The sequence below is a fragment of the Phaenicophaeus curvirostris genome, chromosome 32 (assembly GCF_032191515.1).
Source record: "Phaenicophaeus curvirostris isolate KB17595 chromosome 32, BPBGC_Pcur_1.0, whole genome shotgun sequence".
In the NCBI taxonomy this organism is placed as follows: domain Eukaryota; kingdom Metazoa; phylum Chordata; class Aves; order Cuculiformes; family Cuculidae; genus Phaenicophaeus; species Phaenicophaeus curvirostris.
The window spans coordinates 867,689-939,300 of NC_091423.1; the positions used below are offsets into that span (position 1 = coordinate 867,689).

Genomic DNA, 71,612 nt, shown 5'->3' on the forward strand with positions numbered 1-71,612 from the left:
TTACATAATCATTAAGGGTGGCTCTCGCTTTCCAAGGTCATAATGTTGCTTGGCAAACAGAGTTGGCATTTTCAAAAGCCAGTTCTTTTACTAAAATCAATGCTGCATCAGAATCCTCTATCAATTTAGATGATACTTGTAATAGTCTGGCTACAAAATCTTGATATGGTTCATCTGGCCCTTGTTTAGTTTTCAACAACTCCTCTTTTCTTGTTCCTGACTTCGGAAGCCTTTTCCAGGCTATAAGCCCAGATTGTCGAATCATATCATAGGCTTGCGGTGTAAAATTTAACTGTTGATGGAGGACAGTGAAATTTCCTGCTCCTGCCAAAATGTCATATGTTATACCTAACTGTTGGTATTCTAGAGTCTGTGCTCGAAGAGGACACTGTTCAGAATATTCCGAGGACCATAAAAGGTATTCACCCCCACTTAAAACTGCTTTCGCTAAACTTTTCCAATCGGACGGAGGGAGAGTATGTGCAGCAATAGTTTCTAATATCGTTACAGTGAAGGGCGCAGTTGGTCCATACTGCGCACTCGCTACTTTGAGTTCTTTCAATTGTTTAAAAGGAATAGGTTCATAGTCATTAAAAATCCCCCCTGCTGCATGTTGTCTTTGCACAACAGGGTATACTTGTACCTGGAAACCATCAACGACCTCTCCTGAGTCGTCCTAAGCATCCATAGACTTAGAATGGGGAAGCGAAGGATACAGTCGTTTAATGGAGGAGCGCGTTTCTCTTACCCACTTTTCATCACCTGTGTCTCCTCTTAAACATTCTTTAACCAGAGACCACAAGGTGAAGGCGTCAATAGGGACCTTTTCAGGCCCATGAATAGTATAATAGCTTTGAATCTTATCTCCTACCTTATTCCAAGTTTCAATATTAATTGTACCGTCTTTAGGAAACCATGGACAAACTTCTTGTACAAAATCTAAAAAATGATCAACTTGTTTTCTTGTAACTTTTACCCCCCTAGCACAAAGTAGGGACTTTAACATACTAGCAAAAATATTACGTTCATTACTCAAAGCAATTCCCATTTTGTCGTCTGTCTCAAAATCCCTTGTCCTCGCCCTCGTTTTAAACTCACCAACCGCGGCTCATGAAGGCGAGCGACGTCCTGTCCTTTAGCAACCGAGTATCCCGGGTTTCGGCACCAAATCACAGAATCACAGAATAACCAGGTTGGAAGAGACCCACCGGATCAACGAGTCCAACCGTTCCTACCAAACACTAAACCATATCCCTCAGCACCTCATCCACCCGTGCCTTAAACACCTCCAGGGAAGGTGACTCAACCACCTCCCTGGGCAGCCTGTTCCAGTGCCCAATGACCCTTTCTGTAAAGAATTTTTTCCTAACGTCTAGCCTAAACCTCCCCTGGCGGAGCTTGAGGCCATTCCCTCTTGTCCTGTCCCCTGTCACTTGGGAGAAGAGGCCAGCACCCTCCTCTCTACAACCTCCTTTCAGGTAGTTGTAGAGAGCAATGAGGTCTCCCCTCAGCCTCCTCTTCTCCAGGCTAAACAACCCCAGCTCTCTCAGCCGCTCCTCATAAGGCCTGTTCTCCAGCCCTTTCACCAGCTTTGTTGCTCTTCTCTGGACTCTCTCCAGAGCCTCAACATCCTTCTTGTGGTGAGGGGCCCAGAAGTGAACACAGGATTCGAGGAGCGGTCTCACCAGTGCCGAGTACAGAGGGAGGATAACCTCCCTGGACCTGCTGGTCACGCCGTTTCTGATACAAGCCAAGATGCCATTGGCCTTCTTGGCCACCTGGGCACACTGCTGGCTCATATTCAGTCGGCTGTCAACCAACACCCCCAGGTCCCTCTCCTCCAGGCAGCTTTCTAGACAGACTTCTCCGAGTCTGTAGCACTGCATAGGGTTGTTGTGCCCCAAGTGCAGGACCCGGCATTTGGCCTTGTTAAACCTCATGCCATTGGACTCTGCCCAGTGGTCCAGCCTGTTCAGATCCCTTTGCAGAGCCTCCCGACCCTCCAGCAGATCGACACTTCCACCCAGCTTAGTGTCATCCGCAAACTTGCTAAGGGTGCACTCGATGCCTTCATCCAGATCATTGATGAAGACATTGAACAGGGCTGGACCCAGCACTGAGCCCTGGGGAACCCCACTTGTCACTGGCCTCCAGCTGGATTTCACACCATTTACCACCACTCTCTGGGCCCGGCCATCCAACCAGTTTTCCACCCAGGAGAGTGTGCGCCTGTCCAGGCCAGAGGCTGACAGTTTCTCAAGCAGAACGCTGTGAGAAACTGTGTCAAAGGCTTTGCTGAAGTCCAGGAAGACCACATCCACAGCCTTTCCCTCATCCAGTAGCCGGGTTACTTTGTCATAGAAGGCGATCAGGTTAGTCTGGCAAGACCTGCCTTTTGTGACCCCATGTTGACTGGGCCTGATCACCCGGTTCTCTTGCATGTGCTTCATGATAGCACTCAAGATCACCTGCTCCATGACTTTCCCTGGCACTGAGGTCAGACTGACAGGCCTGTAGTTTCCTGGGTCCTCCCTGCGACCCTTCTTGTAGATGGGCACGACATCAGCCAGCCTCCAGTCCAGTGGGACTTCCCCAGTCTTCCAGGACTGTTGGAAGATGATGGAAAGGGGTTTGGCCAGCACATCCGCCAGCTCCTTCAGTACCCTAGGGTGAATCCTGTCCGGCCCCATAGACTTGTAGCTGTCCAGTTGGGCTAGCAAGGCTCTGACCACCTCCTCTTGGATCACGGGAGCCTCATTATGCTCCTCTAGCTCCTGGGTTTGTACACAGACGGAACGACCCTCCTTACGACTAAAGACTGAGGCAAAGAAGGCATTAAGTACCTCAGCCTTTTCCTCATCCCCTGTCACTGTTGTTCCTTCTGTGTCCAATAGGGACTGTATGGTCTCCCTAGTCCGCCTTTTATTATTTATATGTTTGTAGAAAGATTTTTTGTTATCTTTCACTGACTTGGCCAATCCAATTTCTAGCTGAGCCTTAGCCCTTCTGATTTTTTCCCTACACAATCTCACTTCCCTCCTGTAGTCCACCCAAGAGGCCTGTCCCTTCTTCCAGAGCCCATAAACATTTCTCGTCTTCTTGATATCCCTCAAGATCTCTCTATTCAACCAAGCTGGCTTTCTCCCCTGCCGGCTTTTTTTCCGGACCACGGGGATGGCTTTCTCCTGAGCTGCTAGGACCACCCCTTTGAAGAGCTCCCAGCCCTCCTGGGCTCCCTTGCCCTTGAGTACTGTCTCCCATGAGACTTCACCAACCAGCCTGCTGAAGAGATCAAAGTCTGCCCTCTGGAAATTTAATGTTACCGTCTTGCTAACCACCCTCTTCACTTCACCTAGAACAGAAAATTTTATCATCTCATGGTCGCTTAGTCCTAGGCGTCCACCTACCGCCACATCCCCTACAAGGCCTTCTCTGTTCACCAACAGCAGGTCTAGGAGGGCACCCTCCCTTGTTGGTTCATTCACCAGCTGTGCGAGGAAGTTGTCTCCCACGCACTCCAGGAACCTCCTAGACTGCTTCCTTTCTGCTGTGTTGTACACCCAGCAGATATCAGGCAGATTGAAGTCTCCCACCAGAACGAGAGGCATCAATCTAGAGATTGACCACAGCTGTTTATAGAAGAGCTCATCAGCTGCTTCTCCTTGGTTGGGTGGTCTGTAACAGACCCCCATCACAAAATCTACCTTCTGGTGGGCTCCTCTGATTTTGACCCACAGGCACTCAACCTCCTCATCTCCACAATCCATCTCAGTGATGTCCAAGTCCTCCCTTACAAAGAGGGCTACCCCACCTCCTCTCCTACCCTTCCTGTCCCGCCTGAAAAGCTTATACCCCACCATAGCTGCACTCCAGTTATATGAGTCGTCCCACCACGTTTCCGTGATGGCAACAACATCATAGGCCCCTTGCCCTACGACAACTTCCAGCTCTTCCTTCTTATTTCCCATGCTGCGTGCATTGGTGTAAATGCACTTCAGCTGAGCTGCCGAGCCTTCAGCCCTCCTAGAGGGAACAGGGTTCGTTCCCTACTGCCTGGTAACTGGATCAGTTGACACCAGAGTGCCTGCATCTCCCTTAACACCCCGAGGTGTGTTCTCCCCCACTTTTTGTGCGGTGAGGTACTGGTGGTCCTCGCCCGCGCACCCTCTCCCAATCACCAATTCCCCACATCCAGGCTCATTCCTGTCTAGCCTGGGCTCAACCCCCTCCCCCTTCACATCTAGTTTAAAGCTCGATTTATGAGCTTGGCTAGGTTTCTGGCAAGGGCTTTAGCCCCCCTAGGAGACCCATGTTTCCCGCCCTTAGCGAGAAAGCCTGGGGGTGCGTGAGCCCCCCCATGGTCAAAAAAGCCAAAGCCCCTCTCCTCGCACCAGGCTCGGAGCCAGGTATTAATCGAATTCTTCATCCTGGCTTCCCGCTCCTCTCTATTTAGCATTGGGATGGAGCAGAATACTACTTGTGCCCCAGAGCCCTCCATCATTCTCCCAATTGCCCTGAAGCCATTCTTGATGGCTTTGGCCTTTTTGTTTGTTAGGTCATCATTACCAGTTTGGACCACTATCAGAGGATAGTAGTCTGTCTCGTGGACCAGGGAAGGAAGTTTTCTAGCTACCTCCTTCCCTGATGCACCCGGCAAGCAGCAGACCTCTCTGTGGAGCGGGTCCGGTCTGCAAATGGGTCCCTCCGTTCCTTTTAGGAGGGAGTCCCCTACAACAATCACCCTCCTCTTCTTCTTGATGGAGGATGTTTTTATCTTTTTCTGAGAATGGTGCAGCCTAGGGAAGGATTCTAGGCTGTGGGAGCCACCATCCTCATCCTCAGGGCTGGATTCCACCTGCAGCACCTGGTACTTGTTCGCCAGGGGGATCTGGGGCTTTGCTGTATGGGTGAGGGGAGTAGGTTTCCTTCCTCTGGCAGGAACTTGCTGCCACTCCCCATCTCTTGTTCCCCCAACCGTGCAGTTTGCAGGTGGATGATGTTCGGACACACTAGCTCGAGCAGGCTGCTGAGTTAGTGAGAGGGCCCTGCTCCACTGGTCAATCTCCCTCTCACACTCCCTGATGGTCCTCAGTCTCTTCACCTCCTCCCTTAGCTCCTTCACCATGTGAAGGAGTTCCCCCACTCGAGCGCAGCTTTCACAAGTGGGGCCAGGACCAGAGGCACGAGCCGGTGTGGGAGGGGGGCACTGCCTGCAGCCCAGGGTCTGGGTAGCTGCATGCACCCACTGTGGCTCCGTCTGGGTGGCAGCATCCACCCTGCCTGCTGCAGCACACGGAGCAGCTTTAACCTTCTGCCGGGTGGCCACCATGGTCTTCGGTGTCTTCTGCCTATTCCCTAGGTCCTCTCTGCGCCCTGCCTTCTCGCCCTGCCCGCTCGAACTGCCCCGCTCCTCTTCGCCGTGCTCCCAGGGGCGTAGTTTAAATCTCCCGCGGTAGCTGCCGGGACCGCCCCCTCCCGTCAGGCATCGCGCGGGACCAGCGTGTGGGGGCTGTCAGGACCCCTGCCTGGGTTTTTTTTTTCTGGGATTTTCCCAGCTCCGGGAAGCTCCCACCGCCTCAAAAAGTCCACCCCACCACAGAACTCACCGTCCTGCTGCAAGTGCTGCCGAAAGAAGCCATGACACACATTAGCCAAGGTCTCATTTAATCAGCTTAGGGACCTGAATAATGCTGACAGTAAAAACAGCTCATGGCAGTCTGCTCTCCAGAGTTGTAGCTTTCTAAGCAAACCAGAAAAGTTCTTCCCCAAAACCTCATAATCTGGCAAGAAGGATTTATCAAACACACAATTTTAAAACTGTACTTCTCAGTGGTAAGTGCAGCAGTTTTAGCCCCTTCATTTCAATGGACACCTCTTCAGGATATTCTAGGTCATTCAGAATTTACCTTCAATGCCTCTAGGGCCAGCAGAACAGGAGCCTCACCAGCCACTGAGTAAGGTAAGCAGGATAGGAGAGGTTCAACCAAGAGTCCTAGTCACCAGTAAGCTCCTAGTGATGAATCAGATTTAAGGAGAAGCCAGGAGCAAGTACAACCTAGAATTAATTTTTCTGATGGCAAACATGGTCAGACACAGCCCAGTGACTGCAGATGGGTCCATAGTGACAATGCAGAATTGAGGCCAACCCAGGCACTCAGTGGATTGTTCAGGATCCACACCAAAGAGATCCACGGCTGAGCTACAAACCACCAATGCTACAGCAGAGCTTGAACTAGGAGCAAGGTCTCAAGACTGAGTTTAAATCCCACAGACAGGGTGGAGGCCTCAGGTGAGGGTCTCTGAGGACTCGATATGTCTGGGCTGTGACCTAGACAGAGTGTGGAGCCATGCATACTAGTTCTGATGCCAGAATCTTTGTTGCTAATGCTAAATGAGGATAAATGGATGATAATTGTAGATTATATGGCTGCAAGCTGGTGATAACTGCCACCCGCACAGATCTATGCTCTGCTGTAGTCTGAAGTGCTCAGATACATTTAGAGGGATCAGAGGGGATCCAGCAGGGCGTAGTCCCACTCAATCTTATGGTACATTAACATCCACATGTCTCTAATCTGTTCATTCATCTAGCAAAAGGCAAAAATAGGACAGTTTATTCCTAGTATGACTTGAATTCAGTCCGGTCATTCCATGAATGAATTTAGCCCTGACCTGCAACAGACACTGGTGCAAACACTCCCTTCAGATACTTAGACAGAACTTCCGTTAAAGCCCTCACATCACTGGTATTTAATAAAACAGCTGGTAACAGAAAGATTTTAAATGCTTGTCTTTTAGGCAGAAAGTCAGTCCTTAAACTATAAATCTGCCTGTGCTGGCAGTGAATAGTTTTCATGGCCACACGGCCAGGTTAAGTGAAAACTGTGCAGCTCTGAATGTGCAAAACTTGTATGGCACGAGGACAACGACTTAGTGCTTCAAACATACAGCGATGACAAGCTGTAGCCAGAAGGCACTTTCTCTGTACAGGACATTACAAAAACATCTTTCTTGTGATCCTAAACAAGAGAATAGTTTAAAAAGAGAGATGCTACTAGCAGCATCAATTATTGTTCCTCCTTCACTCCCTGGACATTTAGAAATAACTGTGGTCACGCCTGTGCTCCGAGGCAGACTGACAGAACAGAGTCAGACACCCGCTCTGGTGCCTAGCACAGCTCCACTGGCAGCTGTGGACAGAAAAGGAAGAAAATCTTAAGAAAGTTTTGCTGATTCATGCATGAACTGGAATGGGAAGTAAATATTTAATGGGTAAAGATAGAGAAGAGAAGCAATGCTTTGGTCACTGCTGTTCTGTTCTGCTGTTATTGCACTTTCATTTTACAAAACAGTTATTTAAAATAAAACCCACTAAAAGGATTATAATTTGGGGTTTGTTCTTTGAAAATTGTGAAAATTTACTTTGGAAAGAAGAGACAAAACAGATGAAAGAACACGTCACACCACAGATATTAGTCAAATTGGTTAATACTACGGCTAAGAGCATGACACAGGAGAGTCTGTGATCTCCAGGCTAAGTTCATTAGCTTCGATGTCTCCCGAGGGCAAATAAGCAGAACAAGGTTCACCGTTGATATAACTTGAATTCAGGATGTTAATCTGTTGGATTCTGGAAATACATTTATTTTTGCATGAGACGATGCACACACCACAGTCAGCTGTGGTGCGATGTGCAAGATGAAAGTTTGCAAAAAAGTACTTTTTAATTAAAAATGTATTGCCAATATCCTCAGAGTTTCCCAGTGGAGAACACTAGACAAATACAGTCATAGGTCTCTGGCAAATGCCTGAGAATTTACATATCCCTTTTGAATTAGCCAGCATCCAGGATTCGCATTATTTTACACAGAGGATTTTTTTTTGTCCAATATTTCTTATATTTACAGCACTTCAAAACACCCTGTACTGTGCAGATAGAGAGTAAGGCCACACAAACAGCAGGTGTTCTCTTGGCCCCTTCATATACATTCAGCTTCCTCTTGTGCAGGAGGAATCCAGCCAGGTTTATGCTTTCTATAGGCCACGGTTTTTCCATTTGGTCAGCTTAAATATGCAGCTGAGGTTTTTGTTTCTTTGACTGTTTTTCAGAAGCATGCAGAACCTGAGCTCAAAAGATGGACAGTTGCATGGTTTTGAATACTAAAGTCTTATTAATCTATACCTGTCAGGTAGCTGTTGACTCCCTACAATCTTTTTTTGTACTGTAAGAGCTCCGCTTCATTCTCGTAGCTTGGTGTTTTAAGTTAACAGATTCAATTTTTCCATAGTGCCACTTGCCATACACACATTTGAGCCTATTAACTGTACAATGGTCATGAAGGCTGAGAGGATAAAGTCATCGTTTATGAGATGCTACTGTGATGAAGGCAACAACCCAAGGAACCATGAGTGGTTATAAACTGGAGAGGAGCAGATTTAGACTAGACATAAGGAGGAGTTTCTTCATGATGAGAGTGGTGAGGTCCTGGAACAGGTTGCCCAGGGAAGCTGTGGATGACCCATCCCTGCAGGTGTTCCAATATGATGCAACTTTGGGGTTGCTTTTTTTTTTTTACTTTTTGTGGTTTGTCTTCTCTAAAGTGAGCAAGAGTGGGAGAACCCTGAGGGTTTTGATTTCAAAAGTCAAAGTTATTCTTTTTACGGTGGCTTGTAGGTCAGCAGGAGGAGAGAGGACACTTCCATTTAGCCTTACAGCCCTTCTTTCTGAAGGACACAAGCATAACCATTTCACAGCTGAATGTCTAACTCTATGCGTGCAGATTCGAGGTACAATGTCCACACAGGTCTGCAAGAACCAGCAATTGTTGTTTTCAAACATAGGTGTATAATTTAGTATTAATCATTTTGATATGCCTGTCTAGTTAATAGAGATCATCCTTTTCCATAAGGGAAATAATAACTTGGAATCCAGAGACATGCTAACGTCTTAATTATCTTCATAGAATCATAGAACGGTTTGGGTTGGGAGGGACCTTAAAGCCCATCCAGTTCCAACCCCCCTGCCATGGGCAGGGACACCTCCCACTCAATCACATTCCTCAAAGCCCCATACAACCTGGCCTTGAACATCTTTTCAATCTATTTTGTATCAGCCTTGTTGAGGAGAACTATTAAACATTCTGAGGGCCTGAAAGGGTCAAAAACAGAATAATGAAAGCCAAAAGCCTGGAGAGCAATATTCTGTCTGGCCTGAAAGGGTCAGGAACAGAATATCATGCCAACAACAAAAGCTGCTCCTCCTGAAAGGGAGGATGTGGACTATCAGGGCTCTTGGCAACACGCTTAGTTTCTCATCATTCCAGGGCCCAAGTTAATAAATATATTTCAAGAACACCTGCAGGTCTAAGATAAGACCAGCACAAACAGAATAATGTGTGAATCCTTGGACAGACACGTAGTCCCTCACTTTTAGAACTTGCAGAACTTGTATTCTCACGGTAAGAATAGCGGTAATGTAAACAGTGCACTCAAGCTTGGTAGAAACTGACAAGCTCTCCCAGGAGAGTATAAAAACTCTGGTTGAGGAATAAAGAATTGCTACTTGCCACCAGAGCAGTAGTCCGTCTAGTCTCTCTAAGACGTCCCTGTGAGCTGGTCTCCGGCAGCATCTAGCAGCAGGACGGTGAGTTCTGTTGTGGGGTGGACTTTTTGAGGCGGTGGGAGCTTCCCGGAGCCGGGAAAATCCCAGAAAAATAAAAAACCCAGGCGGGGGTCCTGACAGCCCCCACACGCCGGTCCCGCGCGGTGCCTGACGGGAGGGGGCGGTCCCGGCAGCTACCGCGGGAGATTTAAACTGCGCCCCTGGGAGCACCACGACCTGGAGCACGGCGAAGAGGAGCGTGGCAAAGAGGTGTGGGGCAGTTCGAGCGGGCAGGGCGAGAAGGCAGGGCGCAGACAGGACCTAGAGACTAGACAGAAGACACCGAAGACCATGGTGGCCACCCGTCAGAAGGTTAAAGCTGCTCTGTGTGCTGCAGCAGGCAGGGTGGATGCTGCCACCAAGACAGAGCCACAGTGGGTGCATGCAGCTACCCAGACCCTGGGCTGCAGGCAGTGCCCCCCTCCTACACCGGCTCGTGCCTCTGGTCCTGGCCCCACTTGTGAAAGCTGCGCTCGAGTGGGGGAACTCCTTCACATGGTGAAGGAGCTAAGGGAGGAGGTGAAGAGACTGAGGACCATCAGGGAGTGTGAGAGGGAGATTGACCAGTGGAGCAGGGCCCTCTCACTAACTCAGCAGCCTGCTGGGGCTGGAGTGTCCGAACATCATCCACCTGCAAACTGCAGGGTTGGGGGAACAAGAGATGGGGAATGGCAGCAAGTTCCTGCCAGAGGAAGGAAACCTACTCCCCTCACCCATACAGCAAAGCCCCAGATCCCCCTGGCGAACAAGTACCAGGTGCTGCAGGTGGAATCCAGCCCTGAGGATGAGGATGGTGGCTCCCACAGCCTAGAATCCTTCCCTAGGCTGCACCATTCTCAGAAAAAGATAAAAACATCCTCCATCAAGAAGAAGAGGAGGGTGATTGTTGTAGGGGACTCCCTCCTAAAAGGAACGGAGGGACCCATTTGCAGACCGGACCCGCTCCACAGAGAGGTCTGCTGCTTACCGGGTGCATCAGGGAAGGAGGTAGCTAGAAAACTTCCTTCCCTGGTTCACGAGACAGACTACTATCCTTTGATAGTAGTCCAAACTGGTAATGATGACCTAACAAACAAAAAGGCCAAAGCCATCAAGAATGGCTTCAGGGCAATTGGGAAAGTGATGGAGGGCTCTGGGGCACAAGTAGTATTCTGCTCCATCCCAATGCTAAATAGAGAGGAGCGGGAAGCCAGGATGAAGAATTCGATTAATACCTGGCTCCGAGCCTGGTGCGAGGAGAGGGGCTTTGGCTTTTTTGACCATGGGGGGGCTCACGCACCCCCAGGCTTTCTCGCTAAGGGCAGGAAACATGGGTCTCCTAGGGGGGCTAAAGCCCTTGCTAGAAACCTAGCCAAGCTCATAAATCGAGCTTTAAACTAGATGTGAAGGGGGAGGGGGTTGAGCCCAGGCTAGACAGGAATGAGCCTGGATGTGGGGAATTGGTGATTGGGAGAGGGTGCGCGGGTGAGGACCACCAGTACCTCACCGCATAAAAAGTGGGGGAGAACACACCTCGGGGTGCTAAGGGAGATGCAGGCACTCTGGTGTCAACTACTCCAGTTACCAGGCAGTTGGGAACGAACCATGTTCCCTCTAGGAGGGCTGAAGGCTCGGCAGCTCAGCTGAAGTGCATTTACACCAATGCATGCAGCATGGGAAATAAGAAGGAAGAGCTGGAAGCTGTCGTAGGGCAAGGGGCCTATGATGTTGTTGCCATCACGGAAACGTGGTGGGATGACTCATATAACTGGAGTACGGCTATGGTGGGGTATAAGCTTTTCAGGCGGGACAGGAAGGGTAGGAGAGGAGGCGGGGTAGCCCTCTTTGTAAGGGAGGACTTGGACTCTATCGAGATGGATTGTGGTGATCAGGAGGTTGAGTGCCTGTGGGTCAAAATCAGAGGAGCCCACCAGAAGGTAGACTTTGTGATGGGAGTCTGTTACAGACCTCCCAACCAAGGAGAAGCAGCTGATGAGCTCTTCTATAAACAGCTGTGGTCAATCTCTAGATTGATGCCTCTCGTTCTGGTGGGAGACTTCAATCTGCCTGATATCTGCTGGGTGTACAACACAGCAGAAAGGAAGCAGTCTAGGAGGTTCCTGGAGTGCGTGGGAGACAACTTCCTCGCACAGCTGGTGAATGAACCAACAAGGGAGGGTGCCCTCCTAGACCTGCTGTTGGTGAACAGAGAAGGCCTTGTAGGGGATGTGGCGGTAGGTGGACACCTAGGACTAAGCGACCATGAGATGATAAAATTTTCTGTTCTAGGTGAAGTGAAGAGGGTGGTTAGCAAGACTGTAGCATTAAATTTCCAGAGGGCAGACTTTGATCTCTTCAGCAGGCTGGTTGGTGAAGTCTCATGGGAGACAGTACTCAAGGGCAAGGGAGCCCAGGAGGGCTGGGAGCTCTTCAAAGGGGTGGTCCTAGCAGCTCAGGAGAAAGCCATCCCCGTGGTCCGGAAAAAAAGCCGGCAGGGGAGAAAGCCAGCTTGGTTGAATAGAGAGATCTTGAGGGATATCAAGAAGACGAGAAATGTTTATGGGCTCTGGAAGAAGGGACAGGCCTCTTGGGTGGACTACAGGAGGGAAGTGAGATTGTGTAGGGAAAAAATCAGAAGGGCTAAGGCTCAGCTAGAAATCAGATTGGCAAAGTCAGTGAAAGATAACAAAAAATCTTTCTACAAATATATAAATAATAAAAGGCGGACTAGGGAGACCATACAGTCCCTATTGGACACAGAAGGAACAACAGTAACAGGGGATGAGGAAAAGGCCGAGGTACTTAATGCCTTCTTTGCCTCAGTCTTTAGTCGTAAGGAGGGTTGTTCCGTCTGTGTACAAACCCAGGAACTAGAGGAGCATAATGAGGCTCCCATGATCCAAGAGGAGGTGGTCAGAGACTTGCTAGCCCAACTGGACAGCTACAAGTCTATGGGGCCGGACGGGATTCACCCTAGGGTACTGAAGGAGCCGGCAGATGTGCTGGCCAAACCCCTTTCCATCATCTTCCAACAGTCCTGGAAGACTGGGGAAGTCCCACTGGACTGGAGGCTGGCTCATGTTGTGCCCATCTACAAGAAGGGTCGCAGGGAGGACCCAGGAAACTACAGGCCTGTCAGTCTGACCTCAGTGCCAGGGAAAGTCATGGAGCAGGTGATCTTGAGTGCTATCATGAAGCACATGCAAGAGAACCGGGTGATCAGGCCCAGTCAACATGGGGTCACAAAAGGCAGGTCTTGCCAGACTAACCTGATCGCCTTCTATGACAAAGTGACTCGGCTGCTGGATGAGGGAAAGGCTGTGGATGTGGTCTTCCTGGACTTCAGCAAAGCCTTTGACACAGTTTCTCACAGCATTCTGCTTGAGAAACTGTCAGCCTCTAGCCTGGACAGGTGCACACTCTCCTGGGTGGAAAACTGGTTGGCTGGAGGGCCCAGAGAGTGGTGGTAAATGGTGTGAAATCCAGCTGGAGGCCAGTGACAAGTGGGGTTCCCCAGGGCTCAGTGCTGGGTCCAGCCCTGTTCAATGTCTTCATCAATGATCTGGATGAAGGCATCGAGTGCACCCTTAGCAAGTTTGCGGATGACACTAAGCTGGGTGGAAGTGTCGATCTGCTGGAGGGTCGGGAGGCTCTGCAAAGGGATCTGAACAGGCTGGACCACTGGGCAGAGTCCAATGGCATGAGGTTTAACAAGGCCAAATGCCAGGTCCTGCACTTGGGGCACAACAACCCTATGCAGTGCTACAGACTAGGAGAAGTCTGTCTAGAAAGCTGCCTGGAGGAGAGGGACCTGGGGGTGTTGGTTGACAACCAACTGAATATGAGCCAGCAGTGTGCCCAGGTGGCCAAGAAGGCCAATGGCATCTTGGCTTGTATCAGAAACGGCGTGACCAGCAGGTCCAGGGAGGTTATCCTCCCTCTGTACTCGGCACTGGTGAGACCGCTCCTCGAATCCTGTGTTCAGTTCTGGGCCCCTCACCATAAGAAGGATGTTGAGGCTCTGGAGAGAGTCCAGAGAAGAGCAACAAAGCTGGTGAGGGGGCTGCAGAACAGGCCTTATGAGGAGCGGCTGAGAGAGCTGGGGTTGTTTAGCCTGGAGAAGGGGAGGCTGAGGGGAGACCTCATTGCTCTCTACAACTACCTGAAAGGACGTTGTAGAGAGGAGGGTGCTGGCCTCTTCTCCCAAGTGACAGGGGACAGGACAAGAGGGAATGGCCTCAAGCTCCGCCAGGGGAGGTTTAGGCTAGACGTTAGGAAAAAATTTTTCACAGAAAGGGTCATTGGGCACTGGAACAGGCTGCCCAGGGAGGTGGTTGAGTCACGTTCCCTGGAGGTGTTTAAGGCACGGGTGGATGAGGTGCTGAGGGATATGGTTTAGTGTTTGATGGGAACGGTTGGACTCGATGATCCGGTGGGTCTCTTCCAACCTGGTTATTCTGTGATTCTGTGATTCTGTCTCAACACTGTGAGGATGAAGTGTTTCATGAGTTTTGGGAGCCAGAGCAGACTTTTAGTTACATCGTAAGAACTCTGGTTACACTTGAAAGGCAGCTTACCTCTGCTTCTTGCAATCTTTCTCCCAGCTGTGTCCTCTAAAGTCCTTTCTGTCAGTAGGTATCATGACCCAAATTCCAGAAGGGTTGAGAATGCAGAATTAAGTGATGTGTGTACACTGCAGGGAAAGACTTTGGTTGTCCAGAATAGAGACGAGGGCAGGGAAGCTCTGTGCAGGAAACTATCGCCTCCAATAAGTCAGGAAATGCTGGGGTCAGGCTGTGTTTTACATCTCACTCTCTTCAAAACCTTGGGAAAAGGGTCTTTTCTATATGAGCTGTTGCTCTTTTTTGTCATCTTCTCTAGTAGGCAGAGCCATCAAGATCTGATTTCCTTCTCTAGTCACAGGGCAACAGGTCATCCTCACCCGCTCATTTGTGTAACTGAAGAACTGTAAATGTTGTCTGCAAGGTGGAACAGCTTCAAGCAGAATCAAAGTAGAAGTTCCTTGCCCCTCTATTGTGGAATAGCCTCCTTTTTCAGGCAGTGTCACCAGAAGTGAAAGCTCTGATGTTCAGACTGCTTAAAAATGTAATTTGGGAACAGAAGTGAGATTTAAAGTTGCAAGGTTTTCTCCTTTCAGTACAGAAGAGATGAAGTCTCCATTATTTAGTGCACAGGAAGGAATGAGACAAAGAGTAAATTAGAAACTAAAAGCCATGATGTATTGTCTTTCCCTCCAAAAGAATAATTATTTTAGATAAGGTGCTTTGCAGAAAGACCATGCATGGTCTAATCTAGGAAGCATGTCGTTATTTAGCTTCAGTTATCTCCCAAATGCTGTTTAAAACTTCTAGCTTCCTAGTAAATTAGGATTAAAGACCAGTTAGCCTAGTGATGAAGGTCACTTTGTGATACATAGTTGGCCTATGTGAGAGTCACAGGTTTTTCTGTGAAAGAAATCCACTTCTGCTAAACAGATTTTTATACAGAATGGATTGGTTTTTGCCAAACTGAACTGGTTTTCAAAATTGTAACCAAAAGAAAAAGAAAAATCCTGGAACCGTGAGCCTACACCCCTTTCTGCATGAATATTTTGCATGTCATTAATGTGGACACGTATCAACTTAGAAAACAGAATGAAACTAAGAGCTCATTTCACATGGGCCACCAAAGAATTCTTGGCTCACTTCCACGTTCGGATGTTGTTTGCCTGCAACAAATTCACTAAGAACGCACCCCATTTTGTTAACACTTCCGGTTTAATGTGTGTAAGAGCTCTGTAGTTGGACAGGAAGATTCTTATAAGGCCACATCAAGACACTCTTCCCTTTTGTGAGGATGCTGGGGTCTGATTTTTCTGCATATTACTTACTTGCAGTGAAAAGAGGCTTTCAGACTCCTCTGATCCAACAGTACATTGCATGACCTTTGAATTTGCCTTGTGACTGGAAAAGCAAATTCAAAACTCACTATTACTTTTTGAGGCCTGATTCTCTGCTTAAACTGGCTTAAGTTAGTGATTTCACTATGATTATTCCCTATTTATATTGCTATTTTTGAGGGGAGAACCAAGTGGGTTGCTGGTTAGGTAGCTGAATAGTGACACATGGAGGGAAAAGAAAGAGGCATGAATGTACATAACAGAAATGTAGAAGCCTATGCTCCGTTCTCTGCTTGTGAACAGACCACGTAGCACTTACCTCACCTGTCAGTGCATTGCGACCCCTCTCAGTCAGAACGAATAGCCCTCAAATGGGATTATAATACTTCCCTATTTTTGTAGTCTTTTATCCAAGAAATGCAAAACTGAAAGAATTATTTGCTGGAAGACTCATATTCCCTAGAGTAGTTTGCATTGTGTGTATTTCCCCCAAATCATTTTCATATGACTACTGGAATGCTTCTCAAAATCTCTCTATTTGCCTTTGTGGATATTCCAAAACTCTTCCAGAAAGTCTAAAGTTTCACGGATTTTCTCGGATTATTTGATTTCAACTGGAACGTGACTCGCTTTACTCCAGGCAGAAGAGAAACAAAGTCAGCGTGCATCTTCAGAAGCTGAGCCTGTGTGTATAAACACAGCCCTTCCACTGGTGACTCTTGGTTGTAGAGGACCATAAGCCTGTGTTTGTGCTCAGGAGGCCCTTTGGACGCTCAGGGTGCAGATCATTAGTGCTGGCTACAACCCTGTGGTGTTGGCTCAGCCAGGAGAGGAGGTGCAGGGCGGGTGGCTTCACCGTACAGCCAGGGAATGAGTCCAGGGGGAATCATCGCCCTCTCGGAAGGAGCTGGGCTGGAGCGTCCACCCGGCAGAGAGCTGCATCCTCTGTGCTCACCACACTGAGTGCAGCCACCCAGGTCCCAGGCTGCAGGGAATGCCAGAGCCTGTCCCTGAGAAGTGACAGCAGCAGACAGAGCGGCTGGGAGAGAGATGGCAACAGGATGAGGTGCTGGTGGCAGAGCAGCCTGAGGAAGGAGATAGTTTTAGAACCAGGGAATCTGAGGGACGGGCCATGGAGCCCTGCTCTGCCCTCCCCAGGACATCAAGAGGAGCAGCCCCCAACACAAAGCCAGGATGAAGAGGATCCTACACCCTCCCCCTCACTAAGGAGTGAGTGGGGGCCAGTCCACAGTCAGGGTGGCAGGGCAAGCCCCTCCTTGCCCGCCTCGCTTTCCCAGCTTCCTCTGCACAGCAGCTGGGAGGCTCTGGAGATGGAAGGTCAGGCAATAGATGTGGATGGCAGCTCATCTACCCCAGAGATGTGGCCACGGTCAGACAGACCCTACCTCCATATTATAGCCACCTCTATGGGGAAGAAAAGACAGGTTATAGTTGCAGAGGACTCCATTCCAAGCGGAACAGAGGGTCTGATATGCCAGACAGACCCTCCCCTTCAGGAAGTCTGCTGCCACCTTGGGTCCCAGGTTAGGGGCATCCCTAGGATGTTCCTAGCCTGGTACAGCCCTGTGCTATTGCCCATTCCTGCTCGTCCATGTGGGATCTCACGGAGCTGCAACGCACAGCCCAAGGGCAATCAAAAAGAGACTTCAGGGCCTTGGTACGTGCGAGAGTTTGGCTACTTGTGTTTTTACAAAATGGAAGTTTTAGCATTAAGATGGAGGGCCTTGCTGAACTGAACTTGTAATATTCCTGCAAAATATGATTGCATGAGCTGTTTTTCACCAAGAAATGGCTGAGCAAGTATTTTGGAGAAGAGAAATGTTATCTCCTGGTACCTTTCTGGCACAGTACAAGATATGCTTAGGAATTTAAGAACTTATATACAACAGATTGGGTAGAGAAATCTAATATATTAAAAGCAGCCGAGTAACTGCCTTGTAATAGCTTTGTGATAGGCTGTACATTTGGGGAGAGGGTGGTGTTGCCCTGAAAAGATGCGGTCTATAAACTTCTTCAGTTTTCCATAAAGGTTGAGGACTTTCCTGCTTGCCAGAGGGAGCTGCTCCTGCAATTGCAATCATGAATAAATGAAGAAATAATGGTGCTTCATAAGATGTGTGCCTCAGTTTACCTATTTGACTCATGAGCGGTTCTGACCTAAGGGAGGTGTGGGGAAGATGAACAGATGTCATCTTCTTGGAGAGAGTTATTTCACAATTTGCAGTAGGTGGATGGGAACTCCCTGCCGGAGCTGTGTGGGCATTAGCAGCCTTTTGGGAGGCCTGGGCTCTTGGGACGTGTTCGCGATCTCCCTCCCCTCCCCTGAGCTGACAGACACTGCTCTGTATCAGGGGGGCTGTGGGCAGGCACCACCCCTCTGCGGGGACCTGGTGGGCGCTGAGCACCCCTCCGTGTCTGGCATCACATTCCACAGCCCTGCCTCCCTCTCTGTGACCTCACGATGCCGGGTGGGTCGGGGCAGGCTAGGAGTCCCCGTCGCCAGGGGACAAGGGCAGTAGCCCACTGACAGTGGAGCTGCTTTGTGTGTCCCAAACCGTGTCCCATGCGGAGTGGGAACATCTCAGACTGCTTCAGGAGCGCACAGATCGCTTGTCACAGGTTGTCCAGCCTTGCTGCTTGGCTGAAGCGGGGAAATAACTCAGGGTTTTCCTTCTATGAATCTCAACTCCGCAGCTTTAACGTGGTCTGCTCATGAAATAGGGTGGGGAGGCCCCCTGTTCACATAGGAAGGATGCCAAAGCCTGGAGACACAGGGGTATCCTATCTGCCACAAATGAGATTCTAGATTTTCAAAGTCCCGTTGTTGCTTTTTCCAGGTGACTGAGTCATGGCCACTGGCAGGAGCCACCAGCCTGTGGGGCTTCCCAAGAGGGCTGATGGATTCCAGAGCGAAGTGGCAACATCTCGTGATGGGAAGCGGGGCAGAGGGGCAGAGAAGCCTCTGACTGTCAGTACAGACCAGGTAAGAGCTGTGTTTGGGCTGCAAAGTTCCCCTGTGTCCCTCCTCTGCCCACTTCTCCTGTTGTCCAGCAGCACTGGGAAGCTGGACGCGGGCTCCCGTATCTGTGCCACTGTGCTTGTCGGAGGTGGCTCTCGTGGTGCAGTGAGGTTTGGGTTGTGAGCTGCTTCAGGGCAAGTCCAGAGTCTTGCCTGAATGTGCCACTGGAGCCGAGTTAAACGATTTTCCTGGGTGTTCAGCTGAACCAGCTGGAGCGTGAGAGTGTACTTCTTTCCATCCTCTGTGGGTGGTCAGTGATATCTGCTGCCCTGCTGGCACACTGGCCAGTGCTGCTCCAGCTGTACCAGACCTCCAGGAGCTGGGCGTGTGGTGGGCTGCTCCAACTCTGGCTGAAGACTTGGAGACATGACTGGTCCCAGATAGAAGAGGTTCTAAACTTATCTATCGGTGGCATTTGAACAAGTAAAGCCTTTCTGGACCAATTTCTGTAGCTCTTGCTGAGCTGCTGTTTTGTGTTTCAGCCCACTCCTTCTGCTGTCATGAAGGAGAAGTCTCTCACCACCAAGCAGAGGCCAGCCCATACTCAGGAGGCGAAGCTGCCCCGGATTACTCAGTTTCGAGACATGAGTGAAGCCTCTTATCACAAGGTAGCCTTTTCCTGCCCTTCTCTTTGCTTTTTGATGTGACGTTTGCAGAAGGTGCCTGCTTGTAACAGGCTTGCCTCCAGCTCCTCCAGACCCCTTGGTGACTGGGCTCTGTGGTCCTTTCAGGCTGCGGGGGGGGCAGTGGTTTCCTTCTGCTAGGGGAAGAAGAAAGCATATTTTGCCAGTGGGACGTTGCAGTCCTGATCTGCAGTAGGCTGATATAAATAACCTTTGCTGAAGGTGGTGGATCTTGCTGGAGTCAGCTCCCATCCCAGTTACCGTGGGTAAAGCGCAGTGCTGGGGGAAGACCGGGGCAGAACACAAGGACATGAGGACCCTGCTAGTTTCCATCCTCCTGCTGAAACTGTGAAATGCCTGGAGTCAGGACTCCCTCAGGGGTAGTAGCACTGGCCTCTTGAGGGGATTGCTGCAAGGACTACTGCCTGATGAGCAAAGACCGTTATTTAAGCTTAATGGCTCCTTTATATATGTTAACTGGTGAGAACAGGCGATGTATTCTTTACAGTGATTGGGTTTTGCTACTTGTTCCCCCACCTAGGTCAGGAATATTATTGGCTAAGATTAACTGTTAATGCGCTGTGGTATTTCTTCTTGTTACTTTGCTTCTCCTTCTCTCAGCCAAAGTCTTTTCAAGGACAGCCTCCATTTCCCTGTGTCCTTCGGCCTGCAAAAACCTCCACAGCCTCTGAAGGCTGTAGGCCCTGTGATAATTGCTTAAGATTTAACAAAACCAATTGCATGAGTGTTTTGGGTTGGAACAACGTGTGGGAGCCTTAGAAGGGTGTTATGTTTGCAGCCTGCGGGATGCTGCCAGCTATATGGGGGAATCGCTCTGGGCAGAGCAGAATGGATGTGCTTTATCCTGATCAGTGGTTTCTCAGATATATGTTTAAATCTGCTTTTCTCACATGACTGCTCAGTGTCCAAACGTGTCAATGACTGAGGTGGGCTCTTGAGCAGAAAATTGCCAGCGAAAGACCTGTTACAATTGGTTAAGGATTGCCCTGGACTGCACAGGAGCTCGGGAACACATCAGACAAGCACACAAGTAACTAGCAACATGCTGCAGCCACTGGCTTCAGCATGACCAGGTTCTCTGTGGAGGAGCAGGGCACCCACCTGTGCCTTTAGAGTGGCGACAACGCAGCTGCAAGTGGGGAGAAAAAGCAGGGAGGAATTTTCTGATGAATGCCTCTGTCAACACTTGGTGTTAGTGTATGTCTTCAGACATGCTTCTGCAGTGGCATTAAAGAAAACAGCGGTCATAGAATAAAAATAAAGTATCCATTTAAAGTTTATGGAAAAGGAGATGCCAAGCCCACTCTTACTCATAGCTTAGGTGCAAAGAGCTGAATCTTACCACCATCCAGCATTCACCTCACCTCTCTTTTCCCTGCCGTGAGTGTTACCTCCTGGGGTGCTGGTTTCTAGGCTCTGTATCAAAAGAAATACTGAGGGCCATGTGGGGCTTGGTGCCTCGGTCTCACAGTAAAGATCATCCCAAAGTTGTCTGCCGTGGAGCAACTTTGACTTGCTCCATGAGTGCTTGTGGCTGTTTCAGTAAGTGCTCTGGAGCTGTGTGACCACATCAGTAGAGGGCTCAGCTGGAGGTAGGCTCTGCTTTGCCTTTTTGAGAAGGAAGCCTCTTGGAGAAATGCCTACTAAGGAGATTCTTAGTTTGAGCCTGCTTAAAGTGGTCCAGAAATTATTGATCAGCTCAGAACATGGATGGGGAAGCTCCTGTTTCCCCAGAGTGAGCCAGGCAAATGTGCTTCCCAAGGGACACTATACTTCTGTGGAGACCAGTCTTGGATTCTCATTCATGAATCTTCCTCCCAGCAGCTGAACCACTCACCACTGTCTGTCTTGTGTCTCCAGTTCTCAGCAGCTGACCGGCAAAAGAGCTTCTTCCAGCCTTTCCCGGCAGAGTTGGTATTTCAGAACTTCGTCACCCCTGAGGTCTATGAAAAGGCGGTGGTTCTGAGAAACAATGACAAGGTAAGTGCTGGAACATGAAGGTTTGATCACAGAATCCCAGAATGGTTTTGCTTGGAGAAGACCTTTAAGATCATTGAGTCCAATCATCGATCTAGCCCTGCTAAGTCTGACAGTAGACCGTGTCCCCAAGTACGACATCTACTCGTGTCTCTGTTTTCCTGTGTTCCTCCTTTTTCTCTTCTTAAGCTTGCTTTTATTCCCAGTAAGGCCATGGTGTCTGTGGTCTCCTTCTCTTGCTGCTCTGCCTGCATGGCTGTGTGGCACCGCGGCTTGACTGCCTCACTCACGCCCGGTCTGTTACAAGGGACTTTTTTCCTTCCTCCAGGATAAGAGATACTGTTTGACCTTCAGAGAACGCATTCCCCCTTTGGAGGTGTGACTGCATGGATGTGTGTAGGCAGAAGCAAGCAGGGTCTTTGGGCTGGTTGATGGTGTGACTGTAACTCCGTGCTGCTGGTGTCTTCCCTGCTTGGCGCTTCCTTCCCAGAGAGGTGTTGCCCGTCTGCCTCTGGCCTAGAGCTGTTTGCCCAGGCAGAAGGGATTTGAGCCCACCCTTGTGTGGTCTGCACACTTACCTCTGGAGTGAAAGGTGCTCTGGCAGGGAGGCTGAGGAAGGATTTTGCCAGGGTGTGTCCGGGTCTCTTCTTGTGTTTCCATGAGTGGCAAAATTATAGTTTCATGTCTTTCCTTCAGGTTCCTCGGCTGGTGAAGGTCACCACAGAGATCTCACCATATTTCAAGTTGGTCAATCACGATCTTGCCTGGCACAAGGTACCACCTGGCAGGACTGCAACTTTCCACATCCTTTTCATCCCTGAGGAGAACAAGGTGAGAGTGGAGGCCTCAGGAGGGTCGTGCCTTCAGTGGAAGATGAACCTCCAGGGCTGGCTTTGGAACAGGGCATCTGGTTTTGAGGAACTGCGCTGGTTTTAGTGGGGTGGTACTGGATGTAGGACTGGGGGAACCTCTGTCCATGTCATGAAGATGATGCTCTTCAATGTTTCAGATTGCTTTTATCCTTCAGTGCTGGGCCATGTCCTTAGCTCCAATGAGGTTGCTGTGCTGCTGATGGCTTTGAGATGCCTGCCAGGAAGAGCGTGTATAGGAATAAGTAGGCAGACACATCACCCCAGAGCCTGAGGGCAGCTGTCTTGCTGTGCCTGTGTCTTCATGCACGTAATTGGGGTTGCTCTGCCTACAGGCCCCTATTCCATGCCAAATGCGCATTGCTTTTGCTCAGAGGTTTGACTGTCAGTGCTGTGAACCTTGCGTGTCTGAATCTCAGTGCTGTGACGTGAGGGGTCAATGCTGTTCTCTTGGCCAGTTACCGGAGGAGGATTTAGTACAGGGTGTGGAAGGGAGGAAGCATTGCAGGGGAACAAAACCAGGCAACATCCTGCTACCTCTTAGCATGGCTCTGTTGGATAACTTTGAGCCAGCAGATGTTTCTGCACCAGGCCACAGGGGCAAGATCTCTTTGGGCATACCTGTTTTCTCATCTTTCATTTGGTGTTTAGATTTAGTTTTGCAACTTGTGCTACCCTCAAACAGCATGGATATGGAAAACTAAAGAGAAAGTACCCTGTGATCTCTAGCTCCCCATGCTTCTGGCATTATCTGTTTCTTTGGAGAGACTGAGAAATGATTGAACATCATTAATATTTAGGGTAAAAATTATGCTGGCTTAAGGGAGTTCTGCAAGCAACCAAGTGACATGAGCTTCATCTCACTGAGACAAGCTTTGCCAAATACACTGGTGCCTTTAAAATATGATTTATTAGTAACAAATAGTGTTCATTTTTGGGGTGGAAGAGAGAAATCGGTGTCCAGGAAAGGCAAAGTGCCGCTCTTCAAGTTTAGAAAGGCAGCAGAGCAACATATGAACATCGCCACAAACAGAAGCAGGGCGAGGCAACCCCAGAGAGCACTGATGTCCAATACTTTGTCCCTTATCTTACCCTTGAGTGGGTGAGTGTGTGGAGTAGGGAGCTCTGCCAGTGAGAGCTCCTCTGCACAGCTTCCGCCACACTAGGCGGTTTCTGCTGAGGAGCACGAGGGAACTGACAGTGGAATAGAAATGTTGGATAAATTGAATACAGTTTTGTCTTGTTCTTGGTGGAGTGTGAGTCACTGCAGTACCAGGGTGCTGCAGCTCGGCTGGAAGTGCATCAGCAGTGTGGTCAGGAGGGGCACAGCGCCTGCAAAGCCTCCTGTGCTGTGCATGCAGTTGCCTGTGTGCAGAATACCTGCTTTTCTTTGTGGGAGGTGTCCGAGTGCTGCCTTTGAGCTTTCTCTGCCTCTCTGCTGTTGTATCATCCCCAGGGACTGTGGATATCCCCATGAACTGGGGTGAAGGTACAAACTCCTCCATCATGGCTGGAGTCCTCCTGCTGTGGGGTTGATTTACAGAATTCTCTTGCTTTGAATTTGTTCTTCCCTCGGGTAAATCTGACTTCAGCTGCCGGCTGCAAGGACTTGAGAGAAGTATTTAGGACTGGTTATGCAGCAAAATGGATGGCAGTTTGCTGGTGTACTGGGCAGCTGTAAGGGTCCCAAGCCGAAGCCTGGAGGGTTTTGTTTGGAATCCCCCAGACGATATAAAAACGATGTCAATTGCCGTAAATCAAAACAGTTTTCTTTATTGCAAAAAAGGCAGAAGATGAAAGGCAATGTAACATGAGCAGTGATAGGAAAGTGAGGAACAAAGATAGAAACTCAAGCAAGAGTTCAGAATAGGATTGCAAAAATAGTTACCACCATGGGTCTTCAAGGGTCCATGTCTCAGAAGCCTGGTGAAAAGTCAGGGCTCCCGCGAAGAGTTAGTGGTAGGCAGAGGCGAGCGTGCGAGTTTTTTGGATGCTTTTATAGCTTCGTCAGTCCAAGTTGTCGTGTCTCCACAGCTTCACCCATCTGGGCCTGGGCATTGTCACACAGTGTCTCCAGCTCAAGTCTGCGTCAGCTTAGCAACAGCAGCAATCCTTGAGGCAATGATGTTTTAATCTGGCTTTCTCACAGCAGTTAAGGTTGTTGTCACTGTGACAATTATTATTGTTAGCCTGTGTTTGCAAAGAGCCTGAAATGACATGTTTTTTTCAGTGGGTGCTCATTCAAATGTCAGTGGTGTCACTTGGAAAGCCAGAGCTCATAAGTGACTGCTTATCAGATGTGAATAAGAGAAGAGGAGCCTTGTCCCTGTAATGCTGTGGGGAATACGCGTGTGCCTGACACTCAGCTGACATTAAAACAGTTACCGTGTGCAGCTTTTTCAGTATTACCAGGGCCTGAGTGTTGATTGTGCACGTGAGAAAGTCTTTTTGAAAATGAACCTGAGCATCCCCTGCCAAGCTTCAGTGATGCTGCTGCATTTCTGGGATAGGATCCAGTGCTGTGCACAGCTAGGTTCTTAATGGTGCCTCTGATAGTCTGCAGTGGGGATCGAAGCTGGTTTTGTTACTGCTGTAATCTCCCACATGAAATGACTCTGGTTTGGTGCCTCAGAATCCAAGTATCGGTTTTGTCTGGTTCTGTCAGCTTGCTTCCAGAGCAGGTGGATGGACGGGGTTGTTTCTTCCTTGTGAGCTCACAGCCCTGTGCAAGTCCTGCTGCTGGAATGAAACGTCATTAAGGTAAAAAGTACCATTGCGCTACGCGGATGGTACCAAATGCCAAGTGCTGAGACTGTTTCTTTCCCTGCAGGATTATTTGCACGAGCTCATCTGCATCACAGAAAGGGGAGAGTTTATTGTGCCAATTCGAGCTATTGGTGCTCGAGCTGTCCTGGACTTCCCTGCCCGCCTGGACTTTTCCGTCTGTCCAGTCAACTACAGCACTCGGAAGACACTGCTGATTCGCAATGTTGGTAGTCGGGAGGCCCGCTACCGCGTCAGCCCTCGGAGGTAACAGAGCTTGTTTCTTCTGTGCAAACTACTGTTGTGTGATAAACAGTAAACAGAAACCAAAAGGAACCAGAGCGTGGGAGCTGCTCTGTTGCCATAGCTGGAAGTGGGCAGGATGGGGGTTCTGCAGTTCCTTACAGTGTTTGAAGCATGATGCACCTCCTGACAAAACTCTGCAAGCTGCAGTGATGTCTCCAACACAGCATGCAGCAAGACTGATTCTGTTAGATTGAAAGGGAAAACATAGGAAGGCACCTCGGCTGCCTTTGGGCTGTCTGAGATGCTGCATGGCAGCAGCAGCTCTGGGAGCTCGGCTCAGGCAGACCAAATGCCGTGTTCAGAAGCAGGTAAGCTCCGAGCTACTGAAAGAGACATTTAAGACAGTGTCATCAGCTATGTCTGTGTAAGCAAGTGCAACCAGAGATGGGCAATCAAAGTAATTGGCATTGAGGCCCTGACAATAACGCTTAGTGGTCTAGGAACTTTGTTTTGCAAACAGAATAAATAGTGCCTTTGATTTTTACCCTGGGAGTGATCTTATTAGCCTCTGGATTGCCACACAGCTAAATGAATCCACTTCCCCCACCTCGAGTCAGGCCTGGATGTGAGCGTGTGGCTCCGGGGCCCAGGGTGTGACAGTTGGTCTGGCCCCTGGGACCAAATATTCTTAAGCAGAATGAGCTCGAAAGTGGAGCTGAGCGGGCACTGGCTTCAAAACTGCACTGCAGCCTGAGAGCAGAGTGCTAACGTGGGCGCAGGCAGAATCATAGAATCATAGAATAACCAGGTTGGAAGAGACCCACCGGATCACAGAGTCCAACCATTCCTATCAAACACTAAACCATGCCCCTTAGCACCTCATCCACCCGTGCCTTAAACACCTCCAGGGAAGGTGAATCAACCACCTCCCTGGGTAGCCTGTTCCAGTGCCCAATGACCCTTTCCGTGAAAATTTTTTTCCTAATGTCCAGCCTAAATCTCCCCTGGTGGAGCTTGAGGCCATTCCCTCTTGTCCTGTCCCCTGTCACTTGGGAGAAGAGGCCAGCACCCTCCTCTCTACAGAAGATGCAGCAAATGCCTGGTGCACAGGTTGATGGCCTTTTCTTCCAGAGCTTTGTCTCTCCCAGATTTCCTGGAGAGTGCTGGAATATGCTAGTAGCTGGCTTGCAACCTCCTGTCCATAAGTACCTCCAGAAATGCTTACAAACCTCTGCCAGCCAAACATGCCCATTCTCTGGGGTCACATGCACATGGTTTCCCCACGGTCCCCTCATCAAATGCCTGGCGTGGGCTGTGTTGTGGGCAGCCTGTGTTGCTCCTTTTGGTCTCAGAAGGCAGTCACCAGTTTTCCAGTAAAGAAATTAAGGGACTCCATGGTTGATATGCAGTGCTATAGACCTATGCAGTGCTACAGGCTAGGAGAAGTCTGGCTTGAGAGCTGCCTGGAGGAGAAAGACCGGGGGGTGTTGCTTGACAGCCGACTGAACATGAGCCAGCAGTGGCCCAGGTGGCCAAGAAGGCCAATGGCATCCTGGCTTGTATCAGAAACCGCGTGACCAGCAGGTCCAGGGAGGTTATTCTTCCTCTGGACTCAATACTGGTGAGACCGCTCCTCGAATACTGTGTTCGGTTCTGGGTCCCTCACCACAAGAAGGATGTTGAGGCTCTGGAGCGAGTCCAGAGAAGAGTGACAAAGCTGGTGAGGGGGCTGGAGAACAGGTCAGCACCCTCCTCTCCACAACTTCCTTTTAGGTAGTTGTAGAGAGCAATGAGGTCTCCCATCAGCCTCCTCTTCTCCAGGCTAAACACCCCCAGCTCACTCAGCCGTTCCTCATAAGGCACAGAGCCATCATTTGTTCAGGGTCCTTCATGGGGCCAGCAGCGACCTGAGGGCCAACCCTGCCTAGCACAGAGCTCTGAGTCGCATCGGTGGCTCTCAGATGCTTTGCCTGGGTTGCCTCCTGTCCACGTGGATGTCATGCTGAGCATGACGGTGACTGGTTGATTTGAAACTCACCGTGGTCCTGAGACCAGATTTTGCTGATCTGAGTGGTAATGCAAGCTGAAAGCTTAGCACGTCCCTAACCAAGCTAACACTTGTCTTTCTCCTCACAGGGGCTGTGTCTTTGCACCAGCTGTTCATTTTGCTGTACCTTCCCTCGATTTTGGTGATGTCCCCTTTGGTGAGTGCACCCCGGGCTGGGACCTTGAGTTGAGAGGTCTGTGTGTGGCCAACATGGAGCACTGCAGCATGAGAACATCCATCACTTGTGTTCCTCCTCAGCGGCCTTTGGGGTGTTAAACCAGGGCTGCTGGTTGCTTAGGCAGTATTCAGCCGCCATGAGATCAAAGGGGACCAAAGGAGTAGAAAGTCAGTGTGTCCTGATATCCCTCGTATCTGTCCAGCCCCAACCTCGTGATCCTTGGTGGGAGAATGACTGTGCAAGCCCATGTCCCAGAAGGGCCCAGGGCGTGGGACTGCAGGAGAAAGGAATTTACGCCACATACGAGCCTGTAGCTGCTCTGGGTGAATGTTCCTGATGCAAAGCAAGGCCACAATTTCCCACCTGACCTTCAGCGTGAGATGTTATGCAGCACTGCAAGGGCACCTTGATATCACCAGCCATCAAATATGCCCAAACGATGGCTCTTCATCAGGCACTGATGTCCTTGGAGATGTGGGCTCCTTCCCTGCTGACAGAGCCGGTGGCTGAGCAACCAGAGCATCTCCACTGAAATGCAGATTCTGGTTTTGCATCTCAGTCTCAGAAAAGGCTTTTTACTGAGATGATCTCCAGTTTAGGTGCAAAATCACTTGTGGATTGATTGAAGGGCCGTTATCATTCTGTGCCCAGGGTGCTTCTGTTCATGGACCATTTAACAAATCGAAGGTCAAGTGGCTTCTTGTGGAGTGGCCTGCAAGTTGTCCCGTGCTCGGTCTGGTTGACAAAAACATGAGATGCCTTAAGGATCCTGCCTAAGGAAACCGCATTGGAATGCTTTTCATCATGCTGTAGTTCCCAAGCCCCTCCATCCTTTGTCTTCCTGTAGCTTCTCCTCAATGCCAATACGCTACTTGTTCACAGAGTTAAGAGGGGATTTTATGGATTCAATGTTCAGAATAAGTGGTCTGTCTGGGTGCGCACTCATAAGTGAAATATAATTCCTGCTGTTTTGGGTGGGGGTGTGAGAGAGCTCCTCAGTTAAAGAGAAAGAAACTTCTTGTGTTCAGCATTGCTAAGAGCAGGCATTACCAAGGAAGCAAGCTCTGTGATCAGTATCAAAGGGAACTTCAGGGACAATTAATTACTTGCCTAGTTTCTCAAACTGGCTGTAATTCAGATAGAAAAGAGCTGAACTCCAAGCACAGTTTTATCATAACAGGGTATTCACACTAGGATTCCTTGGATAGTTGGGTACATAAATTCATACTTGGGTTGTTTTCCTAGGCTTCCCTTGCACATTGTCCTGTCGCCTCATTAACACCACCTTGAGGCCCATGACCTTCAACCTTCGCATTCCTGGGGACGGCTACGGAGCGTCCAGTGCCACCAGTTATGCTCTGATGTCGGACGACACTTGCCTGTCCTGGAGAAGTGGAGCTCAAGTGAATATGAGGCCAACTGAATTTACCATAACTCCCTGCAGAGGGACCATCCATCCCCAGGAATTCTTGGATATCCAGGTATGGGAACAGTCTAGCCGTACGTGCTGGAGCAGGTGGAGCTGAAGCTTTGCTGTTGTATGAGAGGGTTTTGGTGCTGCTAGCATACACAAGTCAGATACGTGCACTAGTGTTAGGCTTTTCTTGGCTGGGTTACTCTGGGGCATTTCTGCAGGAGCACCATTTTCTCTCCAAAATCATAAGCTGAAGGTCTTGTACTGTATTGTCAAGGAGAGAAGCCATTCGTGTTTTGAGAACTGCTTAGAGCAGTTTCTTTGATTTACTGTGGGCAGAGGAAAGATGAGGACAGAAGGTGGCTGTTATAAAAAGAGAGATGTCATTGCATGAAACAGTTTGTTTTTCTGCTTGGTCTGATTTTGCATCTCCTGTTGAGCAGAAGGAGCTGTATTCACTGCAGAGATCTCCAGAGCAGGCGGAAAAAGCTCTGGGACCTGTGAACTGCACAGTGGGCCACGTTTTGCCCTCAGCTTCCCACTGTAAAACTGAGCTCATTTTGGTGATGTCAACAGTTTTCCTCTGCTTTTACGTTATTGTAGTTGAGATTAAAAATTGGTCCCTTAATTTTAATGCAGTATTGAGTAGAGCAGTAGCCCAACTGTGTTTTGATTTAGCTCATATGTGCTCTGATAACTGCACGGTATATTTAATGAAGTAGCTATTGTCAGAAGACTGTTATCACTCCTTTAGACTGTGCTCTACACGTGGACCAGTAGAAGAATTAGGGCAAAATCCTCCCTTTCCTTACCATGGAAGGAGAACTGGAGGACACCATGCATAGCCAATGGCTTTTGGGAGTGATGAAGCATTTGCTGCTCTTCTCTTCTACCAGGTCACTCTGTGTTCCAACACTGTGAAGAGTTACAAACTGGCACTGATGGTGGACGTGGAGGGCTTTGGCAGGAAGGTGTCATCATTGCTCATCACTGCCAGGTATCTTTACTTTCTTTGCAGCTCATTGTCTCTCTTTGTGTGTTCACCACCAGCACGCTGCCTTGCACAAGCTTTGCTGACTGCAGCTTCCAAGAAGCAGCACTGCCTAGCTAGCCAGCTCTGCTCAGCCAGACGTGAGAGCATCAGTGCTTTGAAAGCAGCCCATGTTGTGAAGCACCTGGGCTCCAGTGGGCAGGCACGGCCCTGAGCCTTCTCCTAAATGGAACAGTAATTATAGTCATTATTGGCCTGGATTTTGGTGCTTGAGGTGTAACAAATTTCCAAAGGGCCACCTCTCCTCCTTTGTGCAAGTGCTAGAGTTGTGCTGGGTTGCAATCAAAATGCAAGTATTGTTTGGGATGCAGTGAGCCTGCTGAAAGCTGCTGTCTGGTTCAGTTAATGAAGGTGCATGCAGGTGGGGAAGGGGCTTGTGGCAGGGCTGGTGAGGGAAAAATCGAGGTAAGATCTCATGAAGGGGGAAGTAGTCCTTGTTGTGGAAAGTGAGCTCAGGTTTTTCTGCTTCCCTCTGGTTCTTTTGAGCATTACCATACTCGGACTTAAGCTGAACCTACAGCCAGGTTCAGTCCTGTTGTGCTGCAGTGATTATCTTTTTGATTACAAGAGGGATTAGTTTTCCTCTCCCAGACATAGCCATTCAGTCAGTATCTGGGCTGCAATTTTGTAAAAGTAGTGCGGATGGGAAGAGATGGTGTATGGACCCATGGGGGTGGAATTAGGAGACGGCGATCACCCACTGCATAAGGGCAGGTGGTGGCAGGTGCCCTGGAACCCTTCAAGGTGCTAAGCCCATGCTGGTTTTGTATTTGCTTTTGTGCCTTTCTGCTTTGTCCTAGAGGTTTTTTAAAATGTGTTAATTGCTGCTGTGGTAGTTGTCAAGAAGTTTAATTTCCTCTGAAGCTGAGTTTGATTCTGTCCCTTACAGGAATACAAGGATGCTGCTGCTGTACAGTACTCCAGCCTCGTGCCATGTGGGATTATCCAGCCACACAGCTGGGTGCAAATCCCATTTACACTGCAAACACGGGTGATGGGAGAGCAGGACACTGTTGCTCGTGTCATGACGATTGGGAGGGAAGGATCTCCACTGGTGAGTGCTAGGGAAGATGCATGGGCACTTGTGCTGGGGGGGCCTAAAGGGTACAGAGATTCTTCCTGAGGAAACAAGGACTTGTAACACATGGCTGGTGTGGACAGGGACCAAGAGGATTCACAGCATGAGCAACAGCCAGTACCTCGAGAAGAGGAAAGATGGCATCCTTTTAGATGATGAACTGAGTGTCTGACACAGCATTTAATGATGGATCTATGAGAAGGGATAGCAAGCCCAGTCTGAAAATCAGCAGAGTCCCTGGGTCTCACACTCTGCTGCATTATTCGATAGAGCAACTGCTGCTTCCTTGGGACTTTGGTTGAGGAGCACACAGGGAAATCCCTGAAGCCTGCTAAAGCAAGCATTGTGTAAGAAACTGTGCTGATAGTCACATCTGAGAAATATCCATCACATCTCTCTGTCAATGCCCCAGCCAAGGCCACGGGCCCGGAGCGGTGGAAAAGCAAGCGTGAGAAACCGGGCTTGTTCATCTGCTGCTGATGGGAGCCTGTGGCTTTCAGACGGATTCACTCTAGGTCCCACACTTGCTCCAGGCTTTCTTTTTCGGTCTGTCAACACTGCAAGCTTCAAAGAGCTGTAATTATCCCTCAGGCTTGGAGCACTCAGAGCTGTCTGACCTTTTTAAACTTTCCCTGGTTTTTTTTTTGATCTTTCCTACCTGCTTCCTGGAGCAGGAAATCCATCTGGTGAGCTTTGGAGAAGGACCAGTTGTCTGCGTGCATCCAAGCAAGATAGATTTCGGCAGTATCCAGGTCCTACAAGATGTTTCCCAAACTCTCCACCTGTCCAACCAGTCTCGCACCCCTGCATCCTTCTGGGCAGAGATGGTAGGTATCTGTGGGGCTAATTTCCAACAAAAGTGACTGGTCCGTAGCAGCCTGTGAATTAATTTTTATATACAACATTTTCTGTCAGAGAGAAAGCAAGCTGTTCCACCACAGTGCAGCAAGAGGAGCCTGGCTCTGGGGGCAATTTTACCTGGAGCAGTCCTCAATAAAATAGGGAGTTTGCATGGCTGTTTGAGCAGAAATGAGCCTGGATCATTTTGACAAGTTCTTCCTTTATTTTGTGGAAAGGGCTTAGCTCTGACAATCATGCTTTTGGAGCTCCAGGAGCTCAAGAGAACCCTGTAGCCCATTGCTGCTGAGAGGGCATGGGTTCCCCTCTGGTTTCCCTGTTCTGTCTGCTTTTGCTTTGTGTCACATTCCTGTTAATGGCAGAGACCAGGGTGTGGATGCTCTCTAAGGAGAGGTATGGCTTGGCAAAGTACAGCTGCACTTTTAATGCTGAGTTCTGCCTCCTCTTTCACTTGTGCAAGGCCAGAATGACCCAATCATTTTAATTAACCAACCCTAAGTAATTTCAAGAAAATGGAATGTGGTGGCTTGTCAGCCGTCCCTTAGGTCAGCATCCGTCCATCTCTCAGATGCTGCTGGTGTCTATTGTAAGCAAACTGTGGTAGCTCTTATTCCCAATGCTAATCTGTCCTGGTTTCCCTCCTCAGCTAGTGTCTGGCTTGTCTTACAGGCTGGCAAATGCTCATGCTGGAGGATTGAACCCAGTAAAGGAGTGATCCCCCCCAACGCCGAGCTGTCTGTGGCTGTCACAGCAAACTTGGATGACACTGAAATATTTAATGATGAAGGTGTTCATTGAGAACAGCTGTAGCTACGTCATCCCCGTCCAGGCTGTTGGCACCGGCATCACAATTGGCACCGACAAACCCATTGTTCCGGAGCTCGACTTGGGGCCCCACTTCAGGTAGAGTATGTCTCAGCTCCTGCTCCTCCCGTGGGCTCAGCAAGGAGGTTTTTTGCCATAGTCCTTCAGCTCGTTCTCCTTCTGCACTCAGGGTCCCAGCGCCATTTCACTGACACTACAGGAATTCTTTTAGAAACATTTTATGGCCACGTGAATGTGGGTTGAGATCCTCAAAAGGCACCAAAATGGAAACCAGTTGCTAAATCATCTCTCAGTTACCCTTAATTTTAATGCTCTGTCCACTGTGACTGAGATGATGTTCTTCAAAAAGCTTTCCCTTGCTGTCCACACACAGACCAGCTGCTGGACGGGGATAAGCTTAGGGGCAGCCAAGGTCTGGCTCTTGCTGCAGGTTGGTGCTAGGTTGCTAGGTCAGCCTTTTGGGAGGTGGCTTTCTTGCCAAATGCACAGTCAGATAATGGCTTTGGGGCATTGAAGCTGGGTGACTGCTGTGAAATAGCAGGTCCCATGACATTTTCGATCTGTGCTTCTCTTCTAGCAAAATTCCATTCTGTTACCGCTTCAAGGTAACGAACAAAGGAAGAAAGACCCATTTGCTCTATTGGACAACCGAAGGGTTTTCCACATTTCAGCAGCATCATTGTCTCGATGCCCTCAGTACCACCGAGGGCGAGGATTCCTCCCAGAACCCCAAATCTGCCTGCCCCATGTTAAAGCTTCGACCGCTGAGCATGGAGCTGATGCCGGGCAAGAGTATGGAGATGGTGGTGGAAGGCTTCTCCAGCACTCCACAGGTGAGGTCCCCCATGAGGGCTGAGTCCTTCCCATTGGATCACCTCCGCTGGGACTTTTTCAGCGGCCCCTTGATATTTGCCTGAGAAGAGAGGCAAGTGCTTTCAACAAACTGTATAAGTGCCAGAAGTTACCACGGCAGCACCAGTTGCTTTCCTTGCTGGCCACCATCAATTGCTAAGGCTTTTCCATGTTTCTGTAGCTACCGTAAACCCAACTTGTTGATACCCAAATTTGATCTGAAGGAAGCATCAGTGCTTCAGGGGCAGACAACGGGTTACGAGGTGTCCTGTGCTGAGGCAGAAATGAAGGGCAGAGAGTTACGCTTAGACTAGGAGTGCAGGCAGAAAGTGAATTAACAAAAGCAAGGTAATTATCTGGGGGAAGCAGTGAGTGGACCAAAATCCCTTGGGAAGGAAGGGGAGTGTACGGGAGCAGCATTGATTTTCCTCTGTAGACAAAGACAAGCAGCGGGCTTGTCTAGCACTGAGTCCTGGAGGAGAAAATCCAGCACAGTGTGTCAGCTTTAATGATCAATGTGATGTTCTCCCTGTGGGAAACTGTTGCCAAGGATCATTATAATTGACAGCTTGATAGCTCAGCCCAGCCTCTCAACCAGCCCTGCTGTCCTAAGGGCAGCCAGGTCTCGCAGCGCCCCTGGGTGGCAGCTCAGAGGAGGAGAGTTCAGCACGGTCACTGGGTGTCCTCCTCCCTGGACCCTTCTTCCCAGGGGAAACGCAATGCTGTGGAGAAGCTGCCAGCTAAGCCTGGTGTGCATTCCCTGTCTCTGGAATCACTGGGCACAGATGTTTAAGCGAATGTAAGATAGGTATGCATTAAGCTCCTGCTGATAGGAGTGTTTTGGAAGGTGTTTTAAAGGGTTGCCTCAGTGGTAGTTTGAGGAAGACTTGACTGTGATGGGACTGTCCCTGTGCATTTCTGAGCTCCAAGGGTTTGCTGAAGAGGAGAACAAGATTCCAGAAAGGAAATAAAATGGTCTGGGCTCTGGTGAGGGTGTCTTGCCTGGAAAGCCAAAAGGGTGTCTGTGAGTACAGCTGGCTCCCGCAGTGAAAATCTGGAGGACTTCATGCTCTTCAGGCTGGTCAGAAGCCCAGCTCCCTGCACTGCACGTGCAACACAGATGACTTTGAAGACTGTAGGCTCTGATGAGGAGCTGGGTTGTGGCACTGTACCAGAAGGAAGAGTGAGAAATGAAGGGAGGAATTTGGGGAAGTAAAACCATGAGAAATTGGGAAAAGGTGTTGAATAGAAGAGCCTCCAGCTTAAGCAGAGAGTTTCCCTCTGAAGTGCAAGACAACCTTTTCCTAGGGAGATTTCTCTTAAAACCATCTCCAGGAGGGCACAATTCACCCTTGGAATGAGTGCTGCCACTTTACTGGAAGGCAGGCTGGCTGTTTGGAGTTTTCCCATGTACCTTTTCCACTAAGCTTCCAAGAGAGGGTTTGCTGGCATTGGTCCTTCTGCCACCTATGTCCTTTAATATGGTTACATATTTTTAAATTGGTTCCTGCAGCTTTCTGTAAGCATTATGTTAGCAGCGGGGTACATCAAAGCATTAGTCATTTGGGGCAGTAGTTATTAGAGCTGTAGACAGCACCTGGCTCACAAGTGAATTTGTGGCTGTTAGGGTGTAGCGGTGTGGGCATTTGAGTGCAAAATAAATAGGATGCGGTATAAAAGGAAGCAGGGCTGCTGAGGAAAGCAATGGCCGTAACTTTAGGGCAGTACTACCTGCTGGTGGTTGATGGCCAAGTTCCCATGACACAATTTCATGCAGGCTATCAGAATCCGTTATGCCTCCAGTCAGGTGGTGAGCACATGCCGTGTGTTTTCTGGGTGCCCTGGTCACACCTGCTGGGTAACGTGCAGCTCTCGCACACGGGTGGTGAAGGAGCGGCTGCTGTGGCACGCCGTCGTGGGGAGCAAGGAAGAAAAGGTGCAGGTGATGCAGGTGGATGTCACGTGTGAGTTCATTGCTCCTGTTCTGCAACTGTCCTCCACGGAACTCATTTTCCGGGTCGAGAATGTAAGGCTCTGGATTGCATGCTGGCAGTTAATTGTGTGGCTGATGACTGAAAGCCTGTGCGGGGTGTGTGAGACTGTGTTCAAAGGAGGAAGCTAAACAGCTTCTGCCAGTCTCTGGGGCTTTGCTGATTGATTTGAGTGGGACCAAGCTTTTGCCATTAGCACAGAGATGGGGCTGGGGACAGTCTTGCCAGGTCAGTTCTACTTTTCTTGATGCGGAGACAGAATTGAGCTGCTGAGCCAAGGGCATGAGGTGAGATGTGTGGGACCCACAAGAACATTGTGGGCTTTGCACAGGCAGTGACTGTGGGCAGGAGAGCAGATCGCTGCAGCTCAGCGACACTAAACCCATCCTGAGGTGCTTTGTAAACTCATTGAGCTTGTTTTTGGAGATGCGACTGCTTTTTAACTTCATCTTGGTTTTATTTCGGTGACAGCTGATCTGTCAAAGGGGATCATGGCCACCTCTAGAGAGACACACTCATAGAGGGACATTTGCAAGGATGCTTCAAGGCCCAGTGAAGTCTGAACACCAATCACGCAGGGCAGCTGAGAAAAACCAGTCAGCTCTGGATTCCTGTCAGCTCCCCAGGCTGATGAGGAAAACCTGCCATCTCTTGTCTCTCTTTGCCTTCTCTGCATTAATGTGGATGCAAGCTTTTTGCATTTCCCTCAGCCTTGCTTTCTTCAAAGGACCTGCAGGAGTCCTTCTGCAGCAGTGGGAACACCAACGCAGAAGCCCTTCAGTCTGTGGATCCTGACTCCTGCATTATCACCCTCTTCCTCGAGGTGTCTAAAAGAAGAGAGGCTACTTCATTGTTTAGTTTCTGTGTTTTCAGGTCTCTCCTTTAGTTCTTAGGTGTCCAGAGAAGCACAAAATGCCATGAGCAGGCAGTTCAGGTTTAATTAGAAGGTTTTCAGCTATCCCTGATGTCTGCCTGTGGTCTCTTTGGTGTCGTGCACTCTGATTTATTGAGTGCTATAACACTGCAGCTGTTTGATACCAATACATGCAGAACTAGTTTTGCAAGCACTCTCTAATTTATAGAAACCATGCAGGAAGCCCAGAGCAGCGCATAACCAAGAAGAAACAGCTTATGCTTTGCTTAGCTTTGAAGCCACAGACGCGCTGTCATTGCAGCAGGGGCATCAGGAGTCATGTTGCAGCTGGACTGCCGAGGTTTCTAGCTGGCTGTACATGCATGTAGAAGTTCAAAACTAACCTTCAGCTACTACAGGCTCTCCTGTCTCCTCTGACCAGCTTCACTGCTTTTGATGAGGCTACGAAAGATAATGAGGTTGCAAGAAATTGTTGTATGGGAGTGAAAAACATCTTGTGCCATTCTACCCAAGAGAGGATAAAAACTGCAGACAGATGATCTGGGTTCACTTTCTGGGTTTGATATTGTTCAAGCAGCTGCCTCTGCTCAGGGTCCCTTTCTCTGATCTGTGCATGAAACTGTTTTCCTGTTCCCCCAAGGGATGCTGTAGTTTCTAATCATGAAAAGCATCTGATATATTTAGACTTTTAGAAGCGTACAAACTAATAGAAATAGTAAATAGAGATGAAAATTCAAAATACATCAGAAAGGGAACGAGGTCCATGGCCGGTTCAGGCTGTTTTCTCTCATTTTCTGTTTCTGTAGCAACCGAGTGACGTCTTGACTCTTCAGTATAAGCCCTTTTCTTTAAAAAACACCTGCCTCCTGCCACTCAGCGTGTTCTTGGCCTTAGAGGAACCCTTCTCAATCTGCCATGCGGACCGGCAGCCCTTCCCTGCAGATACTGAGGTGAGCAGCTCTGGAGCTTCCTGCTGGTGGGGACTGAAGAGGAGACGCGTGGTGGTGTGTTTCTGTTGGGAGGCCCTCCAGGAGAGAATTTTTCTCTTTGGAGTCAGCAGGAGACTGGCCTGGACTAAATGACTGAATCATAGAATAGTTTGGGTCAGAAGGGGCCTTAAATCCCATCCAGTTCCACCCCTCTGCCATGGCAGGGCCACCTTCCTGTGGATCAGGTTGTGTAGAGCCTCATACAACCTGGTCTTGGACAGTAGATTTGAAGCTGCTGAAGGTCCTCTGAACTGGGGAAACGCATCTTGGCTCTAAGACATGAAGAGAAAGGAGCAGGCTGCTGGGTCTGGGCAAGCCATGTGGTAAAGGTGTCTCTTGGAAGCAGTCCTAGTGCTCCAGCAGCCATCGTCAGATAACCGCAAGAGCTGCTTGGTCTCTTTGAGGGCAGGCCTTCCTTCAAGAAGGCTGAGGAGCCTGGCACCTGCTCTATTGCTAGTGGAAGGCGTTGGACACCGTCTCTGCTAAACGTGTTGTTGTCGGCACAGCCACCGCTTCTGTGCTGTGCCTGTAATTGGCCCCAGCAAGAGTGGGGATGCAATGCCACGGGGCTTGTGTTGAGCATGAGGGTAAAGGAGTTCCTCTGGAGTCAGGGCAAAAGGCCCTGGCTTGCCAGGGTGCCAATTTGGTTCTGTATCTAGCACACAGCTTTTGTAGGTCCAGAATTCAGTAGAACAAGATTTATTTCCCTCTTGTACTGATGAAGAGCACAGAGGTATTAGCCTAAGATGGTGTCAGACACTAGTCTCGTGGTGCTTGCGGGCAGGCACACACTGTAAAGGATGTGAAGGATGAACTGAGAAGCCCACATGGAGGGCCAGCTTTGAGCATTAAGATATTTTGTGCCATCAGACCTTGGGGCTTCATCACACAGTGGTTAATACCCTTCCATCTCCTTGCAGCCTGTGAAGCTGGAGGCAGGGGAGGAACGTCATCTCTCCATCAGATTTAATCCTGCTTATGAAGAGGGTTTGACTAGCAGGGAGGTGGAGAAGGTTCTGAAGATACATGTTCTTGAGCACCCTCATAAGGAACAGGTCACTGTTCGGGGAGAAGTCTACTTTCCGAACCTCCATATCCAGACCACGGCCCTGGACTTTGGCTGCCTCTTGAATGACACTGAAGCTGTGCGTTCCATTGAGATAACCAACTGCAGCCCAATTCCTGTGCAGCACCGCTGGTTCCTGACAGAGAGCCCGGCAAGCCAGATGAGGTATGTGCACCTTTGCCCTTTCCTTGAAGCTCCTCTTCCTGATGTGGTTTTTTCTTTGGAAAGGCTTAGTCTCTTTTCCTGGGATCTGACAAACTGCTTTCAACTTTTGCTTGTGGAAAGATTGCCTCCCATCTATGGTCAGTGTAGATGCTTAGGGAGCAGGTGATCTCCACCAGTTTGATGCTAGGAAGGAGGAGCTCTGGAGCTTTAAAGCCCCTTTTAGGCACCTGGAAGGCAGATCTATAGTGACTTCTTCTCCTTCCCTGCCAACCCAGTTTGTTGTCATCTCATCCTAAGAGCCTACTCAGGCACTGCCACCGGAATGATTTGCTGCTGTCTCGGCTTCTTGCTGCTGTTTTGCTGTAGCCTCAGTACTGGTTCCCGTGGGAAGGAAAGCTGGTGGGGAAAGCTACTTTCTCAGACCTTTGTAGCCTGAGGTAAACACCACCCTGGTGAGGGGAGTTTCTACCTGTGAAACTGCATCGCTGTTCATCCATCCCTGTGCAGGGAAGGTCACCCGGGAAAAACCTTGTTCCTGCACGTGGCTGCAGGAAGGACAAGTCACGTGTGACCTCTTGGGGGGCAGAGTAGAGCCTCTAAATCCAGAAATGAGAACCAGCCTTAAGTAAAAAGCTACAAAGCTAAAGATAAATATTCATTTAGGATCATATCCTTAAAGGCAAAATTCCCAGCTGGGAATGAGGCATCCGGGTTGCTCTAACAAGCCTGCCTTGTTTGTCTCTGGGGGAAGCCTTGCAAGTGGGGACAGTGACAGCAGGTGTGGTTTGAGTGTGTCTTCCATGTGGCTTTAGAAACACCAACAGACTTACTGTGAGCACGTCTGAAGTTTAAAGCCTGGAATGTAATCGGAGTCACCTGGGGATGTTTGTAGATGTTAAGCTCCATGCTTTTTACTGATAGATGTTGGTCAAACTATAAACTCAGCTCTCCTTGGCAAAACGAGCCGCTGAGCTGCTCTCCTGAATCATTTGCCAAACTGGTCTTCAGACAGTTTGGATTTGGAGACATCTGGGGAGGTGATCATGCCATCAGCAAGTGCCACATCAGTTATAACCTTGCTCCAGCAGAGCTGCTGCCCTTTTAGCATGAAGTGCTGTTGGAGCTGTTGTTTTGCAGCCAGGGAATATCTGTAGCACAGCAGGGAGCTGGATCTTATCGTGATCTGCAGTGTATTGGTTAAAAGCGGCCAAAGCTTCCTTCCCCAGAGTATGCGTCACCGCTGCTTTGGTGCCTACCAGGGCTTGATGGGCTGCTTAATTGTGAGTCTCTGCCTGGAGCTGCTTGACATGTCTTTCTGTGTTGCTGGTGGCCTTGCATGTGTGAGGGTGTCCCATGTTGGGCTCTGCGGGTGCCCTTGAGTGGTGCTGGGCTCTCTCTGGCCAGGGCACAGCCGTCTGGGACTCCATTGTGGCTCCTGCCTGATCACCCTTGGAGAAAGCCACCATCACTGCCACTTGCTTGTGCTGACCTGCAGGTGCAGGGAACTGTCAAGGGAAACATTCGGGATAAATATCCAGCACAGCTTCAGAATTACTTACTTTGGCCCTCTGGGTGAGGGAAGGGAAGTTCCACGGATGTGGGTGTTTTCAGGAGGATACTTACAGGTGGGTCTGTACTAGCTCATCTGTCTGGATCTGCCCTGGATGTCTCAGTCTCACTATCTTGCACAAGCTGTGTCTCTTTTCCTTTCCTGCTGCACTTTTGACCTCCCCACATGGTGTTCACCTCTGTCCTCTTCTATTTCTGGTTGCAATCAGTTGCCAGATTCCTGCACCACCACTATAGCAGCATTGTCCTTGGACAGGAGCCCCAGGCGTTGACCTGCTCCATCCTGGTTTTGGAGCTGCTGGCTCAGACCCACTGCTGAGCTCCAGTGCCCACCCAGGAGCCACGTCCTGCTGAGGAGTAGCTCGTGCAAGCTTTTCTCCTTCCCACTGCAGGTCTGTGATCAAAGTCAAAGTTAAGCTATTTTCCAGGTTCAGCCCTCCTGGAAGTCAGCGTTTCATCACACCCCAAGCACCACAGGAGATCACAGCCCAGTCACAACACTCAGCATCTGCAGAGAGCAGCCCCAGGGAGGAGGCTGTGGAGGAGCCAGCCAAAGGCCTTGGAGCAGCAGGAGATCGTCTCCAAAAGCCAGCAGATGCAGATGATTCTCTGGAAGCAAAGGTAGATTTTCTTCTATAGCCACAAGCGTGCTAGGCAGCAGGGCCAGCGACTGGACATGGGGCTTCTGCAGGGGCGGAACACGAAGCTTAGGGACAAGCTTCCTTTTGAAAGGTGGCACCTCTGAGGTTAAACATGTGTACTCAGCTGCTGCAAGACAGAAAAAAATATCTCAGCTGCCTTCATCAGGAATGTGCCTTTTGAGAGGAATGCCCAAGCAGAGACCCTCAGCTGTCCTGCACAGCTGGGTGCGTGAGATGAAACCTCACCACCATCTGAAATGGAAGGGTCATCTCAAGCGCCTTCAAAGACCTTACTTGCCTGGTTTTAATACATTTCCCTTACAGCTACGTTTCTCTTTTTGTCACGGAGAACCGAACCTCTCCTGGCATCAGGTTCCTAGCATGTTCCTTGGGCAGGGGTGTGTGAAGCCAGGCTGGTATGAGGGTGCAAAATGTCCTTGAGATCTCTGCCGGGACTGAGTGCTGGGTGCATCCAAGTTGCCTGGGAAGCTTGAGAATAGGAAGTGCAGACGGCCCCTGCGGCTCATCTGTGGGTGGGTTTGGACCCACACTCAGCTGAAGGTGCAGACAGACCCCTGCTTGAATTGCACCCAGGTCCCATCTTATCTCTTCCTGGCTTGATGAGGTGATGGCACCTGCAGCAGAGCAGTGTTGCCCAGACCAGCCAGCTGCTTGCTGCAGCCCACGATCCTTGTTTTCCAGCCACCCTGTGGCTCCAAGGGCTTTCACCTCCAGGTCTCGTGTTTCTCTAGAGGCAGCAAAGGGTGTCTTTAAAGGCAAGTTTTGCAGCAGAGAGAATCCTCTGCTGTCCAAATTGGGCAGTGCCAGGAAGAAACTGTCCAGTTGCACAGTCAGCTGCAGGTTCCCATCAGTGAGCCTGTGGAGCCCAGCTGCTCGCCCTGCATGCGTGTTTGCTGTCCGGTTCCAGGCCAGTGGTGTCCATGGCTGCTTTGAATATGGATGCTCTTGGCACCGTGACAGCATTTCAGAGTGACGCAGGAATGAGGGTCTGTCCTCCCAGACCAAGGAGACCTGACACCGTTGGTTTTTCTGCTCAGGTGGACAAACGTGTGACAAGGAACGTGGAAGAGAAGCTGCTCCAGGACTTGACTAGCAAGCTCCATGTTTTCACTGCGCTGCCCTTGGCTGGAGCCCTCTCGCCAGGACAGCGATGCAACGTGCAAGTCGGGGTTTCACCCACAGAAGAGGTGAGATTGGCGATTGTCATTTTGGGAGGTCTGGCAGGGCAGGGTGGTAGTGAGAGCCCAGTCTGGGGAGCAGGAGAAGAGGTCTGCTGCCCCGTGGAGCTTTCTGCAAGCCCCATACCCACGGTGCCTCAGTTTCCCCTGCAGCACCCTCTTCTGAGAGGCGTTTTGAAATCCCCTTGGGGAGCTTGCACAGAGAGCATCAGGGCACTGCAGTGTGGCTCCCTCTCTGCACGTGGGGGGAAGTCAGGCTGTTTTCTCTCCTCTTCCTCCTTGCGTGGGTGCATTTGCAGGCTGTAAGCCCCTCGTGCAGAGCAGCTGGTATGCTCCCAGGGGATGGTAACCTCGGGAGGGCTGTGCTCGGCTAATCCTGCTGCTGGTACCCACAGACACAACGGCCACCAGACACTGTTCTGGGCATGGCAGAAGAGTCACCCGCAGTGGTGCGGTGCCAGCAGCCCCTGTGGCGATGGCCCAGCCCACCTGCACACTCCCAGGCAGTTCAGGAGTCAGCAGAAATGATAGAGCAAGTGTTCCCAAAGGCACTTTGCATGTGGCCACAATGACTTGGAAAGTGGCAGCATGTAACAGTGTGGACACAAGTGTTTCCATGCCTTGGAGAAGTCCCAGGGATGTTTTAACTGCTGGCAGAGATGTAAACATCTTGTCTCTGGCTTTGACCAGGGATGGGGCATCTACCTCATCCCCGGGCAACCTGTTCCAGTGTTTCACCACCCTCAGCGTGCAAAACACACAAAACCCCGTGCTCCAGCAGAGCTCTCCTGGGCCTTACAGGTTGTTGACACAGTGCAGTCCTGGCTAGCATGGCTGCAGGATGCTACACCGGGGGCTTACAAGCTTGTGTCCGTGATGGCCAAGGGATGTGACCCCCAGAGCTGTCCCCTGGCGCTGCTGGCCTGCAGGTCTGGTCTGGTCTGGTCTCCCACTAGTGAGATACCGCCAGGCCTTAGGTACTCATTGGCAACCAGACTTCCCAAAGAACCAGCCCCCCACAGGAATGCTCCGCACACCGGAAAGCTGTGAGCCTTCATGAGAGGCCTTTCTACCTGCATTGCCATGCCCAGGCCCTTAGCAACAAGGGACTCTCACTGCAGGATAACAGCAACCCATGAGATAAACAGGGTAGGAAAGCTTGGGAATCCACAAACGCTTGCCAAGCAGGGGAAGCCATGGTGCAAACAGCTGGCAGAGACAAGGACTCATGTGTTGTCTGCCAAAAGGGTTTAGGAGAATGGTCTAAGTAGTGTTTGTTTCTCCCTGCCCCAGGTTTCAGATGCAGAAAAACTCCTGGGCACTGCTTCCAAAGTAGAGCTGGAAACTGGCTCTGGAGGAGGCTGATGGGGACCTGGGATGGGGGCAGGGGACAGAGACAGAGGTTGGCCTCTTTGCAGTATTTAACAACCCTTCCCCCGGCTACAGGTGATTGATCACAGCATCTCTGAAGGAGACAAGATCACCTCTGTCATCCCGATCCAAGAGTCAGCAAAACCTGCATTCAGCGAGTACAGAATTTCCCCCGCCTCCTTCATCAACTTTGGTTCCATGCTGAGGGGCACCAAGAAAACCTGCACCTTCACCCTGGAGAACAAAGGCGTCCAGGCCTTTAAATTCCACATCTGCCGAGTGCCGCCAAAGCCGAGGTGAGAGAATACCTGCGCCCCCCTTCCTGCTGAGGAGGCCCTGTAGCATGGCTGCGTGGGAGAGGCAGCCAGGAGACCTAGGTTATTGTCCGCTCGTGTCACTGGCTTGTGAGCAGAACACCTCACATGTGAAGGACAGAGCTGGCGATACTGCTGACCTCTCTGTAAGCTACAGCAATGGGTGCTGCAGGCAGTCTGGGAGCCGTCAGGAGCAGGAAGGCTTTCCTCTGTGGGGAGGAAGGCCAGCTTTGTCCTTAGAGAAAGGCAGGGCGAACTCAGCATGACGGATGTTTCCTGCTTTCTCCTCTCAGTGCACATCAGTTGAAACCTGCCCACCCCTGCAAGAGTAAAGACACAAGGACTGTCTTTGGCAAGAGAAGCAAGCCCTTGCTGAAACAGGATGCAGGCCCTGTCATGGAGGTAGGTGGCTCCTGCTCCCCAGCGTGTGCTGCTGCAGGTGGCGTGAGAGGACGCTGCTGTGCGCAGGCTGGGGGCTCATGACCATGGGGTGGGACGACGTCTGCATGACGGACGTGCTCTGGCTCGGACCTGGAGTTGTGGGGTCAAGGGAAGGGAGCAGGTCCTGTGTTTGGTAGCTGCTAGCCAAAATAGGTCTGTGAATGCCACAGATGAGAATGTCCCTGTTTGAACTCCCAGTCCATAGGTATCAGGAGACTTGGCTTTTTCTTATTTCCAATCCCCTCTCTCCTCTCCCATCGTTTCTGACAGCTCTTTCCGCTCTCCTGTATTACCCATAGAGTCTGAAGGATCCTAGCTACCGCCTTCACCCTTTACACCCAAAGTCTTTCCTCTATGCCACTCAGAACAGGCCTGGAGCTCCTCCTGGCTTGTTCTTCCTGTTCTGAGGCTGCCACTGGGCTATGGAGTCATCTGTCCCTGCCCTGGAACTGGGCTTGGGCCCAGCCGGAGGGCCAGGAGCGGCATGCTCCTTGCTGAGGATGCTCAAGGTAAGGCTGTTGGACATCAGTCTCTCCTGGGACTCTTTCTGCAGACTCGCGTCACTGTCGGCATGTTCACCGTGTACCCTGGCTTTGGATCCATCCCTCCTGGGGGCCAGAAGACAATCACGGTTGAGTGCTATGCAGGGATGCTGGGGAAATGCAAGGGGCAGCTCTCCATCGATATCCAAGGCAGAGCCCCCACGGACAATCCCCATGGCATTCCCTATACCCTGTTTGCTGAGTCCTGCCTCCCAGGTAAGCCTCATCCACAGGTTCCGGTAGCCAGACCTTCTGCTGATCAGACCTGAACTTACTGCTTTGATAGAGAGGTGCCCTGACCCTAAATTCCTCTCTTGAAATGCTCAGAGGTTCCAGTTACTTCCAAGTCCGCCAGTGGGGGGAGGCTCGGGGACGATGCTTGGAAGGACAAAAGGAAAATCATGCCCTTTAAGGCTGAGGGTGACTGAGCCTCCATCCTCACAGCCAATTCCCTTACCCAACGCTGGGCTTTGCAGTGACTTGGGCAGAAAGGGCTTACTGAGCCTTCTGAGAGGCCAGCGGGGCTCCCTCTGACTTTCTGGAAGAGGCTTTTGTGGGAATGTCTGCTGGTCTAACGATGTGGCCTTATCAGGTTTCTAGGGATAAGTATGGAATACATCAAGGTCAAGAAGCAGCTGCAGCGTGACCACAAGAAGGCCGTCTACATGCAAGATTATTTCTACAAAATCTACTAGGGGAAACTTTGGGCTTTAGACAAGATGTCAGAAAAGTACAAAAGGCTTGCTCGCTTGCTAATAAAGGACTTGATTTCCAGTCATATTGATTGTCTGTGATCTTGTCCGGGTTACGTGCACGGGTTCAGTCTCCCACAAATGGTGACCAGCGACGTGATAGGAGCGCCGTGGTAGGTCGGCAGTGTGGAGCTACACTGTCCAAATGGGAGATCAACAAGGCAGGTGGAAGGGCTGCTGTAGTATTTAGTAAAAAGAAGAGGAGGAAGAGGAGGGCCAGCGAGATCAAAGGGCCGGTGGTGCACGTGATTGAGGTGAGCAGCCATGGGAATCGCGGTATCCACGGAAGAAAAGTCAGTCCAAGACTTCTTGATGAAGCTTGCGAATCAACAGGGCGTGAAATTGAGCCCAGTGGCACTGTCCTGACTTGTAATATGGTGCAGGGACTTTTTTGTGTGTCCTAATAACATTTTCAATTTCATAGAATCATAGAATAACCAGGTTGGAAGAGACCCACCGGATCATCGAGTCCAACCATTCCAATCAAGCACTGAACCATGCCCCTCAGCACCTCGTCCACCCGTCCCTTAAACCCCTCCAGGGAAGGTGACTCAACCACCTCCCTGGGCCGCCTCTGCCAATGCCCAGTGACCCTTTCTGTGAAAAAATTTTTCCTCATGTCCAGCCTAAATCACCCCTGGCGGAGCTTGAGGCCATTCCCTCTCGTCCTGTCCACCCAGGAGAGTGTGCGCCTCTCCAGGCCAGAGGTGACAGATTCTGAGGCAGAATGCTGTGAGAAACTGTGTCAAAGGCTTTACTGAAGTCCAGGAAGATCCATCCACAGCCTTTCCCTCATCCAGCAGCCGAGTCACTTTGTCATAGAAGGCGATCAGGTTAGTTTGGCAAGACCTGCCTTTTGTGAACCCGTGTTGACTGGGCCTGATCACCTGGTTCTCTTGCATGAGCTTCATGATGGCACTCAAGATCTCCTGCTCCATGACTTTCCCTGGCACTGAGGTCAGACTGACAGGCCTGTAGTTCCCTGGGTCCTCCCTGCGACCCTTCTTGTAGATGGGCACAACATCAGCCTCCAGTCCAGTGGGACTTCCTCAGTCTTCCAGGACTGTTGGAAGATGATGGAAAGGGGTTTGGCCAGCACATCCGCCAGCTCCTTCAATACCCTTGGGTGAATCCAATCCGGCCCCATAGACTTGTAGCTATCCAGTCGGGCTAGCAAGTCTCTGACCACCTCCTCTTTGATCATGGGAGCCTCATTTGGCTCCTCTAGCTCCTGGGTTTGTACACAGACGGAACGACTTTCTTTACAATTAAAGACTGAGGCAAAGAAGGCATTAAGTACCTCAGCCTTTTCCTCATCCCCTGTCACTGTTGTTCCTTCTGCGTCCAATAGGGACTGTATGGTCTCCCTAGTCCTCCTTTTATTATTTATATATTTATAGAAGGATTTTTTTTATCTTTCACAGACTTTGCCAATCTGATTTCTAGCTGAGCCTTAGCCCTTCTGATTTTTTCTCTACACAGTCTCACTTCCCTCCTGTAGTCCACCCAAGAGGCCTGTCCACTCTTCCAGAGCCCATAAACATTTCTCTTCTTGATATCCCTCAAGATCTCTCTGTTCAACCAAGCTGGTTTTCTCCTCTGCCGGCTTTTTTTACGGAACATGGGGATGGCTTTCTCCTGAGCTGCTAGGATTTCCTTTTTGAAGAGCTCCCAGCCCTCATGGGCTCCCTTGCCCTTAAGGACTGTCTCCCATGAGACTTTGCCAACCAGCCTTCTGAAGAGTTCAAAGTCTGCCCTCTGGAAATTTAATGCTACTGTCCTAGTAACCACCCTCTTCACTTCACCTATAACAGAAAACCCCATCATCTCATGATCACTTTGTCCTAGACATGTCACACACCATGTCTATGTTACGTAAATGCCACGTACACACCATGCATACGCCATGCACAAGCCTTGCACACAGAAGCAATGTGCCACACTCGTGCCTTGGACACAGAAGCAACATGCCACACCGTGTTCATGTTATGTACATGCTGTTTACACACCATCCACATGCCTTGCACATGCTAGCACACGCCAGGAAGATGATGCACCAGCCATGCACACACCATGCACATGCCATGCATACGCCACTGTGCCCATGCACACGCTGTGCACATGCCAGGCTCGTGCCACAACCACGCCATCCACATGACATGCACACGCCTTGCACACACAAGCAACGTCACACATGCCATGTGCTTGTTATGTTTCTGCCTCGTACATGCTTACACACACCACAGACACAGCAGCATGCTGCCCTCCCGCTGGCTGCGGCCGATGGGATGCAGGCTGGGACTGGGAGAGGGACAGCGCCCCGTGTCCCTCCCGTCCCCCCGAAACCCTCCTGTCCCTGCCCGGGGTGCCGCACGAGGCCGGGGGGAGGGCCTTTCCTCTTATGGCTGCTCACTTTTTTAGTTTCTCTATGACAGCTTTATTGGACTTGACTTTTAGCCTCATGACTGTGCATAAGACGTGGCTGAATGTGACGGGAAGACTGCTGGGGAAATGGCAAGAAGAGGATCGACAAGAAACAGTGGAACACGCCCTTTAGAGTTTGCTGCTTGTCCCGCTGCTGAGAAATGAGAGTGTCTCTTAATTTGCTACTGCGTGAGACATATTAAAGACGTTTAATAAAAGTTCAGTTCTATCTAAATGGTAGGTGGGACTATGCTTATGTAAAGCATATTGTATGTAACTGTAACCCATACGCTTCAAAGCACTGTATCTCAGCAGCTAGAACATGGAAGGAATCTTCTAATCTGTACAGGTTTTTAACAATGATAATTGACATTTAGGGTCTTAATAACATCTATAATTTTATATCATTTCAAGCCAGCCTGGCTGTCATACATTGAAATTTCAGTAAAGCCCCAACATTTTATACTTAGGAGGAATTTCTTATTACCCATCCTAAGTGGGATGCTATAGTTTTGCTGTTAAAAGGGTGGGTCTTGTTCAGAAACCTCTGAAGGTCATAGTTGGGTTGGTTAAGTCTGTGCCACACCTGTGGTCAGCAACTAGGTACAGGTGAAGCGTTTGCCCCTTAAAAGGCCTCTTGATTGTGAGCTGCCTCTCACCTGCAGCTCGAGCATTCAGTGAAGGAAGGGGCTACAGAAGCCTGCCTTTCTTCCTTTCTTTGCTGGGTTTTAAACAGTCGTGTGGTCTTCTTCATGGGGCATTTGAGCCTACTGTCATCGTTTCTTCTGTGAGTTTCAGGTAATGATTTTGCTTGTGGATTTGCTTTTTAGTCTTAGAGTAAAATTGGTTTGCAATGTGGCAGCTTCAGAGAGATGTTACCACAAACCTTTGTAGTCGATGTCATCTTTCTTTGTTTTTGTTTTATTAGTAGAAGTAGGGAATTTTTTTTTTTTAGCTTTTTTTCTCCTTAATCTATTGGGGCTCTAAGGATTTTGGCTCAGCCTAAGTAACATTTCCAGTGTAGTTTTAGCGATAGCTGCTACTGTTTTTCCCGGAGGTGGTTTGTTTAATTTGGGGTTTGTGTCGTAAGCAGTGGAAAATTATATTTGCCCAGAGCTTTTTGACGAAATGCCCAAGAAAACTGTTAGCTTGCCTATATTGCCAGATTTTTTTTTTTTCTTAATCTGCATCAGTACCAGAGGACTCAAAGGAGGTAAATACGAGAGCAGTATTTAAAGCACTTTCTAGGGGAGAGCTAGTAAACTATTCACCAGTAAGGCTGTGACAACTTTGCCAGGCAAGTTATTGGAAATGGTAACTAAGAATGGAATTGGAGGGTTATGGATAAGTGTGGGGTTTGGGGTTATCCTACCGCATGCACCTGTCTGAGTTTTTTGAGGAAAACTGCAATCATGTAAATTAGGATGATTTGGTTGATGCTGCTTTATTTGCTGTTTAGAGGATGTTTTCTCAAAAGCAGGAAGAAAAAGCTATTCCTATGCACTAGCTAAAGCTACGTATGGACTTTTTTTGCCAGCAGATAGGACTGCTGTGTTCTGTTGACTTACTGAATGAGAGTATTGGGGGGGGGGTGTCTGTTGAATTTCTGCCCTCTTTTGTGCTTTTCTGTTGTTGTTTAACTCCTGCTCAGAATTGAAAATGTTTTGAGTAGAGAGAAGTAAGAGGTTTTAGATGTAGTGCCTACTTACACAAGAATTGTACTGTTACCATGTTTTTAGAAAATGTTTTCATTTATGTGGTGACTGTTCCAAGTAGCTTTATGTAGAAAGCCTTGTTTAAAAAGCAATGAATAGTGAGCTCTTGCAGAGGAGTTAAGGTTGTTCAGACAGGGTAGATGAATGTGGTCCAGAAACACTGCTTTTTGGTCAAGTGAGTAAAACAGCAACTAAATGATGCTCTTCCTTGCCAAGCTGTGTGCGGCTGTGCCATCATGGAATTTCCTGTTGTGTGTTTTCACTTTAGGGAAACAGAGAATTTGGTTTATGCTTTGATCAAAATACTTTGCTGCGCTGCTTTTCTGATAGTACTCTTGGGATAACAATTGCGAGGGTTTTTTTTTTTCCTATTTTATGTGTTTTATTACATGACATTTCAGACTGCAGTGCTGAACAAAACTGCTACGATTTTACTGTAAATATAGCTCGGCCCTAACTCGGTCTCTGCCATTTCTAGAAGTTGTTCCAAAACCATCACATGGCTTGGCACAGTTAAATACAATTGGCAATCTCTGTTCCGTAAAGGTACTTAATGGAGCCACTGTGCAGGGTGAACTGGTTTTCACAGTGGGATGCAGTGAGGTTTATGCAAGTTAGCGCAGAGGGCACTGCCAGCCCTGTCCACGTTGTGTCTCTCTCAGCTGGAGTTGCTGTGTATTGCTTGGAAAATGCCCTCGGTTTGGTTCTGGCTTCTGCAGTACATCCTCATGTAAAATTTCACACAGGGAGTAACTGAAACAATTGTATAACTGGAGGGAATGGATAATGCAAGCGCCTTCCCATGGAGCTAGGGAACTCCCTCTGTTAACCAGGCTCTGTTTTCCTCCCCTGCATAGTGGGGAGGCCTTGCTACTGTGCCTGACTCCTTTATTGATGTGAGGCCGGAGATAATCATAAGATCAGAAAGTGGCTGTCTGCAGAAGCAAGAATGATAATTAAGGCCAGCTATTGATCATCTGCCCATGTCTTGTGTCTTTAGTCACTGAGGAAATGCCAATCCAAAAATTCCTACTTGCCAGTCCATAGGAAGAAGAATATTTTCTCCGTGATGATGACAAATTGTCAAGTCTGGAATTCAGTGGCTGTATTAATATCAAGTGCGTCTTTTTTTTCTTCTTTGTATTTTAAGGCAAAGCTTCTGGAATCCATACAAACAGGTGGGAGGGGAAGGAGCCCTCTGTCTGACCCAATATATGCATCTGCATGATCTAGGCATGTTTCAAACTCCTTTTCCACTCAAAGTGCATAAAGGCTCTATGCGTTTCATAACGTTTCTCAGTATCCCTTTTATCAGTGCAGCTTTTTACTCAGTTTGGCTTAAATTGCAGGCATTAAAGGGCTTAGGCCGGAAGTTCTCTTTTGGAAGCTTAGTGTAGGGCATCCCATAGTCCTGTAAGTGCAGTACAGCTCAAAGGAGTAATTATTTGAGTGATGAATGCTGTACAAGGCAGTTATTCTGACAGTGCTTCCCTGTCCCTGGAATGCCACCCACCTCTGGCTTAGGTAAGCAAAGCCCCAACCGTGACTTGCTTTTGTCTTTCTCACAAAGTGCCGTCTTGAAGATGAATCAAAAAATTAATCTTGAGGGGAAAAACCATCTACTGCTATTGATGTTGTTTCTGAAATGTTTATGATGCTGAAAAGGCAGCACACGTGAGCGTTAGGCATACCTGAATACTCTCAGCAGTCACTACGGAAGCTTAAAATATTTGAATGCATAAAAGTAGTAGGAGCCACTGGGAAAGGTCTATTTTTTTTATTGTGTATTTAGATTTGTAAAACTTGTTTTATGGATTTAATGGTTCTGTACAGTTCAATAGATCTTCGTCTTATAATGACTTTTGAATGGTGCAAGGTATAGCCCATGTGATTTAAAGAAAGAAGAGGGGAGGGAGAATACATCCACAAAAACCCTAGCACTGAAACATGAACCCATTAAAACTGTTTTTGTGAATTAGTCCTTTCTGCTGTGCTTTCTTCGACGGTACTTCTCTAAGGGATGTAATTCATATTATTCCACAGAGAATTAAAGGTCCATCTGATTATTTCTGACCTGATGAACTGTTTTCTGAAGCAATGCTCGCTCGGGGGTCGAGGTTCACAACTTGAAATATGTTAGTAACTCCAATGGAAAGACAGACTTTATGGTTGTGCACTTCTAGCTGTATAGCATGTTTTATAAACAAAATACTCGCAAATACTGTGGCCTTAACTCTAGTGTGACTAAATGCAGGGAGGAATATGACCTTGCAATTTCAGTCGTGGTATTGCTTGTTTAAAAAAACCAAATATGTCACCATCAAATAAATATTTTCTGTCTTGTGTCTGTACTTTCAATGTCTTTATTTTTACTTTTTACTTTATACTCTAGCTTACTTCAACATACATAGGAAAAAAACCACTTAAGCACTTATGAAAAGCAAATAAAAAGCTTCTTTCAAAAGCTTTTCAAAGGAAAGTCTTAACTGACTGACAAGCTTCAAAATTCATTACTGTGTTTTTTCTCATAGTTACTGACATAATGAAAATAAAATAATTGAATTTATATCATAGAATCATTTGGTTGGAAAAACCTTTGAGATCAGAGTCCAACTGTATCTGTCCACCACTAAACCGTATCCCTCAGCACCTCATTTTCCCTGAGTGGCTTCTTCTGGGGCCTGATAACCCTTTCTGTGAAAGGGGTTTTCCCAATATCTAATCTGAAACTCCCCTGGTGCAACTCAAGGCCATTTCCTCCTGTCCTATTGCTAGGTACATCTGCCTTGCTCCAACCTCCTTTCAGGGATCTGCCGAGCACAATGAGGTCTCCCCTCAGCCTTCTTTTCCCTAGGCTAAAGAAGTTCCCTTGGCTGCCTCTCATAAGGCTGGTTCTCCAGCCCCTTCACCAGCCTCAGTGCCCTGTTCTTGATACACTCCAGCTCTTCAAAGCCTGTCTTGTAGCCAGAGGCCCAACACTGACTCTAAGCCCAAGCGTGCCCAATAAGGCCAATGGCTTCCTGACCTCTATCAGAAACTGCTTGGCCAGCAGGACCAGGGAAGTGATTATGCCCCTCTACTCAGCACTGGTGAGGCTGCACCTCAAACACTTTGTTCAGTTTTGAGACCCAGGAGGGTTGAAGAACCTTAAACAGGAACCATGTGCTACAAAAACTTAATTTATATCTTTTATTTTTGTTTAAAAAGTTCTGCAGGTTCTATAAATTACAGAGCACCTTCTCACTACTACTTAGAATTCAGAGGTGTGGGCGTAGTAAGATGGATGAGGTAGGAGCTCATCAGTGACATTGAGATCGGGGGCAGCCTGGACTGTGGTGGTCGCTCACTGGTGCAGTTCAAAGTGCTGAGGGTTATGTTTTAGGTTCATGAAACAATTACTATACCTTGAGATAAATGAGCTCAAATGCCGAAGGTCAAGGAGTTGATTATCCCAGGATAAAGATATTACCATATTTAAGAGAACACTGGTAGGGTTTTTTTCCAAAAGATTGTACTTGGACTCGCCATCTTCCCCCGTTAGCTGCTAGAACTTTTCTGCTCTGTGGGTGGACAGGTTTTCAAAAACTGCTCAACCGTATTTCTTCAAATACAGCTTTAGCAAAGTTTACCTTGTCTTTCTGCCTTGTCGGTTCAGCTAATAGATACACTTATTTTGTTACCTTTAAATTGTTTTTTTCACAGAGTAAAATAAATTGCTGTTTCTTCACTTTGAGAACTTGAAGTCAATGAAGATTTCAATGGCTTTTGTACCTCAAGAAAGATAATTTCCATATGCTCTCAATATGGGTAGGATGCCCCCTTATTTGTTAGCGTTGACAGACTGACTGCTTGTATGAAGCTTTAGTGCAACTGTTTGGACTTAGACTAACTTCTCTATGCTTTTCAGGTAATGTGATTTTTGTCCCTTGGGAATATAGCAGAGTTGACTGAAAGAAGCCACTCGATAGCTTAGCAGAAGAGAAAATAGAAAGCCTTGTCTTGCTGTAAGCAAAGCATCCTCTGACAGCAGAGGAAGACTTCTTCTGCAATAGCTAAGTAACTAATGGGGCAATAATTTAGTCTCTCAAATACATGCAGAGAAATGTTTTCTTCAGTCAATTTGTGCCACAAGATTTTTCTTTCATAGCTTATGATTTGGATCTAAACAAAAAGATTAACAAAACCCCCTCCAGCTGCTCTGAATTCTCTTGTGATGGTAGATCTCCTGCCTAGAAATCCACTCTCAAGCCTTGCAGTGTATGGCACTTGGTTTCCCATCAGTCTCAAAGCTTTCTGAAATCTCTAGAACATTTTGGGCAGGAGCTGTAGGCCTGGAGCAGTGAAGGTAATCATACCAAGTCACAGCTTGCAGTTTTCAATTCCTTGTCAGTCTGTTTTCCCAGCAGGAAAGATCTCATTGGCTGCTCTTTTTCTTCTCTCTTTTCCCCCCTTCAGCTGTTAACTGATGCACTACTTGAACAATCTTTTGCTGCTCGTAGCCCTGAAATGTGAGTGTATTATTGACTTATTTGTATGTGGCATCAAGATTCAGTCTGCACCCTGAAATAAATAATCTATTGTGTTAGTATGGTATTAAGTCCACGTACTGAGGGATCCGTACTTTTCCACTTGGCAAATAGCTGTAGCATTAGACCGGTCCTCGGTACTGTTACTTTGAGTTTTGGCCCAAAGATTTATCAGTTGCAATTCTGGAGCTCAGTTGATTCTGGAACAAGTCCTAGTGACTTGGATGCAAAGACCCACTCTGTGAAGCCACGTGGATTCAGCAGCAGTACGTGCAACTGTACCAGTCGACTACTGGAGCCCTTTTGTTTACTACTACAGATGTCAACTAGTGAAGGTTTACTCCAAGTTTGGGCTAAAGCCCATTTCTTTCTCTCTCTTTGCAGAGACAGCTTCAGCTCTGTCTCTGTTGCTAGGCTTAAGAAATCTAATCATTAGATTCACAGCCAAGCAGCTGCATGAAGGGGGAAGTTCAGGCAACATATTAGTAATATTGGGGTAAGAATTTCTCCAGATTGCTGGTAGATGATGCAAAGAGGTTTGGCAAGCCCCTCCACCAGCTCTCAATACCCTTGGGCGAATCCCCTCTAGCCCCACGGACTTATGAATATTGAATTTGCCTAGCAGGTCTCTAGCCCTTTCCTCTTGGAACCTTGTTCTGTTCTTCCTCCCTACCTGCAGCTTCATCAGGTGGTGTATCCAGGGTACATCTTGCCTTACTACTAAAGGCTGAGGCAAAGGCGGCCTTAAGCACCTTATCCATCCTCATCCTTGGTCACTATTGTTCCCCCTGCATCCAGTGAAGGAGGGAGATTCTCCTTGGTTCCTTCCTTCATTATAGAAAATCCTTAAAACATATTGATAATCTTTCAGGGAACGGGCTAATCTGAGTTCTAATTGGTCTTTATTCCTTCAGATTCTTTTCTCTACACGATCCCACTCTGTCTTTGTAGTCCTCAGGAGTTACCTGCCCCTTCTTGCCAGAGTTTGTATGTTTTCCTCTTTTATTCTTGGTTTCCAGCCAGAGCTCTTTACTCAGCCAGGCCTACGATTAATACAGCGCGTGGGGGGACACCTGCACAGGGAGCACAAAAATAGGAGTAGAGACACAAAGAAAGAGCACAGACACCCACAAAACAAGCCCAGAGACAACAAAAATGGGCACAGAAATCCCAAAACCAAGTCTGGAGACCCAAACCCCAAACCAAAGGCCCCCCAAATGGGCTCAGAGATCCAAAAAACCAAGTCCCACAAATGGGCTCAGACTCAAACAATGGGCACAGAGACTCCCAAAAACGGGATCACAGCCCCTCCAAATGCACAAAGACACCCTAGAAGAAGTACAGTGGTCCCCAAAATGGGAACAGAGACACAAAAAAGCAAGTACAGAGACCCCTAAAATTGGCCCGGTCCATGTGTCTTCACTTCAGCACTGTCTGTCTGTAGAAGCAGTTTGAGTGATAAATTCTGAAAGAATTGTTCCTCTTGATGCCCCTTTCTGTACACATTGCTAGAAATAGTGTATTTTAATACTAAGAGGGTGCCTAGGCTTCTTTTCTATGCCAAACTTTCACAGGAACTATTGAGAACAGCTTAGCACAGAGCATTTATATTTGGTGAGATGAGTTTGGTTTAAATAACTGTTAATCATGTACTAATAACATGGTTAATTATTTAGTAATGTAATGACTGTTTATCATGTACAAATAATAGAGCACTGAAATAAATTGGGTTCTCCCTGGTTCTTTGTAAATCTTAGTGCAGTGATGCTGTTTACAGCCTTGCAAGTCCTAAATTTCCTTGTGGTTTCTGCTCAGGTGCACAAGTGAAAACGTTTGCCACTAATTTGAAGGAGCTTCTCTAATCTTTGTTTGGATGTGGGAGTTTGAAGGGGAGAGAAGGAAAAATCGGTGGAGGAAAGCACAGCCGGAATTGATGAACCTGTCTCTCTGCTGCCCCCGGGTGGCCGAAGCGCGGTACTGCAGTCCGGGTGCCACATGCGCAGTGGAGCGAGAGCCGAGCTCCCTGCTGCTCCCGGGAGGCTGAAGGGGGATGTGTTGGGAGTTAATGAAAGTTTTTTTATGTAAGTAGCACGGCCAGGCTTGATTTCAATGATATAAGTTAACTGCATATACATTATTTATCCATTAAGTATCAATAATCCTTGTTAAAAACTTGTCCAGAGTACAGTGAATATTTTACACTGAGACACGATTTTAAGAAGCAGATCAATAAGTTCCATACAACACGGGTTTATGAAAGGCAGGTCTTGCCAAATAAACATGATTGCCTTCTATGACAAAGTGACTCGGCTGCTGGATGAGGGAAAGGCTGTGGATGGATCTTCCTGGACTTCAGTGAAGCCTTTGACACAGTTTCTCAGAGCATCCTGCTTAGGTAACTGTCACATCTGGATTGCACAGGTGCACGCTCTCCTGGGTGGAAAACTGGTTGGCTGGAGGGCCCATAGAGTGGTGGGAAATGGAGTTAACTCCAGCTGGAGGCCAGTGACAAGTGAGGGTCCCAAGGGCTCAGTGCTGGGTCCAGCCCTGTTCAATGTCTTTATCAATGACCTGGATGAAGGCATCGAGTGCACCCTTAGCAAGTTTGAGGACGACACTAAGCTGGGTGGAAGTGTGGATCTGAACAGGCTGGACCGCTGGGCTGAGACCAATGGCATGAGGTTTAACAAGGCCAAATGCTGGGTCCTGCACTTGGGGCATAACAACCCTGTGCAGTGCTATAGACTGGGAGAAGTCTGGCTGGAAATCTGCCTGGAGGAGAAGGACCTGGGTGTGTTGGTTGACAGCCGACTGAACATGAGCCAGCAGTGTGCCCAGGTGGCCAAGAAGGCCAATGGCATCTTGGCTTGGATCAGAAACGGTGTGGCCAGCAGGTCCAGGGAGGTTATTCTCCCTCCGTGCTCTGCACTGGTGAGACCGCTCCTTGAATCTTGTGTTCATTTCTGGGCCCCTCACCACAAGAAGGATGTTGAGGCTCTGGAGTGAGTCCAGAGAAGAGCAATGAAGCTGGTGAAGGGGCTGGAGAACAGGCCTTACAAGGAACAGCTGAGAGAGCTGGGGTTGTTTAGCCTGGGGAAGAGGAGGCTGAGGGGAGACCTCATTGCTCTCTACAACTACCTGAAAGGAGGTTGTAGAGAGGAGGGTGCTGGCCTCTTCTCCCAAGTGACAGGGGACAGGACGAGAGGGAATGGCCTCAAGCTCTGCCAGGGGTGGTTTAGGCTGAACATTAGGAAAAAAAATTTCCAGGAAAGGGTCATTGGGCACTGGAACAGGCTGCCCAGGGAGGTGGTTGATTCACCTTCCCTGGAGGTGTTTAAAGGATGGGTGGATGAGGTTTAGTTAGGGGCATGGTTTAGTATTTGATAGCAATGGTTGGATTTGATGGTCCAGTAGGTCTTTTCTAGCCTGGTCTCGTAGAGTAGCAAAATCACAGACACTGATATTTCTCAGCAGCCAATGAAGTAGCAAATTCTAAAGGACATTTTCAACTCTTTGTTATTGATCCTCTCCTTGCCCTTCTCCCGACAGCCTTACCATGCATATAGCCACATCTTTTATGTAGTCATCAGGCCAAAATGTCCAGGCTGAGAAAAACAATAAAGCTGTCACAGAGAAGCTAACCGTAATAGCAGACCCTAGACATAAGAGGAAAGGCTGTGAAACTCCTATATTTACATCAAGGACAGAGACAGCCTGTGTTTTTATCAACTGAGCTGTGGCCCTTCCTCTCACAGAACTAACTCAATACAATCACTGCTGCAACATCATTAGTCAGGCTCCAGTTGCAGGGGCCTGTGAATCCCAGGCACATACAAAAAGCAAGTCAGCTAGGGTCCCATCCCTCTAAGTTACAGAGTGGTGGGGAGGGGGAGAGGGGAAGAAAATGCCCTAAAGCTCTGCCACTTCAGTCATCCTGAAGATATCAACACATGGATCTTTTCAGCAGCACTTCTCAGAGCAGAAGCTAAGAGGAACATTTCAGCCTAGGGGTCTTATCAAGCCATGTGTGTACATAAAAAAGAGCTTGACTTGTTTGAGAGGAAGTAGGAGCCCTACAGACTGACAGAGGATTATAAAAAAGGGCAGGGACTAGCCCAAAGATTCAGAAACAGCAAGAGGAGCAAAGAGGAGTGTCAAGATACAGAGTGAATTTAAAAGCTGGAACAGCAATAGTGAGCAGTACAAAGAGATAGAGAAAGAAATAAAGAGATGGAAAGAGAGAAAGAAAAAAAGAGAGAAAGAAAAGCAAGGCATTTGCAGGTACAGAGAAAGAACAAACTGCAAGGATCAAGCCATTGAAATTCTGGGGGAAAAGAATGAGGAATGCAGATTAGAACAAAGATGGAAAAGGAAAAAAAAAAAAGAGAGAGAAAAGAGCACAAAAAAAAAAAGAGTAGGGGTAGAGGGATACAAGGGAACAAAAATCGTAGCAGCATGATAAATGAAAGGAACCAAAAAGTCCAGCTCTAAAATGCTTGTTACCTAGTCCCATCACTGTCATAACAAGCAATGTTACAGTGAAAGCGCACATACCCTTATTTCTTGTAAGGATGTTTTCAGGCATGTAGTAGTGTTCTTGCTGCGAATGTAAGACAGAGTTAATAAAATACAGCTGCTCCCCAGGCCCTATTTCATTTAGGTCATTTAGGTTCTGGTTTGGGTTTTTTGTGTTTTGTTTATTTTTCTTGTCCTCTAAAGAAGCAGAGGCATCTGTTGGAGGTATGAGTTTTGGAAGAGTCCAGGCTAAACAGCACATATAGCTGTAACTATGGGGTTTTTTTGTCAGTAGTTTTTGATTGGGTGTTGGAGGGGGCACAATGTATTAACAGTTTGATTTCTTTCTTTGTTTTTTTCTGGGTGCTTTGCCTAGAGTTTCTGGTTATGGGATGATTTGGTTTTGTTCCTCATTCTGTGTGGGATGATGCGTTGGCCCTAGGGCTCTGCAGTTTGTAACAGGCACCTCGTGGGTGATAATAATCTGGAATTAAGTTTGTTGGCCTAGGGTAGGAAGTAGAGTCTGTGGGCTGGTGGAAGATAGAAGGGGCCAGGGGAAGCTTGGGAAGGGCTCAGAAGCACAGCTCCCAAGGAACAGCAACACAGAAGGCTCAGGGGGGTTAAAATATAGGGCAGGTCCTGTTAGGAAGGAGCAGGGTTCCTTCTCTGACACTTCAGGGGTGGAGAAGGGCTTTAATGGTTTGGGGAAAAGGAAATGGGTTCATCAGTCTTTCTTGGGTCAGTTTGGTGGTCAGATGCAAGTGCCATTCAGGTGTCAGTTGTTCTAGTCTGTCTGTAGCCAATGAGGTAAGGATGAGGTTGAGACACAAGTTGAAAAGTATCAGTTACCGTGAAAAATGTAATCTCTAGGGCTCTGAGATCTCTGCTCCCTATACCTTCCACTTATTGTGTTCCTCAACTAACTTTGTGTCTGTCCTGTCTCCATCCATCTGAATGTCCAAAGAAGAGCTGGTGAGGGGGCTGGTGAACAAGCCTTATGAGGGGTGGCTGAGAGAGCTGGGGGTGTTTAGCCTGGAGAAGGGGAGGCTGAGGGGAGACCTCATTGCTCTCTACAACTATCTAAAAGGAAGTTATGGAGGGGGAGGGACCTGGCCTCTTCTCCCAAGTGACAGGGGACAGGACAAGAGGGAATGGCCTCAAGTTCCGCTAGGGGAGGTTCAGGCTGAACATTAGGAAAAAATTTTTCACTGAAAGGGTTATTGAGGACTGGCAAAGGCTGCCCAAGGAAGGGGTTGAGTCGCCTTCCCTGGAGGTGTTTAAAGGATGGGTGCATGAGGTGCTGAGGGGCATGGTTTAGTGATTGATAGAAATGCTTGGACTCGATGATCCAGTGGGTCTTCTCCAACCTGGTGATTCTTTGAATATCAGAGACCTTGCTACTTAAAGGTACGGACTCACTGCCTATCTACAGTGCAGGATTCTGCCCCTTGTTTCCCTTGCATTTCTTAGGGAAGAGATTGGATATTATTTTGGCTTGTAACAGTTAGCAGCTGAGCAACTCTTCTTCATCTGGTCTGTGGGCATGCAAGCCTCCCTTATTTAGTAGAGTTTTGGATTTTTCCTGAACTTACCAGTGAGGTTTGCTCTATTATTGCTCACAGCAGTTGTTACCTTGTCCATGTTATCCATTGTGTTTTTTTTACGGTCATTGAGTTTCCAATTTAGGTCTTAGAGCAGTCAAATCCCACTGTTGTGAGTTTTTCATTGGCTGACTGCCTCTGTAATTCCAGTCTCCATTGCTGTGTGGTGAGTGTCCTGTGTTTTTTAGGTCTTCTGTGTTAATAACCTTTACTGGTTTTCGATAAGAATGTTTTTTCAAGGTCTTTTTGTTCACTCCTGTCTGGTAGCTTCCTAGAATTTGGATCTCCATGGCTCATCTTCCTTTTGTCCTGGGTATCACCCACTACTGGTCCTACAACTTAAGTGGTGAGGAGGAGAGGAGAAGTAAGCAGACAGCACAGAATTTTGGGGTGCTGGTGGGGTAGTCAGGCTTATTCTCATCATTGTGGGGCTGATGGTGAGGAGGAAGTTGAGTATGTCTAGAAGAGCAAAGTATTATTTGGCAACATAGTATTTACTTTTGGTTTGGCAGGCACTGTGCAGGCCACCTTGGGAATGGGAAGAGCATTTGAGATGAGCTGGGTAGTAGGGAGAAGGAGCATGGGGCAGACTTCTCAGAGGTGTGAGAGTAATTCTCTTAATTTAATTACCCTGGGTGATAACAGCTGCAGCATCTGACATTAGAACTGCTGTGGAGCAAGTGAGTGGAAGAACATGGCAGTTAGGCAGAGCAAGTTGTCATGTAAGGTGCTGACATTGATCAGTGCAATGCTGGCTGTTGGCACTATTTTAGTTTTCCCTTTGGTTTTCTTGCAGATGGCAAAGCGGAACCTGGCAACTGTGGGATCATCCCAGGGAGCTGATGCTCTTGGAGGTTTTTTTCTGCTGAGGAAGCCTCCTGGTGGTCTGAAAGTTAAGTTGAGGGGTGGGGTGTGACAGAGAGGAGAAAGTTGGGGATGGCAGGGAGGGGTTTTAAAAGTAGCCTAGGGGAGAGGGCTGTGTGGGAAGTGTCCCCTTTGGGCAGGGAGAGCTGGAGGGTGTTACTTCTCAGCCCAAAGCTAGCATGTTCCAGGCAGGGCCGTTCCAGCTTGTCTGTGCCGTGTGCTTTATATTCTGTTTCTCTTTCATGTTTCTTAAGCCTTGATGTCCCCTTTGCTTTGAAGGAATGCAGCATATGACTTGAGCAGCATCTCGAGGGTCTTGAATGCCTGTACTCATGGGTACAATACCAATTAGGCACCATTCTTCTTGCATCATAACCTAAGGGTGGATTGGCTTCACATTTTCAGAGTTTCTAGTCAGCCATCTTTTCCTGTGGCCTTGCAGCCTGTGTTGGCGGCCACAATTGCTAGTCATATATTTTCAAGGATCCCTGTTGACCCGAGACTTCTTCCATGCATCTTATACCCTTAGGCATTTAAACGGTGATTCTTTCACGTACATCCTCCCAGTCTTGGCCACATGCCGTTGTAATGAGGGATCCTTTACAGCATGCCGGACATGCCTCGAACACCATATCTAGGGTCCTGAATGCTCGTACCCATCAATGCACTGTCAATCAGGCGCTGCTTTTCTTGAATCATGCTCCTAAAGCCGGGATCAGTCTTGTTTTGGCACTGTGTATTTCTGTTTGTTTTCCTTGCAGATGCTGAAGAGGAACCCAGTGACTGCAGGATTATTTCCGTTAGTCGATGTGATTTGAGCTTCTTTGGCCAAGGACAGATTCAGTTGTGGCCCTCTGAAAGCTAAGTTGGGGGACCAGAGGTGGGTTGGGGATAGCAGGAGGGGTTTTGAAGGTAGCCTAGGCTGTGCAGGGAGAGTCCCCTTTGGGCAGGTGAAGGCAGAGGGGCCTACTTCTCAGCCCAAACCCTGCATGGGCAGGGCAGTTCCACCCTGTATCTGTTGTTGTCTAGTTTGTGTAGTCACCGTGCCGTGTCTGAAATTTTCTGCAGGTCTTGATGTCCTCTTTTGTGCTCAAGGCATGGCGGTTATGCATTGGGCACCATGTCTAGGGTCCCAAATGCTCGTACTCATCAAGGCAGTGTCGATGGGGCACTGCATTTCTTTCTTTGCATTTCTAAAGCATGGAAGCACCCGGTCAGTTGTCTTTTGCTGCGGCCTTGCAGCCTGCCTCGCCAACCGGGATAGTTAGTCTTCCGTTTTCTTGGATCTCTGTTCTGGGACTTGTTCCATGCATCCACTGCATCTTTAGAACTTTAAAAGGGCTTCTTGCCCGTTGTTCTTGCCAGATGTGGCCGCATCTCTTTGGAACCATGCACGGTTCTTCATTTTTCCAGGGCTGCTGTAGGTTCTTCCTCAGGGCCCTGTCCATTCCCTTGCCCATTGGCATGTGTGGTCCAGGAATCCTCCTTGTTGCCGCTACTCTTCTTTTGTCCCCGGTTCACGACATCGGTCTTGTGTGTTGGTGTTCTGTGTGTATTTGTGTCTGGTTGGAGCTGCTCTGCCAGGTGTGTAGAGGAGGTGATAAGAGTCAGCTGAGGTATAGTGGCCTGATTGTGACCTTAAAGATTTAACATGACTAGATGTTGAAGTCTAGGGGCATCCATTACCTTGCAGGACTAGCAGCCCTAGGTGTGGCAGTTTCTGCTAGTCTCTGGAACCATGGAGGGGACGCAGGGAAGTACCCCAGGGAAGCTGCTAAGATCAAATGCTAGCTCTGGTTGGAGTCTTCTCTGGAAGCGCTTTCACTGCAAGCTGCATGAGCATGACTAAGAGAATGTTTTAGTATAGGGTACTGAATTTATATACTAAAATGTTCTGTTAGTCGTCCTTATGGATGGAGAAGACGTACAGAAGCAGCAGCATTCCATGGTACCATCTTCCCTGTGGGAGATACTCACTTTTCCTAAAGCTCATTAATATCATCTGTTAAGCCACAATTCAGTGCCCTATACTAAAATGTTCTGTTAGTCGTGCTTATGCAGCTTGCAGTGAGTGCGCTTCTGGAGAAGACTGAGAGCCAGCATTTGATTTTAGCAGCTTCCCTGGGGTACTTCCCTGTGTCCCCTCCATGGTTCCAGAGACTAGGAGAAACCACCACACCTAGGGCTGCTAGTTCTGCAAGGTAACTTCACAACAGGCACAGACGACACAGGTATTGTATATCATGATGATGTCAAAATAACCACAGATGACACAGGCATTGTAAATGAATTGATGTCACAATAGGTACAGGCATTGTAAATGATGATGTCACAATAGGCTCAGACAAAACAGGCATTTTAAGTTATGATGATTTCACAAGATTAAACAACATGGTAAATGATGATGATGTCACAATGGGCACAGATGACACAGGCTTTGTAAATGACGATGATGTCACAATAGGCAGAGGCTTTGTAAATGACGATGATGTCACAATAGGCAGAGGCTTTGTAAATGACGATGATGTAACAATCGGCACTGGCTTTGTAAATGATGATGATGTCACAATCGGCACAGCAATTTCAATGACAATGATGTCACAATAGGCACAGGCATTGTAAATGACCATGATGTCACAATAGGCACAGGCATTGTAAATGACGATGATGTCACAATATGCACGGGCACTGTAAATGACGATGATGTCACTATAGGCACAGGCATTGTTAATGACGATGATGTCACAATAAGCACAGGCATTGTAAATGACGATGATGTCACAACAGGCACGGGCATAGTAAATGACCATGATGTCACAATAGACGCAGGCATTGTAAATGACAATGATGTCACAATGGGCACAGGCATCATTGTAAATTACGATGATGTCAAAATAGGCACGGAAGACACAGGTTTTCTAAATGAAAATGTCACAATAGGCACGGACTACACAGGCACTGTAAATTACGATGATGTCACAATTGGCACAGGCATAATTGAAAATGATGGTGATGTCTCCAAGGGCACAGACGACACAGGCATTGTACATAACAGTGATGTCACAATGTGCCGCGATTGAGAGACGGGACAATACTTGATACAAGCAAAAAGTGCCAATTTTATTGTGTTTTTAAGACATATTTATACTAGCTACAAGAAGCATGTTTCAAACCGATTGGTCCCCACACCAAACTAGGCAATCACAGATTGGTTAATACAAAGAAGCTTTTTTCAAACATTTACTTCCTTCAGCAACAACAATAGTTCCTCTTATCAAGGTAACTGTCTCGCAACCACAGACACCTGTGCTCATCCTCACATAGCCAGACTCTTTTGTTCCTTCTAAACAAAAGCCTTATCTCGCTCTTCCCAAGGCCTGCGGCGACAAGTTCCAGCACGTCCAGCACATCCTCCTTTATCAACTGGTCCCTGCTGGGGGTCTTCCTGAAGCTAGCCAAATCCTGTCCTACATCTCCCCCTTCCTGTTGCACAACAAGAATCTTCTTTATAGAACGTGCCATTAGTCCTTGCAGGCATTGTAATAAGCATGGCAAAAAGAGTAGTAAAAGAATAAAGAACACCAAAACATACACAATCATTTTTACAACATTCTTTTGACCAACAGTTCTCATACCCATCTTGTTATCCACCCATTCTTTCGAGAATCGATCACCCAGGGATATCCTTTAACTACCACCCATAAGATTAAGAGCATCCATAATGTTAAGTCCTCCTCATTCTTCTCGACTGCTTTCGTGTTTGGGGCTCAACAGTTGTCACGCAGCAATGTGGGCTTGATTCACCTCGCAGGTGCCCAAAGTGGTCCTGTATCTGTTAAAATACAAGCTTAACCTCGTTTCCATGTTAGTAGCTTACACAGACCTGTCCATTGCCCATAATAACTGGTTTTCAATAGCACTTTCACATTGTCTTATACTTGCTCTAATTTTGATGACATGGTTTGTATATGCTTCAACTTCGGCACAATTTGATCATCTCCTGCTAATTGCAAAAAATTTATTACATATTGCACCTTTATCAAGCTGTTTTACAGTGTCTCTCCTGATTCCCCCCTTTTCTGTTTTGCTAACAATGTTTTTACTACTTGATGAGTACATTCAATAATGACATGACTTGGTAAATGGATATCAATACTTCCTGGATAATCTATTAGATCTATTTGTAAATTCAAAATATTTGCCATGCACTAATTAGTATATTCTTTTGTCATTGGGATATAAATAATTGTCGAGTCTTGGCCTAATAATTGAACACTTCTTTTTCTTCTCTCGGTGATTATCGTTGTAATCATTTCAAATCTAGTGACTATGGTTTTTGGGGGTTAGTGTGGTAAAATATCCACTCAATAATTCGTAATGAAGCTTTTGAATTTTCCTCTATCATTGCCTCAATTATCCCTAAAGGTTGTCTGCACTAGGACCCAGTAGTTGCTGATGAGGGACATTGGAATGCAGAGTATTCTCGCAACATTCCCCTAGAGAGATAACACCTTTAACTCCTCTGGACTTCTTAAAGGCTGAAAGAAAAAAAAAACTTAGAAAGGAAGGAGAAGGGGGGGGGCACTCACACACATTTAGCTACATGTTTTGCTAGGTATTTTAAAACTTTTTCTTCTGAAGTCTTTCATTCCAAAGATCCCCAGGTAAATCTACCTGTTTGCCGGCTTAGTGGACATTTGAGATTGAAAGGTCCCAGAGATATATTTTCAAAGTTAATCAAAGCCAATTTCTAAGTCTTACAAACGTTTGAAGTACTTCAAACATACACGCATATGCACACGACCACTCATTTCTCAGCTAGCTGAATACATTCATGCAACATTGGTTATCACTATTGGATCCACAATTTTTCCACGCTACGGATATTTAATCTACACACGATACCGGGAACATACAACACTTAAAATATGTAGATGCATTATCTAATAAGGCTTATATCGATTGTCTAACAAATATTTCACTTATGGTAGACTTTTGTAGTTTCTGCATTGATAGAATCATGGACTGCTCAGTTGAACCACAGCCTCTGTCTCTTCATGGGGTACAATTGCTGAAAAACAAATCAGATGAGTGATTCTAGTGCCCTTTGATATAAAGTCAGAAGGCATAGGCATCCAGACTATTACTTGCATCGCTCTCGTAAAGTTGGCATCAGTCAATTCTGGTAAAACAAGCAATCTTTGTAACAGGTGAAAATTCAGTGCACTAAGTCCATCTTTACATTCTTTAAGGCTAATTGTTTAAGCAACACTTATCTAGCGGTGATATTGTCTGCCTGCTTATTTAAGGCCTCTTGTAGTTTGTCTAGAAAAATCATGTGAATAACGCCATTTTCCAGATTTCTTTTTTATCACCAATACAGGTGCGTTCCAAGCACTATTAAATGGGACTGTATGCCCGTGATCTATTTGCTCCTTCACTAAATTTTGAAATGTACCCAATTTTTCACTCGTTCATAATTCCAATATCTATTCCCATTGCATTTAACACATCTCTCCCCCCACAAGATTAGTGGAACGTGCACAACTAAGGGTTACACTACACTTCAACATAAGAGGCTGAGTTTGTAGACTAAGCCAAATGTATTTCAGGGATTCTTATGGACTCAAATCCTTGTGAGCCACGCTTTACAGAGTCAGCTTGGAATACACCTGCTTTGAACAAAATTAAATACACTATCCGGCTATCTGTTGGTATTAATACTAGTGGAAATGGTGTTCATAACACTAGTGGAGACAGCATCCATATCCTTGTTTAAATTATTCCAGTACAGCCTACATCAATGACCAACAAAGATTCCCAATCGAATTATTGACAATCATTCAAATTACAAGTTAGTAAAGCCACCCTCCAATGGTCCTTTTACATTCCGTGGTATTGTGTGAAGTGCAGACGATTGCAGCACTGCTGCGATGGTAGCGATCACATCTATCTCGGTGCTGCCTCTGGTTCTTGCCCTGAGGTGACAGCTGCTGCTCGCTGCGGAGGCGTCTGTGTTGGTACGTGCCTCTGAACCATGCTTTGTTCCTGGTTTTCTGACAATACTGTCCCATTCTTATCCCATTTTGATTTACACCATCAGGTAAAATGTCTGCCCTTTCCACACCAAGGGCAGATTTTAGGCCCTCTATCCTGGCGTTGCGTGTGGCAGTGTCTTTTAAAATGCTCTGCTTGATAGGTAAATGATCCTAGCTGTTGTTTTAGGTAATTGAGCCATTTCTTATCGTATCTCTTAACAGTCCCTTCTGCAATGCTGAAACTGCTCGGGTTTTTGCGGCAGCAGCAGGCGCCCCCCCCAGCCCAGGGCAGAGGCCCCCCAGCGGCGAGCCGCTCCGCGGGAGCTGGAGGGCTGGGGGAGTGGCCCTTGGCCAGGTGGCTTGGTTCTCTTTTTACAGTTTTTTGGAGTCTCCTTTATCACTTCGTCACTAATTAGTTCCCAGCGCGGACCGCCGTGCCGCGCACGGATCAAAGCTTGCAATATTTCAATTTCTCCCCGCTGCTGTGCCTCCCTCCTGAGTTGCACCCGTTGGTCTGAGGGACAGTGAGGGGGGCGATCGGGCTCCTTGTCGTTGTCTATCGGACCCGGATCAAAGGGATAGTCAGGCCTCCCGTCGAGGGGTGCAGAGGCAAGTGCAGCCAGTTTAGGGGGGTGAGGGGTTAGTACAATTGTTGACGATCCTGCACTCGGCTCGAAATTATCGCTCTGCTTTTTTGAGCCGACATGCGCCTTTGACGCTTCAAAAACTTTCTGCCAGGGAGCCCTCAGCTTTTTCGCTCCTTTTTTTTCCTCTATCGTAGCATCCCACAGTTTCACCCCCACTTCATCCCAAAGTTCCCGCGTAAAGATAGGGGACGCAGTTATGGTGGGTATTTTCGCCTGTACCCATTTAAGTATTACTTTAAGATCATGCCCAGAGATATTTTTCCCTTGCTTTTGAAGAAGGGCTTTCATAAGTTCATATACGTCTCTTTCAGGGGAAGAAGCCTGGTTCCCCATTTTCCCGTTTCCCACAGCTCACCTCTATGCTCCAGAGGGATTATTTACCGTCCGGTTCCTGCTTCCTTTCAGCAGCTCATTCAACGTTCTGTGGAACTCGTGGCATGTCACCAGATAGGTGGTTCTCTGACCCTTGGCAATCACGTCGGTATCACGTCGGGGTCACCAATTTGCCGCGATTGAGAGACGGGACAATACTTGATACAAGCAAAAAGTGCCAATTTTATTGTGTTTTTAAGACATATTTATACTAGCTACAAGAAGCGTGTCTCAAACCGATTGGTCCCCACACCAAACTAGGCAATCACAGATTGGTTAATACAAAGAAGCCTTTTTCAAACATTTACTTCCTTCAGCAACAACAATAGTTCCTCTTATCAAGGTAACTGTCTCGCAACCACAGACACCTGTGCTCATCCTCACATAGCCAGACTCTTTTGTTCCTTCTAAACAAAAGCCTTATCTCGCTCTTCCCAAGGCCTGCGGCGACAAGTTCCAGCACGTCCAGCACATCCTCCTTTATCAACTGGTCCCTGCTGGGGGTCTTCCTGAAGCTAGCCAAATCCTGTCCTACAACAATGGACACAGACAACAGAGGAATTCTACGTGATGATGATGTCACAATTGGCACAGAAGACACAGGCATTGTACATGACGATAATGTCATAATGGGCACAGAAGACAGAGGTATTGTAAATGATGATGATGTCACAAAGGGAACGGAAGACACAGGCATTGAAAATGACAATGATGTCACAATGGACACAGACAACAAAGGAACTGTAAATGAACATGATGTCACAATAGGCACAGGTATTGTAAATCACGATGATGTCACCATAGGCACTAGCTTTCTTAATGACGACGATGTCACAATAGGCAGAGGCATTGTAAAGGATGCTGATTTCACAATAGGCACAGACGACGCAGGTATTGTAAACGATGATGATGTAAAAATAGGCACAGGCATTTTAAATGACGATGATGTCAGAATAGGCATAGGTATTGTAAATGAAAATGATGTTACAATAGACCCAGACATAGTATATGACGATGACGTAACAATAGGCACAGGCAATGTAAATGAAGGTGATGTCACAATAGGCACAGGGGACACAGGCATTGAGAATGACGATGATGTCACAGTAGGCACTGGAGACAGAGGCATTGTAAATGACGATCATGTCAAAATAGGCACAGACAGCACAGCCATTGTAAATGACAATGATGTCACAATAGGCACCTACGACACAGGCATTGTAAATGACGATGATGTCACAACAGGCACAGGCATTGTAAATAACGGTGATGTCACAATAGGCACAGGCATAGTAAATGACGAAGATGTCACAAGAGACGCAGGCAATGTAAATGGCAATGATGTCACAATGGGCACAGGCATCATTGTAAATAACGATGTCAAAATAGGAACGGACGATACAGGCACTGTAAATGACGACGATGTCAGAATTGTCACAGGCGTAATTGTAAATGACCATGATGTCTCCATGGGAACAGACGACACAGGCACTGTACATGATGATGATGTAACAATGGGCGCAGACGGCATAGGAATTTTAAATGACGATGATGTCACAATAGGCACAGTCTTTGTAAATGACGGTGATGTCACAATAGGCACAGGCATAGTAAATGGCAATGATGTCACAATGGGCACAGGCATCACTGTAAATTGCGATGAAGTCAAAATAGGCACGGATGATACAGGCACTGTAAATGACGATGATGTCACAATTTGAACATGCATAATTGTAAATGACGATGATGTCTCCAAGGGCACAGATGACACAGGCATCGTAAATGACGATGATGTCACAATAGGAACAGGCATTGTAAATGACGATGATGTCACAATAGGCAGAGGCATTGCAAACGATGATGATTTCACAATAGGCACAGACGACACAGGTATTGTAAATGACGATGATGTCACAATAGGCACAGGCATTATAAATGACGATGATGTCACAATAGGCCCAGGCATTGTGTATGACGATGATGTCACAAGGGATCAGAAGACACAGGCATTGAAAATGACGATGATGTCACAATGGGCAGAGACAAGACAGGCATTGTAAATGACGATGATGTCAAAATAGGCAGAGACGAAAGGCATTGTAAATGACGATGATGTCATAACAGCCACAGAAGACATAGGCATTTTAAATTACGTTGATATCACAATAGGCACAGACATCTAAGGCATTGTAAGTGACGATGATGTCACAATAGGCACAGGCATTGTAAATGACGATGTTGTCACAATAGACGCAGGCATTGTAAATGACAATGATGTCACAACGGGCACAGGCATCATTGTAAATGACGATGACGTCAAAATAGGCACAGAAGACACAGGCTTGGTAAATGAAAGTGATGTTACAATAGGCACGGACGACACAGGCACTGTAAATGGCGATGATGTCACAATGGACACAGATGACACAGGAATTGTACATGACGATGATGTCACAATTGGCACTAGCGACAAAGGCATTGTACATTACGATAATGTCATAATGGGCGCACGACACACAGGCATTGTAAATGAAGATAATGTAACAATAGGCAGAGATGACACAGGCATTGTAAATGACGATGATGTCAAAATAGGCACCTACGACACAGGCATTGTAAATGATGATGATGTCACAATAGCCTCAGGCACTGTAAATGAAGATAATGTAACAAAAGGCACAGGCATTTTAAATGACGATGATGTCACAATAGGAACAGAAGGAACAGGCATTGTAAATGAGGACGATGTCACAATAGACACAGAAGACACAGGCTTTATAAACGATGAAGATGTAAAAATAGGCACAGACGACACAGGCATTGTCAATGACGATGATGTCTCAATAGGCACAGAAGACACAGGCATTTTAAATGACGAAGATGTCACAATAGGCACAGGCTTTGTTAAAGATGATGATGTAACAATAGGCACAGGCATTCTAAATGAAGATGATGTCACAATAGGCACAGGCATTGTAAATGATGATGATGTCGCAATGGGCACATGGATTGTAAATGATGATGATGTCACAATAGGCACAAGCATTGTAAATGACAATGATGCCACAAGAGGCACAGGCATTGTAAATGAGGATGATGTAAAAATAGGCTCAGATGAAAAAGGCATTTTATATGATAATGTTATCAGAATAGGCACAGACGACACAGGCATTGTAAAAGACGATGATGTCACAATAGCCACAGGCATTGTAAATGACGGAGATGTCACAATACCCACAGGCATTGTATATGACGATGATGTCACAATAGGCACAGACGATGCAGGCATTGTGAATGATGTTGATGGCACAATCTTCACAGACTACACAGGCATTGTAAATGACGATGATGTCTCAAAAGGCACAGGCATTTTAAATGACGATGATATCACAAGACGCACAGGCTTTGTAAATTACGATGATGTCACTATAGACACAGGCGACTCAGGCATTGGAAATGATGATGATGTCACAATAGGCACAGACAAGACAGGTAATTTAAACGGGGATGATCTCGCAATACGCATAGGCAATAATGGCTTTGAAAATGATGATGATGTCACTATAGGAAAAGCCATTGTAAAATACGATGATGTCACAATAAGCACAAAAGACA

At 47.9% G+C, this 71,612-nt stretch overlaps 1 protein-coding gene across 1 annotated transcript; it reads left to right on the forward strand.

Annotated features, from left to right (window-relative positions):
- Positions 1–18,408: 18,408 nt before the first annotated feature.
- LOC138732454 (hydrocephalus-inducing protein homolog) lies at positions 18,409–32,866 on the forward strand. Its single transcript, XM_069879067.1, is given in 9 exon segments — positions 18,409–18,543; positions 19,062–19,187; positions 21,084–21,203; positions 21,897–22,031; positions 24,900–25,085; positions 30,658–30,822; positions 31,521–31,673; positions 32,374–32,495; positions 32,497–32,866. Coding segments are annotated over 9 exon segments (1,257 nt in total). The 3' UTR covers positions 32,612–32,866.
- The last annotated feature ends 38,746 nt before the right edge of the window (positions 32,867–71,612 follow it).